Source organism: Rhipicephalus sanguineus, chromosome 11, assembly GCF_013339695.2.
Source record: "Rhipicephalus sanguineus isolate Rsan-2018 chromosome 11, BIME_Rsan_1.4, whole genome shotgun sequence".
In the NCBI taxonomy this organism is placed as follows: Eukaryota; Metazoa; Arthropoda; class Arachnida; order Ixodida; family Ixodidae; genus Rhipicephalus; species Rhipicephalus sanguineus.
In genome coordinates this window covers 94,700,840-94,772,928 of record NC_051186.1, presented here as the reverse complement: position 1 = coordinate 94,772,928, position 72,089 = coordinate 94,700,840, and the positions used below count along the sequence as shown (strand labels likewise).

At 45.5% G+C, this 72,089-nt stretch overlaps 1 pseudogene; it reads left to right on the top strand.

Moving 5' to 3' along the window:
* Positions 1-17,393: 17,393 nt before the first annotated feature.
* LOC119375238 (splicing factor 1-like) lies at positions 17,394-20,733 on the top strand (annotated as a pseudogene).
* Positions 20,734-72,089: the final 51,356 nt, after the last annotated feature.

The window sequence follows — 72,089 nt, the reverse complement described above, 5'->3', positions numbered from 1 at the left end:
CCTTCTCAGACGAGAAAGAACACAATACATCCTACAATGCGCGCCGCTTAAGGATGCACGAGCGAGGACGTTCGTTCAAGCGTGCGATCGGGAGTGCTTCCCGTCTTTAAGGACATCCTTTTGTGGTCGAAGCACTTAGACCAACCGCTGATACTATAGACGAGGCATCAGGACGCTTACGTGACCTCTCCGAGCAGAGAAATGATAAAGCCACCAATGCATAAAAAATGTTTGCACCCTTTATATTTCCGAACATCGGTCTTTGGTCTTAATCATTTTATTTACCATTCTTCTTTAGTACTGAAAAGCCATTTGAGCCGTTTCATGTTAACACAAACTTTTTTTGGTTCTGAAATCCTTTTATGTCACCGAGAGCGAAAGGACGTGTACAATTATCGATGTAATGCAGGGCACATTTTTCTCGCTTGGAATATTACACTGCGTGGGAATAAAATATTTGCAATTATTACGTAGCTTAGGATTGTTTACAACTGTTCGCATGACAGTTTTAGGGACGATGATGGCGTTCGTCGGCCGTGCATTCATTTTAAAACGAGTTGCGAGAACATGACATCGTCATTTGGTCTAGCGTGGGCCGATCCCGTTGGCGCTGCAAAAGTCCCTGAGTTCGAGTCGTCTTTTGCGATTGCCTAAAGGGATGGTTTGAATTTTTGTGCCGTTTTGTCAGGTTGCGTATTTGTCACTTTGAAGACACTTTTGAACATTTGCTGCGGCATTCTAAATATGTGCTTGTCGCCTCGGGCAACCAGTTCGGAATTAGCACGGTGGCGCCTTTTCGTGCAAGACATTTTCTTTGCCAGTTCTTCCCGTGTGATATTTCAAATCTCGATTGACTATATTCTTTTTGAATCCAGCCGTTGCGTCCAACTTATCGGAAGCAGCTGCCTTCGCACTACCTGGTCAAGTTGAGATTTACTGCAGCTTTTCAAAATCTTTTACAACACTAGCGGGCTCTATTATGCTTTAACGTATCTTGACTAAATGCTGTTACCACGTTTTAGAAATGCCAGAACTATTAAGATTTTGAACGTATCAAGCATAGCTCTCTCTTATTTCCCTTCCACGATGACAGGACAAAAAAAACACCACTTTTATCGTTCCTTACCAAACGAATGCGCGCGGCACATTGCAAGCCCTCTACTGTATAAAAAGTCTTCTATTCCCTCCCCACACTCACTGTTCCGCACGCTCAGCGAAAGAAATACACATATCCACACAACGTAAAGTTATTCAGTACTTTGACGCGTATCGCATATATTTGACGTTAAAGATTGCAGCTGAGGTGTTTCACCCAATAACATTCACATCCCCATAATTGGGCTTAATATACCCACGCGCCTTCACAAGTTATTTTCAGACAGTCACTACAGTCTAAGGTATCACAGCGTAAAATTGTGAATATTCTGCACACGCGTGGTTAGCACTTACGACGGGTTCAGGCTGAAAGGTCGCAAGGGACATACTGATTCTCACTCTATTTGCTGGGCTGCGGACTTGATCCACCTATAGAATCGAAGAAACTAGCTATTTAAAGCTATTTAAAACCTCAACAAATGGTGAATGATTAGAGGTAATCTGAATAAAGAAAATCACACTAAATCGTACTATTTGTCGAAACGTTTGTCAAAATAAAAGTAATTGATCCTTATGAATAACAAATGCTAGAATTGCAAAGAAACTACTACGCAGGGAGCGAAGCTATCTTCATAGACCAAGAAGTTCTAATAGACGAGGACATATTTTTTTAGGAGTTAATCCCTTAATGCATAATAATGAAGCGACACTCTGCGCTACTTCAAGAAGTGCTTTGAAGAAGCTTGCTGCTGGTTCGTAAGCGATAACAGTGGATAGTTGGTGATGGTCACAGTCCTACAGGTGTTTCATCTTTCGCGTGTTCTTGCCCTGTATGTGGTGAATACTTCTAAGAGAGTGACGGTGCGCAAATGTGTTCAGAGAAGCTTTCTCTAGAGATTTATGAACTCCGCGATATGAGCAGAAAACATAAAACAAAAGAAGCATTACTTTACATGAGATCGAAAGAAAAAAAGCTCCATCTTTGCTCTAACGAAGCTCGGCTTCTCGTCTGCAATATTCTCTTCTGACGAAACCATAGTATAAACTGACGCTCTATTACATGGCGCAGGGCATTTTTTTTAAAAATAAAGAACAAATATTAAGGTACATTTCGCTTATAACGAGTCTATAAGCTGCATAGAACTAAGCGCGGCGTAATAAAGTGCCGCACAGGAAGCGCCCGCGCGACCTTCAAAACTTCTTGGAAGTAAAAGCGGAAGAAGAGGGAAGCACGGGTATAAGTGTGCAATACACGAAATTCTCGTCGAGGCATATCGTGAAGCTTTCATTACGAGTTCCGTTCCGTACAGAAAAAAAGAAAATGACAAGACGCTTCATTTCTTACTCTGATGTAAAACAAAACGCGACAAAGCGAACTACATTCATAAGCGAAATATTTCCCGGAGAGACGGAACTTTCCGACACTCTCTCTCTCTCTCATTCCGGAAACGTGGCGCAGTACAAAGTGAGAGTCAGGCAGTAGACTGAATTTCTTTTTGTTCTCTAAACCGAAGAAGTCTTACAGAGGTGGTGAAGAATGAAACTTCGCAGTGCGTTTCTGTATAACTGTGCATGACTGGGGGTCGATAATCGAGCTGCTGGCTCACCAAGTGACGTTCTTTTTAATATTGCATTGGTTTTCTAGCTTCGTGCTCGCTGCGCAGATTAGGTATCAGCGCCCAGAGTCAGATGTTACGGAGTGAGTGGTATGGTATGGTATGGAAAAACTTTATTTAGGTCCGTCGGGGCGTGAACTAGCACGTAGCGGGCCGCTCCCACGTCGGGACAGATAGGCCTAACCTGTCCGCCACGTCGTGGGCCCGTTGGACTGCCCATAGCTGCGTCCTGAAATCCGTACTGCGTAGCGCAGCATCCCACTTTGACGATGTAACGTTTTGAACCCGTAACGCAGGGCACCGCCAGAGCATATGATCTAAGCTGGCAAAGTCTGAGCAAAGCGCGCACGTGTTTGACGTCTGAATTTCTGGGTAAATTTGTGCAAGAGTGCGGGACTGGGATATGCCCCGACCTGCAGGAGTCTGAGCGTCAATGCCTGAGGCCTGTTCAGTTTACTGTGCGGTGGCGGATACTTTCGCCTCCTCAGATAAAAGTTCTTGCAAAGTTCATTGTACGTCGTTGGGGGATCTTTGTTGTCAACAACCTCATCGTCATGCCGTTCAGTAGCTACGCGGTCGACGACTCCTCGCGCAGCTCTATGGGCCTTCTCGTTGAGGTTGGACGGAGCGCCCTTGATCTGTCCCATGTGAGCTGGGAACCAGACGATTGTGTGTTGTTGTACCTCCTTATTTCGCAGGATCCGCAAGGCTGATTCTGAGATGGTGCCCCTACCGAATGCTCGAACTGCTGATCTCGAGTCACTGTATATTGTTGTTCTCCCGTCGTCTAGCAGGGCCAAGGCTATTGCGACCTGTTCGGCAACCTCAGCCGTTGTGGTCCGGACCGACGAGGAGTTTGTAATAATGCCATCTTGATCAACAGTGACTGCAACGAATGCTTTTCCGTTTGGGTACCGTGCAGCGTCAACGAAACAGCAACTCCGGGCATGTGCATGGGCACTCTCCAGGAGGGCTTAGCCCTAGCCCGTCGTCTGCCTACATTGTATTCAGGGTGAACATTCCGAGGTATGGGTGCCACGGTAATACGCTCTCTTTGTTCTCGAGGAACGCTGCAGTAGCGGGTATCGATTTCTGTCGGGTGAACTCCAAGCTCTTTCAGGATGTTTCTCCCGGCACTGGTGGTAGAAAGTCTCGTGAACTGCGCCCTCTCTTGTGACTCAGCTATCTCTTCCAGCGTGTTGTGCACGCCGAGGTGAAGCAGCCTCTCCGAGCACGTATACATGGGAAGCCCGAGGGCTCTCTTCACCGCTTTTCTTATCAACGTGTTCAATTTGTCCCGCTCCGACCTCTGCCAGTTGTGCATTGCCGCTACGTAGGTGACGTGACACATCACGAAAGCATGCACCAACCTGATGAGGTTGTCCTCGCATAGTCCTTGCTGCCGGTTAGCAACCCTTCTTATCAACCTCAGGGCGTTTTCTGTTTTCCTTGTAAGCTTCAGTACAGTCTGGTTATTTGAACCGTTTGACTCAATCATCATACCCAGAACGCGGAGGGTGTCCACCCTGGGAATGATACCACCCTCACTTGTCCTTAGAGTGATGTCGATGTCCTCTACAGGCCTCCAACCTTTCGGTTTGGGGCCCCTGCGCTTGGGGCTGTAAAGTAGCAGCTCTGATTTCCGCGGTGAGCATCGGAGTCCAGTAGGTCTGAGGTAGCTTTCTGTGACCTCGATGGCATCTTGAAGCGCAGTTTCCAAATGGCCATCGCTGCCCCCGGTGCACCATATGGTGACGTCGTCTGCATATATAGTATGATTAATGCCGTCGACCTCCGAGAGTTTTTTGGACAGACCAATCATGGAGGTTAAAGAGGGTCGGGGATATGACCGACCCCTGTGGCGTACCTTTAGAACCAAGTTTAACGGAGTCTGAAACGAGGTCTCCCACTTTGAGGGTGGCTTCTCTGCCCGCCAAAAAGGATCTCGTGTAGTCATAGAAGTTCTTGCCCAGACCAAGGCTCGAGATCGTTCCCAAAACATAGGAGTGTAGGATGTTGTCGAAAGCCTTCTCCAAGTCAAGGCCAAGAATGGCTCTCGTGTCCCTCGTGTTGCGATCAATGATCTGATTCTTGATTAGCTTCATGGCATCTTGAGTAGAAAGCCCAGGTCTGAAGCCTATCATGTGGTGGGGATAGACGTCATTGTCTTCCAAGTATCGGGAGAGCCTGTTCAGGATTGCGTGCTCGGCTACCTTGCCCACACACGAAGTGAGCGAGATGGGCCTAAGATTGTCGAGACTGGGTGGCTTTCCAGGCTTGGGAATAAGGATGACGGTGGCCTTCTTCCATAGTGCTGGAACATTTCCGTTGCTCCATGACATGTTGATGAACTCAGTGAGGTGCTCTATTGATTTGTCATCCAGGTTCCTTAGGGCCTTGTTAGTGATCTTGTCTGGACCGGGTGCCGATTTGCCATTTAGGTCGTGTAGGGCTTGCCTGACTTCTTCAACTCCAAACTCTGCGTCCAACTCTGGGTTCTCAACGCCCTCATAATCCTTGAGGGGACGATCATCCATCGGGCTGGAATCCACCTGTAGGTACTTGCTCACAAGCGTCTGTATAACTTCATCGTCCGTGGATTCCTGTCTGGCTGCGTGCAAAATGCGTCCCAGCGTGCTTCGTTGATTCGACTTGGTATTTGTCTCATCTAGCAAGTGCTTGAGGAGGTTCCAGGGCCCGGCACGGCGCATTTGACCATCGATGGAATTACAGACATCGTCCCACTGCTGCCTGGAAAGGACCTTGCAATGCTCCTCTATTGTTTTGTTGACTTCGGCAATCTTCTTGCGAAGCCTTCTGTTGAGACGCTGCCCCTTCCATCTGGACAGGAGGGACCTCTTGGCCTCGATCAGATGTGCTAGTCTGCTATCCATCTTCTCGACCGGGAGGTCCATGCTAACTTCCTTGGTGGCAGCCTTGACATCTCGTGCAATCTGGTCGGTCCAGCGTTCGAGATCGGGCTTCTCCTCGTCTTCCACATAATCCTCCCTAATCTTGCGAAATTTGTCCCAATCGGTGACCATAAACTTGCGCAGTTTTCTCTGCTCTACCTGCAAGGTCGTGGCCAGGATGTAGTGGTCACTACCCAGGTCTATGTTGAGGTTGACCCACTTAGCTGCCGTCGCTCCTCTGACGAAGGTCAAGTCAGGAGTAGTGTCCCTGCTAGCCGACGTACCACATCTAGTGGGGAATGACGGGTCGGTGAGAAGCATCAGGTCCCGGTTGAGCGCCTCTCTCCAGAGATCCTCCCCCTTGTGTGTATCATATGGATAGCCCCAGGTGTGATAGGGAGCATTAAAGTCGCCAGCAATGACCAGCGGGGAGTCTCTGGCGAGCTGTGATGCCCTGGAGACGAGGGTCTTAAAGCGCTGCCTCAAGTCTTTTGGGCTGCTGTAGACATTCAAGATGAAGATGCTCCCCCTACTCACGGGTCCAGGAATGATTTCTATCATTATGTATTCGATTTTACTTGAAGCCACTTGCAGGTCGTGGGTGATATGTGTCAGCCTCTTGCTTATCAAGACACCGACGCCTCTTCCTTCATCGTGCTTTGCAACAGATCGGTAGCCAGGTAGACCTACACTTTCGGTTAGTGTTTCTTGCAGGAGTACCACGTGTGGTTTCTCCTCTTGTGTGCGAATAAATTGCTGCAAGGGGGACCTCTTGTGGAGAAACCCCCTGCAGTTCCATTGCCATATTCTAAAACAATTAGTTTGCTTGGCCATCCTGTGGCTGTTGCTGAATTGGTTCACTGACCATCTCGAAAGCCCTCACGTTCTCACCGGCTGAGGCCATTGCCTGGAGCGGCCGCGGGCCCATTGCCACATTTTCTAGAAACGATTCTATTTTGCAAAAGCGCTGATGGTACCTCTCTTCCATGGTTAGCATGCTGCACTGGAGGTGGGAGACCGTTTCATTCATCTGCTTCACGCTCTCGCTCAGAGAAGAGAGCATCTCGCGAATCTCTGACTTTGCTCTGCTCGCCATTGTCTCCTGCTCTCCACCAATGGCCCTCTTTTTGGCGGGCCTCTCCGCGTCACAGGCGGCCACCACGGGTATCTCCGTCGGTACCGACTCAGCTATTTGCTTGTCTGCCAAGCTAGAGAGCTCTCCCTTGCTTCTCCTAATCTCGGCCATTTCTGCCATGAGTTTTGCTATCGTATTCCTCATCATCTCGTTTTCGCGTTCTAATTGCGCAAGCCTGTCGTTTTCATGCTCTGGCGGCAAACCCTGCGTTACCTGTTTTCCGGTGACGTCTCCACGGACACGATCAGCCCAAGTCGGCTGGAACTTGACGCCTCGGTGACATTGGTAGCTGGAACGCCCCCTGGCCGTGGACGAGGAACTGGAGCGCCCTGTGGACCGGGAGCGCCCTGTCGACCGAGAGCGCCCTGTCGACCGGGAACGCCGTCTGCACCTGGAGCGTCCTCTGTGCCCTTGTGTCGAAAGCTGCTGAGTCTGCTTGCTGTCACCGCTGCCAGATGGTGGGGTCGAGTCTCGGTTTCTGGAGGCTTCTGCCGTCCTTTCCCATCTTCTTCTCCTTACCACGTACGGGATCTGGTACCGGTGTCTGCACACTTTGGCTGCTGTCATGTGCGCACCATCGCACAGCTTGCACTTGGGAATACATTGATGCTGCTCGTCCGGGTTCGGGGCGCTGCATCCCCTACAAATAGTTTCGTTCGGGGTGGGGCACACATCGGCCCGATGTCCCAATCTGCCACATGCATAGCAGTTGTCCACTTGTTTTCGATACAAACAGCACCTCACCAACACTGGTCCGTGGGAAAACTGAAGTTCGATACCTAAGAGAAGTTATGGTGATCGCTGAATATTCACAGAGAGCCGCGAAGAAAAGTAGCAAGTGGTTCGCCGTTATGCGAAAAATATTTTTGAATTCAATGAACAAAGATTCGCAGTCATCACAGTATATTTACTTAAAGTTGGTCTAACCTACGCAGCCATTTGTCTGGCGATGCTGCTGAACCTGCGCAGGCTTCGAATTTGCTCTGGCTTTGAAACAGCTGTACGATCATTTCAGCACCATCACGTTTCCACGAAGGCCCAATACTTCGTTAAGTATGCTACCCGGATATATGGAACGATGAATATGGACGGCCTGTAAGTACAGTTGATAAATATTTTTCTCTTCTTTATGCCAACAGAACCAACAGACAATCAAGCCAACTACTAATAACGCCCCATCTACTTTCCTTGGCTTGAGTTTCTGTTGCTTGCCAATAAATATTGTGTCGAACGAGGAAAAACAAGACTTTTAAATTGACCTTCTTTTATTATTCAATTATTAGAGGGTTATATCGGTGCACTCTTTAACATCATCTCTGGTCTTTTGTCCTTTCATTTCTGTGCACAAAGATTTAGGCACTTTGTGGCGGCTTCCTTAACCAACATTAAGTTCTCTAATTATAAATTTTATCGCACCTATGAACATCGGTCAGACTGAATAGCGATTTCCAATGTTTTTTGAAGCAAGAAAAACACCCAGAGAGCAAGTTATATTGGGCTCGATGGAAAAATAACATTCATGGATGTTTACATTCCCCGGAGCTGAAATATTTGTCGTAAGGGTGAAAAGGAAAACAGATGGTGTTGATGTGCTTTTTTATTTTGTAACTTGGATCGCTTTCACGAGAACCGCTTTCGAGACAACGTTTAGAAAAAAAGACTCTCTTATCAGCGCTACACTTAGTTCTATTGAGAAGGGCTTTAGAATTTGCTCGAACAGAAGAGGGTTCGCCTGCGAAGCCCCATAAACGGAAAGTTTTCTGTTGTGCTTGGCCGTAAAAAGACTGAAATGAGCCAGCTAAGGCGCTCTTTCGCACAGTCAGCATTCGTGCTCCTTCATGTTAATCTTTTTTTACTGTTTTCTCTTTTTGCTCGTTCTGTTTGCGACGCGAGAGATGTTGGACCCCCCTTCATAGATCATTTTTGCATTATTTTTGAAACAACCTGTATATTTAAGAGAACAGTACTACAGGTCACCCTCTTTCACATGAGCCGCCTTTGTTACTGAAGATTACATGCCACACAGAGGCGCTTGTAAAGCGCAGACGTTTTAATGCTAAATAAAATTTATATAGGGGTGGACATATTCCGCATATAAAAACCGGCGGAAGCTGCTTCCGAAGGTACTGCGTCGAGCGGCAATAGAACAACTCCCATTTATTCAGGGAGACAGCATTGTCCAAAATTAACATGCTTTGTCTCGTTCAACGTGACCGTACCAGTAGAGTAGCTGTAATTAGGAAACGCCATTCCAGAGTCCTTAGCTGGCCTCGCTATGGTGTCATTGCGTCGGTGCTCATCCTGTATTTCCAATGACGTCAGATTTGTACGGCCCCAGATCTGTCTCCACACTCATATCAATAGGCTCGAAGCCGAGATATGTCGCCCTGACAACATGTGGCTTTTAGGGACAGTCCCCGCCTTAACGAATTCCGCGCAATGCCGCCAAAACTGCCGGTCCTATTAGCATATCAGAATACAGACAGAACCATAAGAAAGGCTCTGAAGTTGTCGGCGTCTGATCACTCCACGCGTGGCCTCCAGTGATTCAATGTTCCACGAATGGATTCATGACGTATAATGCTCGAGCTCCTCCTCCTTCCTGCTCAAATCACGTTGCAGGATCTCCTTACTGATTGGCCGACTCAAGCCGCTGCCCTCGCTACACTGCACGGAACTGGCAGATTGAGGACGTGACGTATTTCTTTTGGGAACTACTGGAATTCGGTGCCGTTTCATGCTTCCGCATCTCAGGAATTTCATATGTCCTGTCTTTGGTGAAACAAGAAAAGAGGGTTTCGACGTACATGCCATATAGCAGACGAAAGAGCAAAAGACGATATTGTTTCACAATTCTTTGCGTATTTATATGCCCCACATAGGTTCACATAAGGAAATGGTCATAATATAGTTGCACGGCAACAATACTAAAGTTCCTAAGTGACATTGTTAGAATGTCTGAAATGCTTTCATTATATGCAGATGGAGCATCCAGTTCTAGCGACCCATAACTATTCGGAGCAACGTCAGACAGAGGCTGCACATTTGTTGGTCAATCTACCTATAAATTAGGCCGTAAATGTTATGCCTTGCAAAATATCGTGGTGACGATACTGAAAGCCAGGCGTGCAGACACTGACGCAATAAGACATAAAAATACAACGGCAACAACACCCGTAAACTGAACGCTTGGTAGCATGAACGCCCGAGAAAGAAAAAGATGGTTGATCCCTCTGTCATAGGAATCGGTATAACACGAAAGTGAAACATGTCGTCACAGAAGTGGTTGACGCTTTAGTTCATTGGTATATCGGAGCTTGTGTAATGTCTGTAGTTGTTTGTTAGCTGTAGCACCGCCTGATGTGGACGCACTCACGTTTACGCCTAGCGGCACATATCCGCACCAACAACTAACGCCCATGATCATGATTTAACTCTTGCGGTAGCTGAAGTTCTTAACATATACGTCGACACCGCATATGGTGAATCCCGCGCAAATATGCCATCAACAAGCACATAATAGACAATGATACTGGGTTTGCACTCCTCCAAATCGCAGTGAAACTCGAGGACAAACGCTACGCGCGTTGTGTCTTCGCTCTAGCCTGGCCGCTAACTCTCACAGGGCGAGCGGGGAACGCGGTGCGACAGCCAGGCGAGCGTCGGAGAGCTATTTTTTGATATGGATGGACGCCACGAGCGAGGCTTCGGCTGCAGCCACCACCTCGCGGGGTAAACCACCCAGAGGTCGAAATTTAGTTGTGGCGTTGCAGTTGTGCACGAGTCCACAGCGAACGCTGGCGGAGTTGCACGCGCTTTCTCGTTTCGCTCTTTCCTTCACTAGGCTGCGTTCGTCGGCTCGTCTATCCACCTCTCCGAGCGCCCTTCCTCAGCGTCCGAGGTAAAACGCAAGAAGCGCGCGCATCTGCCAGCAGAAAACAGGCTCTTGTTCGCCCAATGACAGCTTCGCTTGCTCGCGACGTCACCTAATCATACAGGTGGCGTCACGACAGCAATTGTCGATAGAGGAAAGGCACGAAGAGAAGCAGGCGAGCGTCTGTTGGTGGTTTAGGGGCCCTTTAAACGAAATTACACTTGTATTGTAAACGCGCCGAACGGAACGGTCGCACCAACGGCGCGTTTTTTTTTGTTGTTTTTTTTTAGCCTGGGGGCACACATGTCATCACCCCGTTATAAAGGGGACGCTCATAGCATCCATCTATCCATCCATGCAAGAGCACTGCGAGAGGAAAGTGTGAAAGATAAGAGGCGCGTTCATGTAGCCTCCGTTATGTGTTTGGCTGTAGCTCAGAGGGCTAAACGCCCGCCAGCCATCGTCGCGGATCGAGAGGACATGGGTTCGAGTCCTGTCAACGGAACATTTTCTTGGGGTGTTTTTCTTTGCCATTTGATGGCGTTCATTTTGCTGACGTATTTCCGTAACGGAAATACGTCATGAAAATCTTGGTGGACCCCGGCATAAAACGCTTTCGTGTTAAAAAAAGATTATACCATGTCCCACTAAAGGGTCATGGTGTAACGTTTTTAGGCAAAGGCTTAAGCCGATCGACGTATGTGGGGATGCGGAGCAGCGCATGGGCTGACTTAAAATTCCGTTCATCACGGGCACCTTGCCCGATGTTAACGCGTCCTTGCAAGTGGAGCACACCATGAATTCACTGTAGTTGCTGTTGCTGTTACTTGTCTCAATTGTCGGAGCACGGCATGCGGGTTCACCGCGCGTCTGCAGAACATCGTTCCCCGATGCCATCACGTGATTGTTGAGAGAGTGTAAAGGGTAGAGGCTATAGCGTCTTACCAGCCCCTTACACAGGCCCGAACGCGCTAGCGCGTGCCAGCGCGTTCTGACTAGGATACAACGCGTTGGCTAGCTGTGTTCATACTTGTGAACATTGTCGATGAGAAAGCAAATATTACGCATATCTGAGGGGCAACGTCAATACGTAAGTATTAGGTGGTGTGTTCCTTTGCTAGAAAAGACATAGATACGTAATTCTAAATGTATAGTATTTTCTTAGGCTGCGCTGAAAATGCGACGCTATGCACAAAATAAGTGCTCTGCCGACATATGGTGCTGCCACCTGGCAATGGTCCTGGGTTCTGCAAAATCTCATGTTTCCCGACGTCACTGCCAGATGGCGTCCATATCTCACGCAGCGCCTCCTCTATTTTATCAATGCCAGCCAGATGAGGCTCATTCAACATAGAGGAGGCACTGTCTGAGGCAAGGCAAACATAAATGGCCGCTTGCTGAAATACAACTCACTCTACAAGACATGCCGAGACCTCTCAGGGCGAACAGCATCACGGGTGGCCGCGGATGAGACCAGGACTCATATAGTACGGCCGGCAGAAGACTATCGTCTTTCGACGACATTTGCAGCGAAACGCGCAGATACGCGGCCAATTTTTTTCGCAGAAAGTATTTCACACGGCCCTTAAAAGTAGGACGCACTTTAACAACTTAATTTGCATCGCCCTTATTGTTCTAGATCTTGGATAAGCGGTCCTGCCTGAAGCAGATTCAAAGGGTGTTGCATCAGATTTCTCAGTCTTGTACACATGTGATGAAAAGGTTGTTGTATCGCTGGCAGTTTCAGTGTCATCATCGAGTCGCGCTGTTTTAATCAATGAGAAAACTGAATGGAAATTTATAAATAGACACAGCAGAGGTGAGGTGCGATGTTATAATGCTTCTTTGACCCGTACGCAATGCGATTATAGAGACAGAATAAGAACACAAAATAAACACATTCGTAGATTATTGTCAACAAATTCATCCTTTTGTGAATTTTACTTACACAAATTGCTGATGCGATTGCTTATGAGAAGATAAAATAAACTCCAACTTCTCAATTTCTGAACTTTTGTGTCAATTACCTCAGTTACCTTAATTCGACGTCAGCAAATAGAAGCTCTGATCTCGCATTTTGAGCGTTATGGCTAAAAAAGTGTTTTGAGTTTTGCTAAGGCCAATGGTTTTATGATTCTGACCGCATTTTATTCAAATTTTGTTGCTAACATTCTATGCATAGGCGGACGTAGCCGCCCTTCATGACAAAAGTAGCTGTGTAAAATTTGTTTACTTGTGTATTTTATATAATAAGTACCTCGAGTACACAGCTGAATAGGCATTAAATAAGGGTTGACATGTGGTTATACATCTTAGATGGTGTGAACAAATAGAGTGTAACTGGCGAGTGGCACGACGTCAGATTTACAGTCATTCCTGTCCTTGGAAGTTTGCGTACACACGAAAACAGTTCACGTATATTGATACGTTTAGAGGGTGATTCTGCATTACATTATTAAATGGTAAGAAAATACAGGACAACAAATAAATATGGAAGGCAAGCTAAAGTTGCAGATCCTGAAGAGAATAGTTTGCGTTATATCCAAGCTTTTATTCCGCAGTACACAGAATAAGATCTTTCGTGTGAAGCAGCCTTCACCGATTCCTTGCAAATGCTTAATTACGTACCTTAGAAACCACTTCGAAGCGTCTAAATTTGGAAGTTCGAAGTTCGATGGCAAAGACCTCCGCTTAAATCTTGATATCTCGAAGGTCGCGCCAACTGTGCGACAGAAGTATAAAGAGAGACACGGTGAAAGAAAAGGTGGTACATACAATTTTGCTAATTGGCTATTTTCTTCTTCAAGGCACACTTAAGAACTTCGAATCAAGCTACTTCGAAAGTTAAGTGTTAAATGGAGAGAATACCTAAAGTAATCAGTCTCGCTGCCAACGCCTCGGGAAAGGAAGCTCCGCGTCTCATGAGCTTTCCTTTCGCTATTCCTAAAAGGAAAACTGCTCTCTTTCAGTGCTTCCAGAAACACGTGGAGTGACAGTGCCCAGCCTGATATACTAAGACCCTTTTTTTTCACTGTCATCTGCGTTAACACTCCCTCAGGTATTAGCAATTAATTTCCAAGCGTGTCTCACAACTGGCACTGTGAAGTACCCGTAAAATAATGGAAACCGTTCTTTGTCTTTCGTTTTTTTTTTTTTCAATCCTGACGGTCATCCTAAACCAACATGAGCTGAACAGAAAGAAATGAAGAAAGCTGAACTTCACAATCAACCTTCGAATTAAAGCAGGGAAGGTAGACGGATCAACCGCTGAAATGAATTTTGGCCGCCTGTCGCGAAGCTCATCGCAATGAGTGATTCAAGGTATGCCAGTATACCAGCTTCATCGTGCGGCGCAAAAGTCAGAGAGCCTGTGTTCACAAACATTTCTGAAGGTAAAATTTCTGAAATGTTCAGCAAAATACGACGCTGGGAATGTTATTATCGAAGCCTATTGGCCGTTGGCAATGAGAACAAAGAAGATTCGCGTATTTGGTTCCATGTATGTATGTGTGTGATGTGAGATCGTCCAGTGGCTGTTTTTAGGCAAAGCCTTAAGCCGGTCGTCCCACAAGACACGTGTTCGAGATTGAGCACTGGGGGTAAAGCAAAGATCATGAAGACCGTATATTTATTGCCAAGAGATCTCTCCTCATGCGATGGCGAGATAATTGACTCCGCTATGAATTCATGCACACCAGGTTACGTGCTGGCAATAAGTTAGTCTAAATGCGAACGCAGTGTGATCATTACAAAACGTTGGTCTTGCGCGCCGCTTAATCTTCACTCGCGCAAAAGTCGAGAACCATCTTCAGCCGACTTTTAGTTAGTTCTTCGAGACACAGAAGCGTTGTGAAACAAGTGTTATAAGACAACCTTTGTTATGCTTGCGATCACAGCTCAAGAGCTGAACTTGCTAGCGCCGTCATGTTTTCAAGTAATGCTACTGCCTCACGGTGACTGCAGGGAACAGGTTGATGGATGGTGAAACTTTATGCAACGGGAAAAAGCTTTATATATGGCATGCTCGTTCATTCGTATGAATGTCTGGCTGCATTTAGCTTGTATTTCGTCAACATTTATGTAATCATTATGAGTGCCTACCTGCACTTGTGGTTGACTCTTGCTAAGAACTTTGTAATCATATTGAATTGTGTCCTTTTGATGTTTTTGTTGTCGTTTTTTGCCAGGTACTAATTTGCCCATCGATAACAAAAAAGTTGAATTTTTTTTATCACGCCGTCCTATTTTGTTATGTTTTCGTTGATTGCTTTTCAATGCTGCGTGAAGTTGTACTGATATTTGTTGCCGACAGTATTTCTAGTCATTTTAAAGGCTACAGTACTCAGTATTTTCTTTATATCTTTACGGCTTTGTCAATTTTTGCACTATTTAAATGCAAATTTCATCAGCACGAGGTGCGTGCCAATAGCTCCAGGACAGAAGTAACGAAGTTTGAGCATGAGCTGAAGATAGTGAGACTTCACGGAGAGCAATTAACTCGGATGTTGGCAATACTCCAGTCGCAAGCGCCACTCTGTATGTTCCGACAGCAAATATAATGCGAAGATCACGGTGATTTGTCGGCTAGATATTTTCTTTTTCATTTGATTCTATCAATTCTTCAACACTTCCTGGCGATCTTCCAAATGAATTAGTTGGCTGTTTCTGTCGACTACGATTACCTTTACCGTTACGGGGCTACTGGGAAAAGCCGGCGATGCGCGGCCACCGTAACTTGTTTCCTATACACTAGTGAAAACAATGTAGATAAATTTCAAGGCAATCATCTGTATCGTATGATTCGGAAAAGATTCGCAGATACATCGAAAAAATATACTGACTGAAGTAAAGAAGTCTTTCCTGTACACTATCAGTTCTTGGCCCGTTTTCACGTCGTTTACATTTTAACATATATCCATTACCTACATCTTCTAGCAGGGATGCATTAAAACACAGTCAATTCTCGCATTCCGCAAGGCGCCACCTGAGTGCTTTCGAAGACTGACAGAAATGAGTACAGCCAAGAGTGGGAGGGCGCGCTCGCCGCCATATTTTCTGACAACATCGACCCAATAAGATCAAAGGTGGATACCGGCGCCGAAGCTCACTGCTTCAACAAGGAGCCCTCATACATGCCGCCGCTGCCTCCAGTTAGGCGTACTTATGGATTCAGGTGCGGAGGGACATTCCACATTCTGCGTTTCCGCATCTCCCGGTCTTGTTCGGGCAAGTCGTCTCACCCACTCAATGCAGACCGAGGAGCAGCAATCTGGAATACCGCTGCTTCCGTATAGGGACCGTACATCAACTTATGGTATAGTGGTTCTTTATGATTTTATTATTTATGTCATAGCCGCAGTAGACGCTTTACTAAGTCACTGAGGAACTCTTCTTGCGCAGAATACACAGCAAATGGGGCATACTTTCGGGTATTGTTAAGAAGCCTTCGGGAACTGTTTGAGTAGTGGGTATGCGAGTTAGGTTAGTCATCTACACGTTACACAAGAAGGTATACTCGTAAGGTTATGCGATAGTTATTCTGTGAGGGAGTGAAAAGAAGATATCATTTACATTAGAGGCGCGTTCGCGTTATAGAATGCACACTCAGGCGCGACCATTGTTCGGCGATACGTGCTCGGTCAAATAAAGGTAATTTATTCTGTATGTGCCATGTGCGCACTTCTTCTGTGTTCACTGAATCTTAGTTAAAGAGTTATACAAGCCGTAATAACAGGATACTACTAAATAGTTGCTTCTTCTGCCTTTCTTCGCTGGACACAAAGTAAGTAAATGAATGAGCGCGAGAACTGTGCATGGGATGCTTTTCTTTTGTTCTGCAAAATATTTAAAGTTCAGCGAAATACAATACATAGTGTCTTGCCATTCTTGCATATAGGATATATTTGGCCAGGCCAGCATTTAACAGCAAAACAAATTACGCCGACGTATGTGGTATAACTACCAGCTTTTGCGCATAGTTTGCGGCTGCTTGCACACATTTTCCGGCAGTTTTATTACAAGAATGAGGGCAAGGAGTAGTGAGCATATGCGTCCTTGACAAAAAATGACTGGCTCTCCCATAACCGAGAGTAGATGTAAGTACGAAATGTCTACCGGCAAAACATATTGGTTGGATATTATACGAGCCACAACATTGTTCATATCACTGTGCGATAGAAATCTTGGGCTTTGCCTTGCATATGGGCGGGTGCCGCCAAGATGCGACACCAGACTGGTGCGCCTCACGCATCGTGGCGCCATCTCACGAAGGAGGCGACAACTAGTGCCGCGAAGCTGCTCCCTTCAAGATGACTTTTGGCAGCGCGTGGACCGCACTTTTTTAAGCTTTTGGGTTGAATGCCCGGATTCCTCCTTTCGTTCTCGCAGCAATTCCCGGATGCTATTATATGAATGCCCTTATGGTCTCGTTTGAAACACGGATGTCTCGTCTGGGTTCCCGGATGTATCGTTCTAAGGACCCTGATAACGGGGTGACATTTTGGTTCAAGGTCACTTGAACGCCGCCGGCAACAGTAGCGAAAAGCATTTCACGCTTCAAAAGAACTCTTGAACGAGTGTCATATTGTGTACAGGCTGGCTCAGAATTAAGCTTTGGCAGCGTCTGGTAAATGTGTGATTCATCTCTGATAATGCCAACACTAGGCGTATTTGAATATAGAAGTTCTTCGTTTCTGTCTAAAATATTGTTACGGGGACAATATATTCACACTATACAAACAATAATTTCAGCGGCTGACAAGATGGCGCCCAGCCTGCGGAGTCCGCCGACGTCGTCTTCTTTCCTGTCCTCTTCGTCGTCCTCTTCGGGCCGTTTCATTATTCCCCGGTGAGTGAAGCTCTGTCCCGGTGCTAATTAGTAGGCAGTCGAGTTATATGCCTTGATACGCGTAACATGCACTACTGTGTCATTACGAGCGTGAACGACTGTGGGGTCACTAGGGGTGATTTCATAGATGACGTCGCTCACTTGGCGTAAGATGCTGTTAGGGCAGGAGTAGCGTGGAAGTAACTTTTCCGAAAGTCCAACGCCGCGCGAGTGGTGCCAAGGCAGAACCAGATTACAGCGCGCCCAGTGGGCGTCATGATGGCGGGCGTCATATATGCGCCTCTGGTGGTCCTGAGAGTCCACTGGTCGTCGTCGAGCAACTTGGTACGCCTCTTTGACATTCGGTAAACAGGATAGGGACTGCGATCCTGACCAAGACGGCAGGAGAGACCGAGATAAGGAACACTCGAGAGACCGTGGTAGAGACCGTGTTTGCGCTCGAAGTCTTGATCGAAGCACGGATCAACGCCGCGACAGGAGTCGCCGGAAGAGCTGAGATAGGAGCAGCGATAAAAGTCGCGACCGAAGAGATTGAGGCCGCGACAGGGACAAGGATCGCGATAGAGACGAGGACCGTGAACGGCACAAGGACCGTGATCGCGACAGAGACAAAGATCGAGACTGAGGCAAAGACCGGGAACCAGCACTCCCAGCAATGAATAAATCACCGCCTGTAGTCTGAATGCTATCATTCAGGGCTAGTCAGGATGCAAATAGCAATAGGAGGATGGGCTTCATGGGTTCCTTAGGTTCTTCAGAGATCAACACTGGAGAAGGTCGTCAAAAGAGGAGAAACCGCTTGTGATGTGACGAGAAAGAACTTGTGTTTAGTCCTGGAATGCCCATTGTGCTCCCTACAAATTTGGATATAAAATAGGAGCGGGACTATCTGTGTCACCATCTCCACAGCCAATATACTACCTATCTGTGTCACTATCTCCACAGCCAATATACTACAGTGCTGTATAAAGGTTCAACACGCGCGAGTATCGAGTGCAAAAAAAAAAAGGAAGATGAGCGGCATGTACACATTCGGGAAATGTTCACCATCAATGCAGAGTACAAGCCACCTTCTGATTACAAGCCACCACTGGTTCGTCTACCTGAGAAAGTAATGATTCCACAGGAAGAGCATCCAGACATAAACGTTGCAGGCTTATTGATTGGCCCACGAGACAGCACGCTGAAGTTCTTTGAAAAGGAGTTTGGTGCCAAGATCATCATTCGAGGCATGGGCTCGGCGGAGGAAGGCAAGGTTGGGCGCAAGGATGCCCAGGCACTGCCTGGAGAAGATGAACCCCTGCATGCCTATGTCACAGCTTCGAGTCAAGAAAGTGTTCGGAAAGACGTAGACAGGATCCAAGAAACAATCCGGCAGAGTATTGAAGCTCCACAAGGTCAAAATCGTCTCCGACAGATGCAGCTCCGAGAGCTGGCGTCACTGAATGGTACCCTGCGTGAGAATGGTCATTTTAATGGACTTGGATGTTCGTGATGAAAAGGGGGCACGAATAACAATGCACACAAGAAAAACTGGACACAGCACGACGCACAGTCCTGTGCGCGTCGTCCTGTGCCAATCTTTTCATGTGCGCCATCTCATTCGCTCTCCTTTTCATCAAAAGCCAACACCAACACGCTCAACTTTTTATTATGTTCGATGCCCCTATTGTGGGGCGCCTGGACGCAAGGCATGGCAGTGTCCTGACCAACCCAACATCACCAACAATGTCATCCGTGCATGTTGTAGTGGCACCAGTCATACTGCACTAGATTGCAGGGAAAGAGGTAAATGTGGTAGTACTGGTTAAGGAGGCCGAGGTGGCATTGGTAGTGGTCGCGATATAGGGCCAGGAGGCTCCCAGTCTTAGACAGATAACGAGTACATGCTCTTGATGGCTGAGCTTGGTGAAGGTCCCCACCACCAAGCAAGAGCTGAGGGGATGATACAAGTAACCATGGTGGTAGTGGTCCCCGCCTTCGAGGCACACAGGGACTACTGCGGGCCATCATATTGCCTACTTTCCCATTAAATGGAGACAGTGCCCCTCTATAGATGGACCGCCCGCCACCACAACAGTCGCAACATGACCAGAAGGAATGACGCCTCCAGGAAGTCCACGACCTTCAACGATGATGGGTGGGTAACCGCCAGGCCGTATGGCCGGTACTGATATGCCCTGGCAGCCATCTTAGGTATGAATTCATCCCATGACTGGAATACCCAGAATTTCCAGAGATGTTACGGGGAGAAAATACTTGCGCCAAACCCACAATAAATTCGTCGGCTGACAAGACGGCGCCCAGCTTGCGGAGTATGTCGACGTCGTATTCTTTCATGTCCTCTTCGTCGTCCTATTCAGCCCGTTACAACATTTCGTTTGGCTGAACACTGATCTCACAACGTCTGACAAGACTTTCCCTGGGTTGTTAAAGTGTTAGGTCCTGAACCAGCAAGGTAACGTGTATATGTGTGGTAAAAGCAAGCAATCAGGTAGGTAAATGCAGTTAACGTCGCAAAAATAATATATCCTTAGGAGAACGGAAATCTGGGCTAGTTTGTAAGAATGCATCATAGAGAAGGTAGCGCAAGAAAATACGTGGACACAAGCCACGAACATAAATATTTTCTTGGGCTACCTGCTCCATGATGTGTTATATCCTGATCACTGCAGACGATAGTCCACATTAGGCAGCTTACCGCTCTTCGATAATAGAGTAGAGCACTCTATATTGTCAAACATTTTTCTAAACATATCATCTATGCAGGTTCTTTAGAGGCTTATTCACAACTGCCACTAGCAGCGGCCCCGCGACTATGTGCGACTGGCGACTAATAAGCGACTCAAGACGACCGACGTTCCCATTTCCTAATGCGCCACGCTAAATATAGATTTCCCGCACTGCTACTTCCTCGCAAATAAGCTGACGTCCATTTCCTGCGCATCTAATTATTTCAGGCGACTGCGACTGCAGTCATGCGACTAAAAAAAATAGGCAGATGGCGACTGAGTTAAAGCAGTCGCTTTTCGAACAAAACGGCCATTTGTGACCAGTCGCTTCTCGACAAACTTAGTCGCGCGACCAGTGCTAGTCTCAGGTTTGAATGAGCCTTTAGGATGGGGCAGCGGTTGCCTTGGGAGGAGCTTAGCTTTTTTTTTCTTGCGTTGTAATCTAGTAGAGTGCCGTTGCACAATGATCTGGGGTGCTATGCAGGATGGTCCGAGCTTCTGGAGAACACGAGTTTGCTCTGAGCTCGCACTGCAGCGGTCATGACAGGAAGACAGCGCGGATCGTACGAAAATAACCTTGAGAAAAAAATAATTCACGCATATCCACGAAGGGAATGATGAGGAGTGGGCGAAGCAGCGGGGATCATTCGGGTAACCATGAATCTCCCGTACATTGCCCACTCGATGATGCAAATGCGTGACAAACACGTGTGTACAGTATATACGATGCTGCTTTATTGATAGACTCCGCCGTAATAACTTGATTCTTCATGGTATTCCTGAATCTCCAGATGATGATAACAGGGCAGTGACCAACGTTGTTTCAAAATTTCTTACGGAAACGCTGAGCATGGATTGCCCACAAATCGAAAGGTGCCATAGGTTAGGTAGACGTCACACAGGTCGCACCCGCCCTATCATTTTCAGACTGCTGGATTTTCGTGAAAAAATTCATATTCTTAAAAACGCTTCTAAGCTAAAGGGCTCCGATCAACGCATATCTGAAGACTATTCTAACAACGTTCGTTTTATCAGAAGAAAGCTATGGGAGGCAACCAGAACCCATTGCAACAGCGGCTCTTCCGTGCGCATTGTTTACGATCACGTGTTCATTGATAACATACGCTACAACTGGGACGTGCAGTCTAACACAATTTTTCAGTCTCGTAATCACGATACTGTAGCGATGGCATCTCCTTCGGCCACTACTCCTACTTCTTGTTGACGCTCCCGTGATTTCCCCGATAATCTTCGTATTTTAAAATATTAATGCAAGAAGTTTAGTGAACAAGTTTCCTGACTTTTTGTCACTAACTTTGTCCTACTCCCCTCATGTCATCGGTGTCACGGAAACGTGGTTTCATAACGAAATTTGTGATGCCGAGATTTCGCTGTCCGGGCTTCAATGTCATAAGAAGTGATCGGATCGATGGTAGAGGCGGTGGCGTTGCTTTATATTTACATTGCTGACTTAAAGTTTTCTGTGCTTCATGCTCCGTCTCAAACCGAATCGGTTTGGTGTAAAGTTTATTTTGAAACATTGACTTTTGTTGTTGGTGTCTTTTACCGTCCACCTAACCTGATTGCGGACTCTTTGGTTCCTTGAGTGCATTCGTCCAAGAAATAGTTCCTCATTCGCCAAATCTAATATGTATGGGCGAATTTTAATGTCCCCGATATAAACTGGACATCGTTATCTCCGCTAGGTCATGCTTCCCAACTGTACAGAGAAACGATGGACTTTTCACTAACTTCCGGCCTAAAGCAAATAGTCAGCGGAAGCCACAAGAGGCACGGCGATTTTAGATCTTGTCTTCTATCAGCCCTAGAGTCTGCGAATGGGTATGCGTGCACTGTTGTGGATGGCATATCGGATCATAAAGCTGTTTTTGCATCTATTTCTTGTCCGGTACCGAAGCCCGATACATTATTCTACTTTCCGCAATATGTAGCCACGCTGATGATATTGGTATTATTGATGCACTTAGCACATCTTCGCCCAGTTTGAAGCAATAGTATTTTTGATGATGTTGATACTTTAACAAATTTTTTTCAGTGACTTGTTTCAAAGTGCATCATGCGTTTTGTACCGTTTAAAAACAACTAAAGACGAATCCAGAGCTGCCTTGATTACACGGGAAATTTTGCACCGTCGCGACGACTTGGGCGTTTGCGGCGTGCTCTAAACGAGCTGGTGATGCTGTTCTTGCCGCACAATTCATTGCTCTAAAGGAGGAACTTCGAAGCCAAAACTACTGCTGCTCGTGAATTTTACTTTCGAGTTACACTTCCCGGTTTGCTTAGAAATAATCCACGTAAGTTTGGAAGTCTGTTCCTGCCAATGGATTCTACCACTGATACATTTGAAATAAATGACACAGTTACGGGTGATACTGCTCTTATTGCAAATGCATTTAATGATTACTTTCAATCTGTTTTTACACTCGATAACTCCGTTGTTCCTCCTTTCATAGGGCATACTCCTAGTTCTATTGACGATATGTTGTTGTTCAAACCGGTGTGCTGAATCTCATTTTAAAACTCGATCCGAAGAAGAAAGGTAGTCCTGATAACATAGACAATGAATTCCTCCTTAGGTACTCCTTATGGACTAGTCGGTATTTAACTATTATCTTTCAGAAATCTCTCTCGACGTCTGTTGTCCCTACAGCATGGAAATCGGCTAAAATTCTTCCGTTATTCAAATCCGGAAAAAAGCAGTCCTTATTGAACTACAGACCCATCTCTATCACATCCCATTCTTGTAAAATACTCGAACACATAATCTTCAACGCAAATCATAACATTTTTAGATTGCAATAATGTTTTATCTGTTGCCCAGCATGGTTTTCGCCGCGGGTTTAGTACCATAACCCAGCTCAGTGAATTCACCCATGATATCCTCCAGGCCCTTGATGCTGGTGATCAAATTGACGCAATATTCATAGACTTTTCCAAAGCTTTCGACACTGTTTCACATTACAAACTGCTAAAAAAGCTCACTGTTATTCTTAAAAACGAAGCATTAGTAAACTGGATTTCTTCTTTCCTATCCAATAGGTCTCAGTACGTACTCTTCAAGTCTTCTCATTCCTCCACTTGTACTGTAACGTCTGGCGTCCCACAAGGTCCAATATTAGGCCCACTCCTATTTCTGATTTTCATTAACGATCTGCCAAGTAATATTCCTGTTAAAATCCGCATGTATGCTGATGACTGCGTTTTGTATCATACGATTAAAACTGCTCATGATCAGATCATCCTTAACGATTCATTTGCATCATTTCAATCATGGTGTGACACTTGGCAAATGCAAATCAACTTTCGAAAAACTGTATCCATGTCATTTACCAAGCGTTCTTCCCCCCCTCCATTTACCTATTCCTTTAATGGTTGCCCTCTCGGAAATGTTTCGCAATACAAATATCTAGGTCTCCTTTTCACTCAGGATTTATCTTGGTCTCATCACATCGAACTCATGTGCAACCGTGCGCTTAGAAAGTTAGGCTACCTGCAACGCACATTACGTTCAGCACCTCTCAGCATAAGACTTCTCACTTATAAAACACTGGTTCGTCCGATATTGGAATATGGCTCTGTTGTGTGGAACCCACACAAGATGTCGGATATCAACAAAATAGAATCTGTTCAGAAGAAAGCAGTACGCTTCATTTATCGTCGCTTTGACAGGTATTTTTCACCTAGTTCCCATCTTCCTATCTTACAGCTTACCAGTCTCTCTTCCCGTCGTCACGTTGAATGTTTGAAGTTTCTTTATACCTTAATTAATTCTCCACGGTTTCCCCTACTCAGCAAATACATCGCACCTGCTAGACCAACAACCACCCGAAATTACCATGAGTTGAACATGACTACTTTTATCCATCGTACGGTGGCTTTTAAATATAGTTTTTTTGTTCATTCTATTGAATTGTGGAATGCGCTGCCCGGTTACGTTCGATCTTTATCACTCGATGACTTCTTATTGTATATTACTAACCATTGATGTTCAGCGCACTTGTTATGCTCTGCTATGTATATATGTATGTATTATGCTCTTCTATGTATGTATGCATTTGCCCACTCCTGCGATAGCCCTGCGGGGCTGCAGTATGTTGAAATAAATAAATAAATAAATAAATAAATGTCATAAGGCGTATATGATGTTGAGGTGCGGACTTCGTTGCCCCTTCATTAGGAACTCCTTGCGATCAGTGACATAAAGAGCCAGATGTTCTTGAGTCGGACTCTTGAAGCGAAGATGAGGTCTATCAAATGCATCTGAGGCCATAACGCGCCCCTAGCGGTCTCAACGCAAACCAGAACACGCGCCGAGAGAGAGTGCTCATACCGCAGCGCCCGTAGCGGTCTCCATTCAAACCAGAGCACGCGCGGAGAACGAGCGCTGCTACTGCTATCGGACTCCGTGTAAACCAGAGCTACGCTAGACGCGGGAGATACAAGGCTCGGCCTTAAGGTGCTTGGCCCCTAAGGCAGCTACAAGTACGCGCATGTCGTCACAAACGCATGTGTGACATTTGCGGCGCTTTTCAAAGAAACAGCGTGTGCGAACGCATCATCACCGCCACTCAGTCAACATTTCGACATTTCAGAAGTGCAGCAAGGCCAGTGTGATTGTCGCACTATCTCTGTGCCAACTGAACGTCACGCCTTCTACAGGCGTGTTCGTAGGTGGTTATTCTAGTTCGCGCAAGTTATTCCGCTGCACCTGGAGCACGGAAATTTCCACTCTCGAAGGCAACATGGGCGCACATGCAGCACTCTCTGGCAGCTTGTATCACCTAAACCGAATAATACGTCGAATATTATGAAGTTCTGTCGCAGCTCATAGCTTAATCGTGCCGCTCGCTGGCGTTGTGGCGTGAGAACTGCGCCTCGGCACGAGCAAATGCGGTGGGAGGACCCGAGCCTTGCCTTCGCGCCTGTCAATGAAACTACTTGACAAGCGAGCTCGGCTTCAAACTCGTTGATTCTGAGAACGTCCCAGTTCAACTCGTGACTGTCGCACTATAGTGCCGGTGTGAATCAAGCGCTTCATGCGGTGGAGGCTCAGGTTTTTTGCGCTAATTGTGGATGCGTTGGCAGTGCGACGACATAGCCCAAGGCAGACACCTGGCACGTCTCAGACGCCACTAAATATTTTGACGTGGTCTTGACGTCGACGAAGGCAGCAGTCAGCACGTCAGAGATGAAACTGTTTATTTGAGCGAACTTGTAGCCGAGAAACTGAAAGTCAAACTGCAGCAATACACTGATAGCGGCGAACAGAGCGTCGACCGTCTATCAACTGACAAGCGGTGAAGCGCGTGGGCATTTATACATGTACCGTCGAATATTCCAGCGTTATCGCTGGTTGCCACGCAAACTCTAGAATAAGCTCGAGTGTTCGCGTCTTGCGCGCAATCTTAAGAAAACGATCTACAATAACCGGGAAGCTTCTCGAACAATGAGACGTGGTTTGCGCTGAGCGTTGCTGACAGTCTTTGTGGGCGATATCCGAATACAGCAAAAGTGATAATAAGAAACGCACGTGGCAATATGTACGACTTTGTAATAATTATCAAGGTCTTAATTAGCCAGAACCTTGATTTGCAGGATCTTAATTAACAAGATCTTAATTGGTGTTTTCGTAATATGTACGGCCTTAAAAATATATAACCTTACATAACCTAAATTACCAAGGTCTTAATATGATGAAGAGGACGAAGACAGCGCGCGCCAGCCGAGCAACGCGCTAGAAGGTAGAGGCCGATCATGATGATTATACTTTTTGTTCCCTCTCCACGGCCTAACGGCACGCTTAAACAGCTCCGCTATTAAAACATCGCTATGTTAACTAGCGGGATGATTGCACAACCGTAGCGTTCAATTGCGGCATAATGCCAATATCAAAACACAACATGTGGCCTCGGTGATTACCTCCGACCTAGTGCCGTTTAATGGCGCTTGGTAGTACCTCATCTCGGAGACCACTGTACCAATTATTCAAAAGAATATTTGGTGCAGGCATTAAACGCTTGAAAATGAGTTTACGCAGCCCGTATCTCTAGAAAATGTCATTAGTAAAAATTTGACACTTTCGTTGGACGCGTGCATTTTTACGTGTTATACTTGTCTCAAGAAGAAACAAAAAAGCGTTGGAAGCAATTGGTAGGTGGTTCGAGCAGCGCTTTTCTTCGCAACTATCACCGCCTGCTTTGCTTGCATTAGGTAATGACGACTTCACAGAAATTTCCGGGGCTGAATTATCAGAGGTTTTAGCTAGCCTTCCATCAGGGTCTCCGGTCGATGACGGAGTCACGTCCGCCATGCTGAAAATGACGAATAAGGAATGACAAGACTATTTATTACACATAATCGATTACTCAGTAAAAATGGCATCAGATTGCAAAATAGCTAAGGTGATACCATTACTTAGTTCAGTGTGAGGGGTATGTATTGGAGAACTTTAAGCCCATTGCGCTAACTTCAAATTTTGTAAAATTAATAGAGAGAGTTTGAAATATTCGTACAATACGTTTCAATAATGAGAGATAAATCTTATATCCGTCCCATGTTAGCTTTAGATCAGGATGCACTATATGGCAGGCGCATATAGATCTCGAAAGTCGTATTCAATTAGCTAGGCGTGAAAAAAAAATATGTGGCGTTAGTCACTCTCGACATCGAAAAAGCATATAACAGTGTTGAGCACATCGTTTTAATGAATCATTTATTGCTTCCAAGGAGCATATCGTCTTCTACGCACGTAGAATCAAGAGATGTACCGCAAGGGGCAGTCCTTTGCCCGGTATTGTTTAATATTCTCGTGAATTCTGTTCCACAAGAGGACGGGCACACATATGTGTATGCTGATGACATTGCATTTTTTTCTTCCGCAGATGGTATTCACAAGTTATTCCAAATATTGCAATCATACTTATAAATTCTAGAAAGTTGGCTTGATGGTATACATTTGTATTTAAATGTCAGCAAATTCTCTGTAACAACATTTCCATTGAAGGACCCTATTTACATGTTGCTTTCTTATCATGTCATGAATATTCCACAAGTAGAGAATGTAAAACATCTGGGTGAGATATACGACCGATATATGTCTTGGAAGGCTCACATTGAATACATCGCAGGAAAGGGTGTTCGAGCGATTGGATTGTTAAGAAAGACCAGCAATAGTCGGTTAGGTATGCGGAGAAAAACGGTTTTTATCAGTATATTGCATGTATGTTCGCCCAGTTCTTGGATTCGGGTGAATATTATACGCTGGTGCTCCTGCTTATAAGCTTCATCCTCTTGTAGTCCTTGAGAGACAAGCCTGGAGATTATGTTACGCCTTCCTAAATTTGTGGCAATCAAGATCTTGTATCTGGAAGCTAGGCTCCCCTCAATTGCTACCCGTTTGAAGTTGTAAGCAGCTCAGTCATTTCTAAGGCTGTATGAATCTCCCGAAGATGTTCAGAAACAGATTTTATTGCCAGTCCTTATTTGTTTTTGGAGTATAGTGGCCGAGATTACATAGAGCTGAAATTCTGGTTATACCGAGCTTTCTTGACATTTTAAGCGTTCAAAGTAGGGACATATGCCTTTAATCAGTAATAGAAACTCTATTAAAATACAGTTTGGCGATATTTTCCCAATAAATGCAAAACTAATACCTTCCTGCTTGTCAAATGCTATATTAAGTGATTACCTAGTACATACCCTATTGCAACACCCAGCGCCACTGGGTACCAGCGTCCAGTGTCATGCCTGATTATGGGCCCAGCGTCGCGCTGGATACTGGGCCGCTGGAGCAGCGTTTTACTGGGAGGCGCTGGGTACTCAAGCGCAAAACGGCTCTACAGCGTTAAAACGGCGGTGCATACGTCCCCTACACAAATATGTTAGTAAACAAAAGTTATAAAGAAAGCATTAGTGCAATAAAAAAAAAGAGAAAAAAGAAGCTCCACCACGAGGATTCGAACTCGCCGCCACTCAATCAAGCGAGTACTCTACCATTGCGCCACACTGAAACATGCCGACATGGCTGTATAAAGGGCTGGTCAACACAGTAAGACAGCGTTTCGTTTCATATATTGCTGTCGCGTATTCAAGGAAGACGCGATCTTCCTTTCCAAATCAAGCTTGCTTCTTTATTAGACACAAACAAAGGGTTGCCGGCAACGAATGAAAGGCCCAAAGTGGGAAGAGCGCTAAGTTTCTTTAAGAATTCCCTTTTTCATTCCGAAAACTATCAAATGGATCGAGGAGCAGGGTACAGTTTGACGGCTGTTACTGCCAATTTTTAATAGCCGTTTCTCGCCCTTGCTAATGATCAACATGTACAGAAGCTTTATGAATACTTGTTCGATAAACACGGGCTTACATGAATCCATACAGAGTGGTTTCCTCGCGTAGGCGACGATATTACTGGGGGCGGGCGTGGCTGTATTCTGATTTGCAGTTCTATCGATACCTACAACTATAAAACCGCTCAGCAAAAACAAATACAATTCGTGGAAAAAAGATGCCGGTGTGTTAGTTTACTAACGCGTATCAGTTGACACATATGTGTTCTCACGTATGAGTCAGAGAAGTACCGGCGAGTGGGGCTGGCTGCTTTCGGTGAGCCTGCGTTCGTTGCTGAAAGCGCGTCGCATCGATCGTCATCGCTCCTTGTGCGGACACCGTACACAATAAAAAATGGTTCATTTAGGTTAACGGATGTCCAGACTATACTTTACAGTAATTCTTACACGTTAGAATTGCGTGTGCTTAAACCAAGAAGCGCCGGTGGCATGTGGACGGACTCGGCCGGTACGCTAGGCCTAACGCTCGCTGGGAGCCGCACTGGGTAGGACCGATCTCGGCGCCGATGAGTTGCGATGGTTGAAGTTTGTGCATTTTGGCCTCGAAACCTTTTTAACTGTTACCTAACGTATAGCTGAAGTAAGTGGAAGTGCAAGAATTGCCCGAGATGCGTATCCGGTGTGGCGATATCTAACGACGGCTGTTTTTCCGGCCTCCTTGGGAGGGATCGCGAAGCCAGAGCTCATTTACTTCTTGCCAACTGCACGGCGATGTAACGATTTGCTCTGTATGTTCAGACGGACGCCTCCAGACTTATAAACATTACAATATGAAGTCATTACCGCAACACATCACGGGTGCAAAACCGATATATATGCGCGGCATGCACAAAATGTGTATTCATTGCTGCTATGTGCTCCGCAAAAATTAACGGCGTTATTGGCACTGCATGAATAATAAAAAAAAAGCGTGCTAGAAAGCAAAATGATCAGTGTTGGCTACTTTTGGTTAATAAATATTTTTCTCCACATTCGACAGGAAAACATTGAAAGTGACTGTGATTTCACATATCACGTATATCATAAAAATAGTGCGCATCTCATCGTCGTTCTCTGCCAAGCTAGAATTTGTGACGCATGTTTGGGACCCGTTAGGATAGCATCTATCGGTACCCTCGAATAAAACATTCGATATTCAACGATACCAAAGCATTCCGCCGCGCATGATACTGAAAGCAGCGCGCGGAACTGGCAGAAACAGTGCAGGCTTCAGTATGTGCCAGCGCACGCCAGTAAAAATTCCAGCGTCTCCAGCGCTTCCCAGTGAGCACCAGCGTCACAGCGGCAAAGCCAGTGCCCCTACCAGTGCGACCCAGCTCTTTCCCAGTGCTTTCACCGGAGTCCCAGTGAATTCGAGCGTATACCAGTGTTCCCAGTGCCAAAAAACGTACTGGTATCACGCTGGGGGTACTGGAACGGAGCTGGTTTTTGCAATAGCGTATGCCAATAAAACCAATCATAGCGACTGAGGCTTCACAGAAAGAAGAAAAATGTGGAATTGGGATTTTCTCTCCTACTCAAGATTGGTCATTTTCTCTTTGCCTTCCAGATTTTATGCCCGCGTTTGTTAGCAGAATTTTTAGTGTTCATTCTTGCTCTCCGTAAATTAACAACGTCAAAAAGTTCTGGAATAATTTTGACTGATTCTCGATTGGTATGTTCCTCCCTCACTGCAAATCAGGAATCACACGTTCTGAGTGCTTTCGAATCATTAGTCCCACCGCATATAAATTTGATCAAGTTGGTTTGGATTCCAGGACATAAAGGGCTGTCTATGAATGAAATGGCAGATGCGCTAGCAAAGACATCTTTGAATGGCCCGGTTATTCAGGTATTACCAATATCCACATTCATTATAGCTGCGAGACTATAAGGAGGAAGTTGTTAGATGAATTTTCTGCACAGTCAATAACGAACCCAATAGAATTTCAGCATTTCAATCATTATTGCAATTGTAAAATATGTTAAACACGAGCATTTGAAGTCGCAATCACTAGACTACGTTGTCAGACGGCATACCTATTTTTTTATTGACACAGAGCTGGTCTGGAATCTTCCCGTAATTGTTCCTTTTGCGGAGTACATGAGACGACGGAAGATTATCTGATTCACTGTAATGAATATTCTACCTTGCGCAAAGTAACTTTAGGTACCGTCTTTCGACTCCTCAGATAAGGTTTAAGTGCACCAAATGTACTTTCTTTCGGGGCTTTGTCCTTTGGAAACAGTGACGGGAAGATTGCCGATATCGTGCAGGGGTTTCTTAAAGGTTCACAGACATTTAGGCTATTAAACTAATCTGTACTTTTGTTTTAGATGCGAAGCATTTTATGGCGGAGTTCAAACCGGTGGTGGTGGTGGTGTGCGGCGTGACCACCCTTACTGCGCATGCACGAACCCTCTCCACACACCTCCTCTCCCCTTCCCTCTTCGCTTCTCCCCTCCATCTCTCTCATTTTCTCCCTCCCCACTTCCCCTGCTCCTCTCCCCTCCCCCTCTCCAGTTCCCCTCTAAAACGCGGGCTCGACATGCCGAAACGCTGCTCCGCATGGCCTCATTGTCCCCTTTAGCGGATATGGCGTGATTTTAGATGCGAAGTATCTTAAGGTCGAGCTCAATCCGGCGGTGGTGGTGGTGGTGGTGTGCGGCGTGACCACCCTTACTGCGCATGCGCATACCCCCTCCACACACCTCCTCTCCACTTTCCCTCTCCCCTTCCCCCACTTTCTCTCTCCACTTTCCCTCTCCACTTTCCCTCTCCCAATTTCCTCTCCCCTTTCCCTCTCCCCTCCCCCTCTCCCTCTCCCCTCCCCCTTTCCACTCTTCCTCTGAAACGCGGGCTAGACATGCCGAAATTCTCTCCTGCGCAACGCCGCGATGAGCTCGAGCGCATGCGCGTCCCCTCCCCTTCTCTCTCCTCTCCTACGCTGCCCCCCTCTCGCCCGCCTGTCGACCGCGTTCCCCGCTCGCCCTGTGAGAATTAACGGCCAGGCTAGATGGAAGATACGACGCGCGTAGCGTCTCTCTTCGCGTTCCACGACGCGAGGTCGGTAGCATGGCCAAGGAACGCCAACGGAACGCGATCGTGCAAGTGCTCCGGCTTCGCATCGCCTCATGGTCCCCTTTAGCGGGAGATGGTGTAACTTTTTCTACTTTTCCGAATTTCTTTATTATTTCTTTTATTCAAGTTCTCCTTTATTGAAGTTCTCCTCCTATGCTTACAATAACGCGATAGCGTTAGAGCTCGTGTCGCAGAAATTCCGGTGTCGGCGTCGTTGGTTGTGAGCGAAAAATCGTCCGTGACCGAAAAATCGAAAGAGAAGAAATAATATACGCAATAAAAATCTTCGATCCCATTGAGGATCGAACCAGGGCCGTTCGCGTGGCAAGCAGGTGTCCTACCACAAAGCCACAATGTTACTTGCCACTGCTTTGGAAAAAACACTGCATAAATGCCAGTAGAAGGAGTCTCCTTCACGCATTTAATGTTGTATGGCAGAAGCGCACAATCGCGCAAGGCGACGCTTAACTGCATCAACTGTTTTAGTGCGTTTTTGGTGCGTGAAATACTTTGAAGTACACAGCCATGTGAACACCAACTTCACATCTTTTGCACTCACATCGGCTCTCGGACTTCTTGCCGTGTGCCTTGCAAACTAAGCACAGCCTTGAGGGATTCTTCTTTAATTTGTTCGGCAGGTGCCAAGAGGAAAATTAGCCGATTGGAATATTTCTTGCCGCATTGGCGAGGCCATCAAACTACGTTCAAGTTAAAGAAACACACACACAAAATTACAAACAGCTCCAAAATGGACAACTATGTCCATCCAGCGGAAAACATATCAAACAAAGCGCAAACATTATAGCCAACTCGGAGGCCATGCGACTACAACAGAGCTTTGCTAATCGATGAGTGCGGCGGGACATTCATCGTCAAGTAGTGGCTCTCATGTCAGGGTTGTCTTGGCGACGCCGACGCTTGGCCTCCACTTCTCGAGCTCAAGTTCTGCGTCATTTTGGCGTCGTTGACGCCTGTGATTGACATCACGATGCCGACGCTTCATTTCAGCTTCCCTGGCTCTCAGCAAGCCAACTTCATAGCGTTGTTGGCGTTTGACCTGCGCTTTCCTGGCCTGACCACGTCGCGCGCGCGTGCGTGTGTGTGTAACAGCACACATTAATAAGTGTGCACTTAGTGATTGAAGTGCTCACTAGGTGCCTGATCTCGCTGTCGCGTTCAACTCTTAAAGGTAAAGCTTAAGGGTCCCCCAATTTTTATATTCTATTATTCTATTATTATTTTTTTAAATGCGAAGCGTTTCTTAGCGAAATTCTGCGACTTTGAGCGTATCTATCTATCTATCTATCTATCTATCTATCTATCTATCTATCTATCTATCTATCTATCTATCTATCTATCTATCTATCTATCTATCTATCTATCTATCTATCTATCTATCTATCTATCTATCTATCTATCTATCTATCTATCTATCTATCTGGCCGCCTACGACTATGTGCTCTCCTGGCTGTTTCGTTAATCGGACGTATACCGAAATTGGTATGGCATAACATGACCGTATTACGGACATAAATGACAGCCCAGAACATGAAAATCATGACACGCATGTCATAAACAGCATGATTTACCTTCCACGGCCTTGGGGTTCTTGCGGCTGATCCATTAATTTCATGTATACCAAGATTGGTATGGCGGACAAGAGTTCATGGCGAACATAATGACAAGTCCTAACGTGCAAATCATGAAACGCATGTCATGTGCAGCATGATTTACATGACATGGTCTCAGGGCTCTAGCGGATGTTTAAATGAATGGATATATACGAAAACTAAGTATGACGAGACATTTCTGTATGAGGAACCTAACTGACACGTGGTAACATGAAAATGAAGACATGCATGTCATATACGACATGATTTACATGCCACGCTCATGGAACACTCGCGGCCGTTTCGCTAGATTTATATGCACGAAAATTGGTATTGCGCGATGTGACTGTGTGAAGAACATGGAAAACAGGTGGTAAGAAGAAAACCATGACATCCATGACATTCATGTCATGATTTACATGCCACGCTCATGGTGCATTCACGGCCGTTTCGCTAGCTTGATATACACCAAAATTGGTATTGCGCGACGTGACTGTACGACGAACGCAAATGAGAGGTGGTAACATGAAAATCATGACGTGCATGCCATGTATGTCATGATTTACATGCAGCGCTCATGGTGCATTCACGGCCGTTTCGCTAGCTTGATATACACCAAAATTGGTATTGCGCGACGCGACTGTATGACGAACGCAAATGAGAGGTGGTAACATAAAAATCATGACATGCATGTCATGTACGACATGATTTACATGCCACGCTTATGGAGCACTCCCGGCCGTTTCGCTACATTGATATACACCAAAATTGGTATTGCGCGATGCGACTGTATGACGAACATAAATCACAGGTCCTAACATGCGTATCATGTTATATGCATGTCATGTACGGTATGATTTACATGACACTGTCGTGGTGCACTTCCGGCCGTCTTGTTAACTGGATATATACAAAAAGTGTATGGTATGACACGAGTGCGTGAACATTAATGGCAAGTTATGCATTGTATATACCAGAATATACGTTTCATAAGCATGGTATATACCAGATTTTGCATGCATGCGTGCATGGCAAGCATGCGATATATGGTGAACTAGATGCCATGGCATGAATGATTTCATTTGGCTCAAAGACAAACAAGGCGATGTGGAAGCTCTCTGCTGGCTGCTTCGCATTACATCGATTCCCACAGTGCGTAGTATCTGCCGTATTTTTTTTCATTTTGGCTTCTTTCATCTTGAAGAGAAACAAATTATGCTTTACTTTAAGAATCATATTGTAAAAGCTATGCGGTTCTTGGTCAATCCCTCAGCGTGCGTGTGTGCCAGAGTTTGTAGGATCTACTCTACTTTACATACTTCGTTTTCTTTTGACACTCGCACCTGCTGTACATGGTAGTGGGGCTTGGCCACTTAATGTGATATGTACTCGTTCGCGCGCTTACGCCACCGACGGCGACGGCGATGCCGCTCAACACAGGAACGGGCGCCTAAGAGCTGCGCTCAAATGTCGTAGAATTCAACTAGCCAGCCGCGCGAGGATGATGGAGGCACGGTGTGTACTTATTTAGGTCATTCTCTGTCCACTGTTCACGCTGTTGGCTAGCAGCTACCGCAAAACAAAATATTCTATTCTACTCTGCTTACTTTACCATATAAACTGGAAAATCTATCATGCTCAGATTGTATGCCATAACCTTTTATACTCAGTTTCAGTTTCGGCACGCAAATAACCACTAGAATCCCTGTGGATATGCCCCAGCTTTGGTTCGGTCCCCATCTTTTCAACAATCAGCCTTCTTTGTTCTTTACCTCACCTCGCCATAGTCGTTTGCTCATAAGCGTATTTCGATTTGCACTTCAGAAATATTATGATTAAAAGAACGTCTACAGTACTTCGAACAAAAGACTCCATAATCTAAAACCACGTCTAGGAAGAGCCCTCAATTAGCTGAAAGGATTAACTACGTCAGCTCGAGCAGTTCCCATCGCCAATCGCGATGCCACATTGCCAGTTCCACCCTCCTGCGATCCTGCGTCGCTGTCCCTTCCTGTGCTCGTCTGCAGGGCAACGTAAGCGCATTTACTTCATTCCCTCGTTTACTTGCTTCCCAGGCGCAGTCCGGTCCCTTATAAGCAGATCGTTTCCGGTTCCGCCGCGACCGCCGTGAACAAGCTCCTTGGCCTGCCCGCCATAGATCAAGGGATGTGCGGTTGGGTGGAGAATGTTGCCCTGTGCACCGTGGGTGCCTTCCATTAGCGCTCGGATCATCAAACCCGTATAGTGCGGTGCTGGCATCGTTCGCGAAGCAACAAAAAAGATACAAGTAAGTGGGCTGATGGAACGCCAATGAAGGGCTCGCGAAGGCAACAGAGTAACGTGGCGGCCCTGCTACCGCTCTCGCAGCCAAATTCGATTAGCCTGGAGTCAATCAGGTGAAGCGTCGCGGCGGGCGTTGTTTAGGATTAGGATGAACACGGCCGCGCGACGATGTTGACGGGAAGGTCCATGTTCTGCAGAAGTTAGCAGGAAGGTTTCATTACGCGCGCGCAGATTCTCGGGGTTGTAAAGAACAAAATTCATGCCCTGCACTGGGTAGTTAAGTAGCAGGTTCTTCGACCCTAGTTATCACTCCCCATTCAATCGCCACCAGGCGAGAACACACAGCCGCGGTATATTTGCGAAGTCGGGTCAAGTTGACCCCCAGAACTACCGAGCAGCTACGAGACAGCGGGAACAGCGCAGTTCGGTTAATGGCATACTCGCGCTTCGGATACGAGAAATGAACCTGTTTACGAAAACTGTTGATCTGATAAAGGAGCCTGCTGAAAACCAAAGACACGGGGAGGCGCTTAAGCGAGCGCTCGACAAGCGCCATAACAACACCGCCGATATTAATTTAGGTGATCTAGTTTTGACACGGAACGGGTATGGCAGTAATAGTACATAACTTGTGGGACCATTTAAGGTGCCAATTTAACATTCAAATTGTGACAGCGACGGAAAATATTGTTCTACCTCTTCGTCTGCCCGCAGATCCCTGTAGAAGCAGATTTTCGTTGAATTTGGCTCACTAAGCTAATGCCACTAAGGGGCCTAATTAAACACGATCAAGTCTAATTTACACAGAAATATACAATCGGGGCTACACGCTCCAGTAATCCGTGTCGACTTGGTGAATAATAGCGCGCGAGGTGTCGCTATGCTAGTCACGCGCACTCACCAGTTCGCTTTCTGCGCAGAAAAAAATAAATGCCATATTGTACACATGCTGTCGGATCCCCGTGTGGAGAAGCTTTAGTCGGCGTATGCAAGCAATGATGTGTTTGTGGACCTTTTGAAGTACAGAGCACTGATACGACCAAGCTGGACACACAGCCAAAAACGCTTCGCTCAGCAAAAACGTGTCGAATCCATGCATGACGAATGGATAGCGGAGGGTGATGACGGCATCAAAAACATCACAGTACCATCATCCTTTCAGTAAGATGGCCTAAGTGATGACAAAAAACAGTAGCGACGGTCTGCCGATGACAGCGTGATGTCGATGGCACGATGACAGCGCTACGACCTTGCACGAATGATGATGTTAGAGCGCCAAAGGTGTGACGATGGCTGCCAAACGACGATCACAGAACGAAGATGAGATGACAATATTGGAATGAGGAATGTTGACCCCCTCGACATCGTTGCTTTACTGTATGAGCGAAACATTTTGCCCAGCTTCACTGACTTACCGTCGCGAAGGCTGATGAAATAGCGAAGCGTTGTCCGTCGCAGTACTAGGTCGGTCGCAGTACTAGGCTTTACAAAATTTCAAATATATTTCAACGCATTTCAAAGCCAGTAGATCGGTCTGCACACGCTAAAGTGGATGAGCGGTTTCTCGATCGACCTCTTTATACCGGCGTCCTGCGTCGCCTCGCCTCGATCAGAACTACGTGGACGTTGCCGTTCACGAGCCAATTCCCGTCGACGTTTCCGACGGTGAGCTTCTTGCGGATAGCCACGACTTTAGCCATCGGCGAACATTCCTCTTATAGATAGCTTGTTCATTTTTAGTGGACCCTAGGCCTGTGGTGGGGCTTTCCCAAATTCAGTGGCACATTCTCGATAGGCTAGTTAAAGGCAGCTTAGTCAATGTTAGTGGACAGTAGCAGATTAGTGGGGTTTGCCCGATTTCTGTGGCATATACCCACAAGGCTAGCTATAGCTTCATTTTTAGTGGACCAGAAGTAGGCAGTGGGGCTTGCAGAATTTCTGTGGAACATATTCGCTAGGAGCTGCGAGCCGCGTTACACTGAGTGTCCCGGAAAAGCCTCGACCATGATCAGCTTCGCTGCTAAAAAGCTCGATAACGAATGTGTGACAACAGCGCCTTAATGATGACAGCGCTGCCAGAGCGCAAAGACCGAGGGGAGATCATTTCGATGAATGCGGCTACATGATCACAAAGACTTGACAACGACATGCTGATGACGTCAAATTGGCAGTGAAATGACTGTTTATTTCTTGCAATTTTCTTTTTTACATGCCCCAGAAACAATATATATGTCGATGGTATCTTACTGACAAATCCCGGCAGCAGTCACGCAAGATTAAGGAGACGCCATCATGTTTGGCCTCCCTATAACAATGACCACCCGAAATCCTAATAAAGAGTATGTAAACGAGCGCTTTGTGATTCTGAATCCTCAAAATTTGGCCTGCTCTTACTCCTCGAGACGAACTCGTGGCATTCATGCTAAGCTTTATGACCCAACGTCCGCTTGGCAGCTGTCACAATGTCATCTTCGAAAACGATATATTTGCCATCACCGTGCCGTAGCAGCCAATTATATGAGGAATCAGCAATTAATTCCTAATTTGGTCGATCAAGCTTGAGTTGCGTCAGTGAAGGTCGAGGAAGCCGTGACAGAGCTCTTCACTCGTGCCGGCCTTGTATCACAGGCAATGCTACGCCGCTGACATTTTTTCAGCGTCCTGATTGGAAAATCAATTGACTTGTTGGCTCGTGTCTTTCTTCCTGGTGCGAGATATCTCTGACTGCCTTCTCAAAGTTTTTTTTTCTATTTTTTTCTAACATGCGCAGCCTGATTATCAAGAAGATGATGCAAGGTCATGCATGGTGTAGAGCTTATCGAACCTGAGCGTTAGGAAGAACTGTGCAGAATTCATGCGGCAACGGGAAACAGTGCAACCGACTTCTTTTTAACCTGTCCTGATGTATACTTACAAATGGGCCGCTCACAGAGAGCAATACATAAAACTTTAATTACACGTTGCGCTGCAATTACATTCATCCCTTTCTTTTTTGCGTATTTATAAAAAAAATAACAATCAAGAGTGCTCAATCGAGACACACCAAATGGATTGTCTGAACAGGTTGTTTCGCAGCAGTTTTGATGGCGAAGCTGTAGGTAACTCGAAGCATGAGATTTTGTCGGTAAATACCCGAAGTGCATGATTTGAAAGGAAACCGGTGTTCACCTATTCAAACCGCCCCCTCCACTCGTCTTTCAGGCGGCAACCTTTTATGCCTCATCAACCGGGAAAACTATGACCGCCGGCGTCAACAATACCAGCAGTTCCAGAAATGTGAGCCACCGCACATCAATTAAAGCGTGCTAATGTCAACCAGCATTGTTTTGAATGTAAATCGGCGTAATTAGGAATGAAATGAAAGTAAACGAGAGTAATTAGTAGTAATTAAGAATGAATGGAAAGTACATGACATTAGCAGGAGTTAGGAGTAAATTATTTAAGTGAGAGCAATTAGAAATAATTAGTGGAGAGTTGAAAGAAATGGAAAATGATTAGGTGTAAGTGCACGTAAACTACGAGTGAATAAAAGAAATCATTTAATACACAAAACGAATGACTAAGCGAGAAAAATCTAAGCAAAAATATGTGATCACTAAGCAAAAAAATGATGGATGACTAAGCCTTTGCGGCTTCCGCCCCAGGTCGTCTGAGCATTCAAATAGGGGCCCTGTGAAGTTTGCTGTTCCTCCTCTACTGTACATCACCGGCGCTGCATTTGTCGCCCCAATCTCTTCATATTCAATAACCCCATTTCCTCCTGCTTTTTCGTTCATTGTGCATTAGTGTGCTCTTGTCCTCCCCCACTTTGGAGTTTACGGGAGAGTAAGGAGGGCGTGCATCAACACGCCGCTTATGAAGGCAGTGGCCACCCTAAACAACACAAGCCCACATTTGGAAATATTGGTTCCGGAGATATTTCCTCTACAAAGATTTCTCATCACTTGAAGCCTCCATCAACCCTCCATCAAACCTTCTCTCGCAGTGTTAGGATCTTCCAGAAGTCCTTGAGAGATGCTCGAAATGCACCGCTTTTTTCCAGTTTGTTAAGCAGGACAGGAATACGTTGCGTTTTTTTAGATACCCAATGTGTGACTAGGCGGGGATTTGAGATGTTTCAGATAAGATATATACAGAAAACTAGCGGTTGTTTGTGCAGATTCCCTATGCGCACGCGCAGGTTTCATGGGGGGACGCTGTTATGCAGTTTCTTTGTTACATAGCAACAATCTCACTTGATAGTCAGAACGTCCCTCGTATTCTTCTCGATTTGTCTGCATGTAATTATGCGATAATTATGTGCAGGGAAGTGATGTCATCCTACTCATCTCGACATGATGCTCTTCGGACAGGGTGGACTGTTTCTTGTTGTAAGTGTTGCACGTTTGAGCTATATAGAGACTAATCTGGACCAGTGTTCATAAAAAAAAAATTACAGTGGCTTAACTCAGCTATGCCAGGATATGCGTAGCGTTAGCAAAGGTTCAGCTGATTATTCTTCGCTTTCCAGATTGTCTAGAATTATTAGCCTTCTGTTTATTCTTCGTACGCTGAACCGCTAATTTCCAGGTAACTATTCGGGATCCGATGAGATAAGCTTCTCGGCTCTTCTGCGCCGTTGAGCAGCATTTGCGCACTCCTTCTCCATGGCGTTACTCACCTGCAAACGCCACTCAGAGGCGCTATCAAGCGGCTCCAGCGCACTGTCAGACGGCAACTGCACAGCGAAGGCGAATAGCTGAGTGCGCGCCGGCGCCAGTGTATCTGACATGGCTACGACGCCGATCCTCCCGAACGCGCAGACCAGCAGCGGCGAGTCGCGCGCGGCGGTGGCAGAGAGCGCGTGAGATGCCGGCTCCGGTGAGCCAGCTGTGTGACATCACTAATCCTCGCGCATGATCAGCATGACTCATGAGGATCGACGCGAAATCGGCTCCGGCTAGGCCAGTGTAGCTAACGCTACAAAATTCAGCAGTTCCCACGCCTTATCGGAATCGGATTTATGTGAAGTAGTCGGCAAGTTTTGTCTATGAACCATCTTTTCTTTCGCTTTGAGCCAACCTTTACGAGGTGGAGCCAGGTGTTTTCGTAAGTGTAGTAATTGTGTTCACATCGTGGGCTTACGAGGAACGTAGACTACACTGGCGTTTAAAGGGCGATTTATGGTCTGACGTAACGTCAGCACTCACGTTACAGTACAGACGCCAGTATTATCGGAATGAACTGTACTTTACGGTGCGATGATGTGAATATCATGCGTAGCTTTCTTTAGCGTATTCCTCCGGGGTCATGAACCGCTTGAATATAGCTTGCTGAGTCATAGGAATATAATTGTAATGTTTGTTACACTGCTATAAAACACTGGAACCACCATCGACGTTAACCTGACGTAACGCCTGTATTGTAGGGGTACATGTGCGGTGCTTATATGTTTTGTTATAAAATTAGCGAGCCAGCAACACAACAATTGACGCTGCACCAATCACGCATGATAGGGTGTTTTTCCAAAGCAGTTTCTGTACCTGGCGTGGCCACATGGTAGAATACCTGACTGCCACGCAGAACGCTTGGGTTCGATTTCTGCTGGTATCATAATTTTTATTCTTTGCATTCGTCTGGTGAACACTGGTGATATCGGTTTTTCTTAACGCTCTCGCATTTAAATTACTAATGCTTGTTCTCGTCCTTACCGGGTAGACAGAAACCGTCAATAATCTGTGGTACATACCCGTGTACCGCGGCCCGCGGCATGCGGGTATGCGCCACACGTCTCGAAGAAAGCGTTTGACGACGTGCGCGACAGGATTTTCACGTTATTCATATCATGACCACACTGTCATATTCGTCAGACGCTCTGATCCCCTCATGCCAATTTCGGTCTACGCCAAGTTAAGGAGGCGATCACGAGAGCTCCGAGACGTAGATAGATAGATAGATAGATAGATAGATAGATAGATAGATAGATAGATAGATAGATAGATAGATAGATAGATAGATAGAAAAAAACGCTCAAAGTGCATTTGTTTCACTAAGAAATGCTTCGCACTTAAAACATTCGAGACGTTATTACGTACGGATGGAGAGTTATCGTGACGTTCAACGAACGATTTTCATTTGGACCTAGGGGTAAAGAGCACTTGCAGCACAGATGCTTCGTGAATTCATGCTGAAGTACTTTTACAGTAGGCTGCGCAATATGTATATTTACCATCGTGCTATTTTATTGAGGTGTCTGACCATTGGGAGGGTTCTAGTAAGCATTACTAGAAGCGTAAAGGGTACGGGGGGGGGGTATTTACGGAGGTATACCACTGAACATCATATACATCCACTCAAAAACCCCAGTACATTGCACACTAGTTAACACAACACCAGATTATTTGGCATTTACTCGCCCATGCAGTAAAAGCGAAGAACGACGGGACAACATTAAGTTGAGATAGTACATGTACATAGACTCACACGCTGCTTTAAGCTTCATGTGCACAGAGAAACAACCACATAGGAACAGCTCCGTGAACGAAAAGCAAAATTGCCATCTGGCAGATAATTTTGAACTTTTTGATGAAATGAAACGCTGCATTATGCTGTCAATGCTTAGTGGCAATGAGCTCTACTCTATAATGAATAAAGGCGATGGAAATTTCTGATAACAATTCGTGAGTCTAACTGCCGGGCAGGCTTTGAGCAATGACTGAGGGATGATGAATTAAAAGGTGATGGTGGTACATAGAGATAATAAACTATAATGAAATTCCCGGAGATGAAAATGGTAGAATACGGGCAAGAAAGAGTTACTATAGAGTAAGAAGTGAAATTTTCGTAAATACACTGGAATGATGCTGTTTTTCAGCTTGAGCAACCTTTTCATCATCGCCTTTGACTATAAATTGCCTTACCACGTCCGGTTTTATTATCGGATCATGGACTTCAATGCCACCTCTTTGGTTGCGTATGGACTTCATGCTACACTGTGCTAACAAATTGAACTGGTTTTTGGTAACGACTAATCTGTCCATTCCCTTGCTTCTGTTCTTGTATTTGACAGTGCACTAGGGAGGACTAGTGATAAAGAAAAAAGTGTAAAAACCCTCAGAATTACTCTTAGGGTTGCGCTCGCCCAAATAATATCCTCCCACTAGCCCTGTGTCAGCCACGAAATCGATTGAAGGAAGACACTCAAAATAATTACGTATACGCAGTCAAATTAAAAAGGTGATGAACCCCAAAGAAAAAAAAGAAAAATGTTTAGAAAAAGTTGTCTAAAAGAACTGACCTATAGCAATGAATAATTTTCCGTGGGAGCGTTTGCAAGAAGGGCTTGCGAAATTCTCACGAAGAGCGCTTCCAGAGTGAGAGTGCCAACCACCACTGTCGCTCCTAGAGCGAATGGCGCATATATGCGACTAGTTTCCGCGAAATGGGACTGGCAGTACATTCCGGCAAGCCGCATCGGCACAGGCTTGCGCTGACGTGGCTTTATTTGCGGTACACTTGACTTATATCAGCCCATTTCCTCTGAATAAATATCACGCTCCGTTTGGGCAATGCAGGTATGCGAGAGTAAACATCGAATCAAAGACATATGGCACCGAACGTAGTCGAGGCATCTTTCTTTACCTTCTTTTTCGTCTCTTAGCACCATCGTCAGACCAGAAAGTCGAATGAATTTCCGGTCTTGGTAACTGCAGTTGACGTGCACTGGCACGTCACCTACGAAGACGACATTAGCGATCACAGTTCATCAAACACCCTCAAGCAGCCTGAGAGTTCGTTTCTTATCTGTTTGTCTCTGTGTATGTTCACTTGTGCGATTCGATTGTTTCATGTTCTCGTCTGCTTTGGGAAGTTTTGGAATCGTTTTAATTTTCTTTTGGTGCCTCTCTTGTGCTATTTTCGCAGTGTTACCCAAGATGTACGCTAAAACGAAGCTCAAGGTCACGTAAGGAAAGAAATGAAAGAGAACTTTAGGAACTTTTCCCGACGCATTGCTTGTTACTAATGTTAGTCGCAGAAAACTGCAAGAGAACGATTGCAAATTGTTTGAGCACCCTTAGAAACGCTTGTGATGCATGCATAAGGAAGCCAGGACGCGCAGAAAAAAATATTACATGCTCGCTTTTTAGGCTTGAGTATTTGACTCTGTTTCACAAGATTTGTAATTTATATAAACATATCTGTTTTGTGAGCTTTATGGGAATCAAACCACCACCACTGCACCAGCACTTGTCTTGCACAAGCTAGAGTTTTACTGAATTGTGTGAAGGCACGTCTACCTTAACAGGCAGTAATAGTAGTAGTATCTTTATTTTATTCCTTGTAATACAAGGCGCTATGCCTAATATTAGCGTCAATAGGAGATGCGAGTGTCGCACCTAACCACTTCCAACCAGCCCTGCACCAGAACTCTGCAACTATTGATGATAGTTACGATGTGTTGTGAACCCTCAACTGTGCCCTCAACGTGCTCATCACAGGGAAGCAAACAAATCGATCGGTGAGTATTATTAGCGAGTGGACAGCCTCTTTCGAACAGTGTGGTTTGCATTCTGGAGATGTATTCTTTTTATTTAATTACAGCAGAGACAATCAGGTCAACACCTATTATTTACAAGCGCATACTGATGCCATCAATGAGACTGTAATTGTTTTTTTGCATATTGGCTGGTGTAGAATAAACATTTAAAGCATCCTCCGATACCTATAAATCATATCCGTTAAAGTGACTTACATATCGAAAAAAATATTGTGTTAAGTTACAGTAAAAAAATTGCTGGATTGTATTACCTAATTTCCGGAATCATCAGAAAATATCGGAGTACTATTTAAGCATGATAAGGCTCTTCTTGTACACGCCCTGTGATGCGCCATAATGATGACAGTTTGTTTTAAGCTGGTAATCTTTTATTTTCCCTCCTGCTGGGGACAACGGCACTCTCATATACCTAAATATACATTCGCAGAGAAACAGATCTGAACAACCGAGGTCGTTGTCCCAACTAAACAATGAGTGTTATTGAAATGCCGTCACATCTTCTTCTACAACAATTAAGGTCGAGTCTTTTAAAACTGAACGAGATATTGACCCCGGTGTTGTAGGCGTTACCGAAAAAAAGTAACTAAATAGGTTGCTCGTTACGCTAACAAAAAAGGAACGCGTTACCACCCTACGTAACCTCTTAAAAAAGGTAACGCGTTACCGTTACAGTTACCCTAAAACAGTAACGCGCGTTACTTCTGCCGTTACTCTATGGTCAGAAATTTTGTTCACCGCATTTCCACTGTAGGAACACCAAATAACAGTTTTGCAAAGCTGATATTTATTATTCACACAAAAATTACATTAAAAACGACAATTTTTGAGCGAAGTACTGATTTAACGAAAATAGGTTGCACAATTGGGTCGTACCATGACAACAGTAGCGTAGCCAGAAATTTTTTTCGTCTGGGGCGGGAGGCTTTAAGCTATACTTCATGTTGTATGGTTGTGCGCCTGTTAGTATGTCTGCCTGTACATATACTCATAGAAAATTCAAAGATTTCGGGGGGAGGGGCGAGAAGGTTGAACCCCCCTCCTCCCGACCCCCAGAAATGCCAGTGCTTAGCAATAGTGGAGCGACCTAAAGTCGCCTGTACAGTTACATGTGATGGCTGCTAACTCTGTGGCACATGGTAAATCAATTTTCTAAGTGTTACGATAAATACAAAATTAGATTTTATCATCAGCGCTCTCTTAAAGAAAACACCACAATACCACAACAAATTTACAGTAATTCTGACGGTGCGCTTGTACTAACAAGACAGATGATCAAATAGTCATAAAGAAATGCTTAAACGGCTTAGTTTCGGAGCAAAAAAATTTGTGAACATATGCATGTTTCTTCTTTAAAAATATGTATACTTGCCTAAAAAATTGCGAGCGTTTATGTGAAGGTGTTCAAGGTCAGCCTCGTTAGATGAAAAATTAGGTAACTATAAAAACGTGTACCGGCAGTTGCCGATAGAAAGAAGCAAATTTCATTTTGAAAGCAAACTTCATACCAATTGCTAGATTATTGCAAGAAGAATTTTCTAATAACTATAGCTTCTTGTAGAAATAAAGCAACAGCTGCATTTCAAAGCTGTCATCCGACAGATTGCCTCTCTTCGTAATGAATACGTCCGCCCCTACACCATATAGGTACTCGAAGGACGCATTGGATGGTACTCATAAATAGCACTAAAAAACGTAGGACGAGACGAAGAAGGCTACAGCACAAGCGCATGTTCCATAGCCTTCTTCGTCTCGTCCTACGTTTTTTCGCGCTATTTATATTCATCGTGAATTACCAACTCGCCCAACAGTCTATTCTTAACACCTGGCGGGCCGGCATGCGTATGCCGCTGCGACAATAGAACGTCGGGCCGAGCTCTGCAATGAGACGAGCGAATTCTGTGTAAAAGCCATGGATAACTGGAAAAAAAAGTAAGGAGTAACGTGAGACCTCAGGTTACCGAAAAATATTAACGTAAGCACGTTACCCGTCACAGTTTCTAAATAGGAACGAGTACGTTACTAAGTTACCGAAAAAAGTAACGCCTTACCGATAACGCCGTTACTTGTAACGCATTACCACCAACACTGATTGACCCTCACCGCCCTCTTCCTCCCCAGGATTTAGAGCCTTTCAACTCAGCTAAGACATGATTACATTGGTCGCATGCGCCTGCACACACAGAACAACATGCATCGCGTACCCAAAATAAACTGGAGGCTCTGCGCGAAGGGTTTTCCGATATTTTCTAGCTCATAAAAGTCACGGCATTTTGTAGAGACTGCTCTATTGCTTGAAAATGCGCGGAAAAGACGGTCCACTCGAGAAAGGCGATAAACACAGGACGCCACAGGTAGACACTGACCGCGATGTATGCGTTCACGCATTTACCCATTTGCTTGCGCGATTGAAACGTGGGGAACCAGCATGTTTGAGAAAAATATCAGTCAAAACTGCTTCGAGCACATGCACGTGCGCCAGCTACACAGTATGATGGCATGTTGTAGCCCGAGATACTCTCAAAAAGAACCTCGTAAGATATTCGGACAAATGAAATGTCTACAACTTATGCAGGAACTCTCTTTTCAACCTGAAAATTGGAAATCCTTCATAGACTATTACCTGCCGACAAGTGGCATAGATGGCATGCAACAAAATACATGTGAATGATTAGTCTGCCTGTAAGTGCAGAAACAAACTTCTGCTTTGTCAAATATACTGCACCAAATGACCCGGCAGAACACGTTGCTATTGTTAAACAATGCCGTGGCTCATAGGAAGAATCATGCTGTTACTGGCTAATTATGAATGCAAAATAAGAAATCCTTCTAAGACAACACTGGACGGGTACTGCTTGCTTTAGTATGCGCCGAAACTACATGTCCTGAAAGATAATTAACGCGACTCGAACAGTTCATTTACAGTACTATTCAAAGCTCATTGGTCACTGGGTGAAATATGAAACGTCGGTTGGAAGGAACGCCAACGATGTGGGTTTATTAGGTGCGCGGAAACAACATCAACTCTCAGTTCTATGTTTTATGAGCTTATAAAGACTAACTTTACAGACCACATATTCGAAATAAATAAATGCATTTGCGTACTGTCATGCAATATCTCAAAGGAAGCAGCATGTATATCTTTTATGAGAATCATCGGCTTGAATGAATAATCTTTATTTGGGCATAACATAGGGCTTGCCTGCGAGGTAAGAGAAGAGGACTTACACCTGCTGACTATACCTCCTGACTTAAATGAAAGAAGCATTTTTGAGGATAGCAGTTGGAAATTCGTAGGCGTTATGAAAGAAAATTGTGGACTATCTTATACGTGCATCGAAGTCATGTAAAAAGCACGTCTCTGCATCGCAATTTCTCCAGCAGCGATTGGAAATCTATTCGTTTTTGTTTTGTAAAGAAGGCTCAAAGTTTGGATGACATTGGAGTTAAAGCTCCAGCCTGCATTGACACAAGTTAGAAATATTAAGTCAACAAAATCTATATTACTTACAACAAATATAGACGCACAGATTCGCCAACACATCTTTTAACTCAGTCCGGTTTACAAACCCTGTCCTCAAGAGCGAAACACGCTCGCTTAAAATTCCTTTTTCAGCTAGTAAAAAATAACTACAAGATAGATTTATCCAAATACCTTTCGTTTTCACAGACTTGGCAAACACGCAATAAACATGTGCACACATTGACAGAATACGCATGTAGATACGACACGTTTAAGTATTCATTCTTCCCGCTCGCGATAGCGGAATGGAACCAAGTTGATGCCACTATCACCAACTCCGAATCATTATCAGAATTTGACAGATAGAAAAAACTGTGCGCGCATAACAGTAGCTATTCATCCAGGCGCACCGGTCCAGATCAACTGTTCGTTAGTTAAAGCAATACATCTTTTCAGAAACGTTCCTTTCACGATAGTGTAGCTATTTTTTAGATGCGAAGTATCTTATGGCGGAGTTAATCCGGTGGTGGTGGTGGTGGTGGTGGTGTGCGGCGTGACCACCCTTACTGCGCATGCGCATACCCTCTCCACTCACTCTCACCCCTTCCCTCTCCACATCCCCGCTCCCATCCCCTTTCCCCTCTCCACTTTCCCTCTCCCTCCCCTCTCCCCTTCCCACCTCCCCTCCCCCTTTCCACTCTACCTCTGAAACGCGGCCTGGACATGCCGAAATTCTCAGCAGCGCCGCGATTAGCACCAGCGCATGCGCGCCCCCCCCCTCTCTCCTCCCCTACGCTGCCCCCCTCTCGCACGCCTGCCGACTGTGAGAATTAACGGCCAGGCTGGAGGGAAGACAAGACGCACGTAGCGTTCCTCTTCGCGCTCCACGACGCGAGGTTGGTAGCATGCCCGAAGAACGCCAACGGAACGCGATCGTGCAAGTGCCCCGGCTTCGCATCGCCTCATGGACCCCTTTAGCGGGAAATGGTGTAATTTTTTGAAAGATGCTTTCATTGCTTGTTATTCCTGTCACATCTGTTTTATTTACTTTTCCCTCACGATATCCAATGCTAACATGATTGCCTTACTTGAATGATATGTTTTCTTTCTATCGCCGTTCGGCAAGGTCTTAGCTTTGTATAATGGCTATAACTTGCTTTCTATCTTGTGGTTATTGTATACATTGTGTATTATTGACATATTTAGTGAGCACCTTCTGTACTGCTCAATTGTTTCATGATCTTCATGTCCTGCTAATGCTTGCAATTTTTTACGTCTACATTTCTTTTTTGTTCGTATTTTATGTGAAAAATTATTGTATTGCCCAACTGCCGCGCTCTCTAAGGAGAGTAGCAGTATCGTAAATAAATAAATAAATAAAATGTGAATTATTGTTATTTTTTTTTCTCCCAGGCCTCGAATTCCGAAAATCTTGCGGCCAAAATGAGAGTACGTGCTGTACGACTTTTCAGATCATTAAAGGAACAGTTACTGAACAGTCATTTTCGTACAAAGTCTTCCGACTGAATAAAGCGTTTGATAAAACTCTGAGCACCACTAGCGTTGCGTTTACCTAGTACGGAAATTTTGTGATATATTTTATATGTTAACTTCAAAGTTCTGCATTTTTTCTTTGACTCAACTATCAGCTGTGTCAAAAATAAATAAATAAATAAATAAATAAGCCAACATCATCAAGCTTTTGGGCATATTGGTATGTGTGCTGTTTTTTCCCAGTGTCACCTGCTTCACATTTCACAGTATGCGCATCAGAACATACTAACGCTATAAATCTTTTCCGCACCTGCGTGGCACCTGCGAGAAGCCTCAGTGTGTTCTGTAAGAATATGTCACAATGTTGGTTTATATTGTTCGTGAGAAGGAACAGCGAAAATAAAGAATATTTTCTACACTACAAAAAATTATGATCGTACAAGCTGTCATTGCAAGGCTTAACCTCCTTGGAAAGATGGACAATGCCACTAGGCGAAATGTCAGTCCTCAGTCGTCAGAATATAATCGCTACATGCGAAAAAGTACAAATTGTCAGCAGTCAGAAATACTGAAAAAAAGAAGGTCAGGCCCCAGATGAAAATTCTTACATATGCTAAATCGCTACCTATGTAATTTTCTCGTTTTAATTTTCTTTTTGTTTAAAATGGAAAGCGTGCTTGCAACCTTGTTGTATGTTTGTCGCAATTATGCCCATATACATGAATGTTGTGCTCAGCGAACAAGAGAGATCTCATTCGCAAGTGTACCCCAAAAAATTTGTGAGCATTTCTTTTGATCGAAAACTTTTAATTTAGTAGGAAAGCTTTCTGTATGAGAATGTCTACATATTAGTTTATTATTTGTTTAAAAGAGCATACTCATCGAATCTAACAACTTAAAGTAGTGGTGTAGCCAGTACAACACACATGGAATAATATATTTTTTCACTTCGGTTCATTACATTGAAACAGTGTCAACTGTTAACCTACAGCGTAGAAGAGACAACTGGGGTCATATATGCGTGGTGAAGCCATTCACCTACATTCTGTGCTATGCACTGCAAGAAAGCGCGAATCCTTTAGCATTTCGTGAATACCAGGCATGACCACTTTCCGCTAAGCCACAAAAGCATGCAAGTTAACTTTGTCTATAGAAGATAAACTGACCCCATTTGAAGGGCCTCTTCGCTGTGCAACGGCGACATTATTTTTAACATTAGGACCTGTCTGCATGTTTTATTTTTCGCGTTACAACTCGCTTTTCTCGTTTCAGGCTTCGGCGATAAGGAATCGATTGCGAGAACATCAAGTAAGCACTGGGTCGTTTTGGTAGTCGGCATCTTACTCTATGAAGTTTTCAAAGTCACAATGTTTTATTGTTGTAGTAGCTTCTTGGATGTGACGTATTCGATTAAGAGGGTAGCAATTAATTGTAAGCACAACAGTCGAAGACATCCATGTGAAATTAGTGCAGTTACGGATGATTTAGGGAGACGTGAGGGACACGAAACACAACAAATTTGTGTGAAAAGGCAACGTCCCAAGAAGAAATTGTAACACACAAATTAAGCAGGAAGTAAGTTAGCTTATGCGATTAGCATACAGTATGCTGTCTCGTAACTCCAGTGTTGCATTGCATAAAGCCTTATAAAAGCTGACGTTATTCTTTGTTATCTATTTTTATCCACATGAATATTTACACCACAGCTAGAAAAATGCACTGTTAGCGTGGCAGTCGTTTTTGCTATCGAGTTATGCTGTTTTTTTCTCGTAGCGTTCGGAGGGGTCCTACTATTCTGTTTCGGCAAGAGTTATGTTTAGAGGCCGGATTTTTAGGCACTAAAAAGTTCATTTAGGCGCGAAAAAACAGGCAGGCAAAACAATGTTTTAGGCTTACAAAATCGTAAACGGAGGTAGGCTCAATAAACCCCTGTTCAGCGCCATAAACTGAATAATTTCAAACGAATGGCGGCCCCACGTGCGGACGGGAGCAGCTCGGCTCTCAGCGAATATCGAGCCAAAAATGTCAACTGGATGGTGTGACGACGGAGGCGTTGACACGCATTTGGGAAGATAAATTACCGGCTTTGAGGTACAAGTTTGTCCGTGCTGCAAAAATCTCGTGTGCATTTCACGAGATTGATACACGGCTGCGTTCGTTCATTGAACAGGCCTTCACGCTATTTGATCAAGTCCACTGTCGAATCAACACACTCCTGACGTGTCTTTCCGAGCATGAAGCCCTGAGAAGTGCATGTTATAGCAGGCAGGAGACGCAGCCATTGTATCAACTAAAGAACCAGAAGGGAGGGATTCCTCTATCTGGCCGGTCGAATTGCTGTAGAGCCAATTTCTCCCCTGGCAGTGAACTACTGGAGTAGACAGGCGGAAGTCATCCTTCCCCTCCCCTGACAACTATTAGTTTTTGTGTGAGGTGTAAGTACACCCTTTCTGGGGCACACAATACTCTGCACAAGAACATGATTTATAAAGTATGGTTGCTCGCCCCCTCTCTCTGCAAAAGATTTCTGTACTACAGCTACTGCAGTGAACACCTTAAAAAAGTACATTACATAACAAAACAAAAGCTGCATGCACTCACATTTTGACTTTCTTTACTTCGTTGCTCTTCACTCTTCTTTCCGCTGACGGCTCTTCGCGGTCTCGCATTCGCATACCGGTCGGGCCATGTCAGCGCGGCGGCGAATGCTGGCCGGTCGTGTCCCGCTTCACTCCTGCTACCGTATTGTTGTATGTGAACTAGATACTAGGTTGAACCCCAGAGTGCACAATTCAGTCAATCTTACGCGGTAACATGGATAACGGTCTCAAACAGCTCCGGGCAGCGACTTGTAGCGCTAACCACTGCGCCACGAAACGCAGATTCATAACTAACGGCGATTTTATAGGCATTTGTAAGCATTTAGGCACGAACGCCAAAAATAGGCATTTATAGGCACTATGAAAACACTATAAAAGCCCTTCTTAATCTCTAATTCATGCTCATATAGCAAAATGGCGCGATAGGAGCGCAAGGAACAAAATAGGCATTTGCCTAAAATCCGGTCTCTAGTTATGTTACTGTGTTGAGGCGGAGTACAATAACCCTTTCTGGGGGCATTACTATACTCTGCCTCAAGAAGATGTGATTTTCTCTGTAAAAGAGAGAGAGTGCTCGGCACTCTCTTATATTTTAGAGTGTACTACAGCTACTGTTCATCCATAAATTTGGATAACCTATGTGCTTGTGAACTCAGATTTGACTGCGTAATCTTTACTAGTCGTTGCCACATCTCTGAAGCTTTTTTTACAAGCAACAAAAAGGAGGAATGCTTCTAGCACATTCATATTGTTTCGTATCAATCAAATAATGCTGGAAATGAAAGATTTGCGATTGGAAAAAAAAGGTTGTTTGAACCCGGAGGGATCATGCTCCAGCGAACCCAGGCACAGTCCATGTTAGGCACAGCCTCATTGGACACACACACATACGAGCACCACAGTTCCTTGCAGTAAGTTTTGTAGGAAGCGTTAGGGCTAGAACGTCTCTAAGATTTGACGCAATTACAAGAAGCGATCGCTATTTCACAGGCAGGGCGTGATATTGATACTGCTCCAATGAGACTTGAAGAATAACAAAAAAATGCCCATCGGCCATAAACACACACGCCTGCACCTTATAAAACCCGGTAGGCTTCAAATAAATCGACAGCTTTTGCTGGGCAATGGCTAATACAGACCGTCTGCGGGAAAGTTTAATCACTTTTTACTGCGCAAATAAAAAAAGAACTGGAGTGGCGTAGTAAAGTCGAGCTTGCTGAGACTTCTCTATACGACCAAATCTTCCTCCATCCTCTTCTTTTCAATGAGTGCTCTCTGATGGGATCAGCAGAAGGGCAGTGAATAGTAAATGCGTTCGGCCTTATCACCCGTAGACTCGATTCGACGAATTTGATGCGTCTACAGCCTCATACGGAACCCTGCTCTTGCGAATTGTGCACTTTTGTTTCCGGGCAGAAACATAGAAGAAAAATGCCAAATGGCTTCAGGGTCTTCGATAAGTTGTGTGATAAATTCGAACGTATGACGTTGCGCAGTCTGCTTGGATTTCACGCGTCGTGTGCTGCTGACGTGAGCAGACTATAAAGAGTTAGCGAATCGCCAGTTTGCTGTGTATAACTAAACAGTTGTTGACTCTGCGACTCTGTCACACACAGAAACCTGTTTCATTTTATCCCTCAATATGCAGTTTTTCAGCATCGTGCGTTTTCGCCACTGTGGAAATTCAAATTCGATTTGAATGGTGAATCACGGATTCACTTCGGCGAGTTCTTTTAAGACAGTAATACGAAACGGGGATGGCGTCAGATCGCTAAACGCGGCCTAACATTCATCATACGTTTTATTGTTTATAGACTCGAAAATACGGTTTACAAAAGGTCAGGCCGCAATTCGAAGGAAGTCACCAATCTCGACGACACTTCGCTCACCTGCTTAAATCCTAAGTAACGGCGAAAAGCGGTAACACTCACTTCTTAATTTACCCTTTTGACAAAAGCGATAACACACAATAGTCACTAAATACTTGATAAGTCAGAAAGAAATTGAAGTAGATTCGCAATAATGGTGCCAAGGTTGATGCAAAAGCGCAGATGGGTGGCCTGCTTTCTTTCGTTTCCTTTCGTTCTTCCTTTCTTCCTTTCTTTTGCCTTTTTACTGCTTCTTGCACCTCTTCTTTTTGTATTTAGCTGTTTTCGTTCTATTTCTTTCTATCTCTCTCCATCTATTTATTTCTCTTTATTTTCTTTATTATCTCTTTCTGCTTCTTTCTCTCTCTTTCTATCTCGCTCTATGTGTTTTATATCTCTTTTTCGTGTATGCTTCTTTCTATCTGTTTTTTTTTTCTTTCCGTCTTGCCCATTGTTTTTCTATATCTTTTTCGTCTCTGTTTCACTTTATCTCTTTCTCTTGCTTTCTATGTCTTTCTATGTTTTTTCTATCTTTGTGTGTCTTTCATCGCTTTATTTCTCTCCATTTTTCTCTTAGTCTTTCTGTATATTGCATTCTTTCTGTCTTTGTTTCTCTCTTTGTCTATGTTTTTCTGTCTTTTTACCTTTTTCTGTCTTTAATCCCTTTATTTCCCTCTTTTTCACTCTTTTTTCCTCTTTTTTGCATCGCTTTCTTTCTCTTTATTTTCGATATCTTTCTCTCTATATCTTTCTTTGTCTGTCTTTTTCTCACGTGTCCGTTTTCCTTTGACACTCCCACGTGTAAATACGCGGGGCTTGCCCAATTCCGGTGTCGCATACCCACCTGAGCAGTTTTGCACGACGGAGCGCAAGTTACCGATAGCTTAAACAGCTTCACTCTAAAGAGAATGAAGAGAGCACGTGCCGGTTCATGATGATGATAGTTTTTTTAAAGATGGATCACAAGTTACCGACAAGTTAAAGAACTTGGCTGTTAAATATTACACCATCTCCCGCTAAAGGGGACCATGAGGCGATGCGAAGCCGGAGCACTTGCACGTTCGCGTTCCGTTGGCGTTCGCTGGCCATGCTACCGACCTCGCGTCGTCGAACGCTCAGAGGAACACTACGCGCGTCGTGTATTCCCTCTAGCCTGGCCGTTGATTCTCACAGGGCGTGCGGGGAACGCGGTCGACAGGCGCGCGAGAGAGAGGCAGCGTAGGAGAGGAGAAAGAGGGGGAGGAGACGCGCATGCGCTGGCCCTCATCATGGCGCTGCGCAGGAGAGAATTTCGGCATGTCGAGCCCGCATTTCAGAGGAGCTAGCCGAGGCAAGCGCTAGACTGAACGTGCGCAGCGCTCTACCACTTGAAGGAGAGGAGACTAGATGAGGAGAGTAGCGTGTGCGCCGTGAAAGCAGAAGCGAAAACGCAGGAGAAGCGCAAGTTGGTGCTGGTAGAGAAGTGGAGAGAGTAACGCGCAGCTGTTCGAGAGAGGGAAGGAGGAGAGTTGCGGATGCGTTGTATGAGTGCGTACAACTACGCCGCGTGCGGATTACCACGCCGCGTGACATACCCCCGAGCAAGAGATACTTCGCATCTAAAAGCCAAGAGCAAAAGCTCGTGGTGAAGGAAGGTTCCAGCAATCTCAGACATCATATATTTTGAAGGCGTCTCATCGGACCTATAGGTAGTTTGCTTCTTTTTTTTCGGTTGGTAAATACGCTAGATTACATGTACTTTAAAGCAGCTACGAACTAAGCTTAGTAACTGTTAGAAATCTGTCGTACGGCAAAGCTATCTAAATCTGTATGTTTCGGAATGCATGACGTGACAGTGATGTGCTGGGCGTAACAGAAACCTTTTACTAATCAATCTCCGTTATGTTTATGAAAACTGAGGTCCGAGAAAAAGGCTCTGTCTTAGTATACTATTATTTATTGCTTGGCTCTGTACGCTTAAAAAACGCCTTCAATCCGGTAAGCGAGCAACATAGCACACACGCGCGCGCGCTCATACGAGTATATCAAATGCGCATATGAGAGAACGCCCGTTGACGACAGGCTCTCATCTTTGTGTTAATAATGTTTATACTGTTTGTAGTGTTTGTGTTAGCAACAACCGCAAGGTATTGCTTCCAAGGAGGCATAAGCGAGAATCAATAGGACTGGCACCGTATTTGTGGTTTATGATCCGCCAGCCGCAAATGGCAAAACAGCATCATCACCTTGAGACGGCGTCTGCTCGCTGTAGTTTGCAACGGTAAAGACGCGAAGAAGGATTCAAGCTGCAGTGCCTGAATAGATTCGTAATATTATTTTGATTTTTCAGTTTGTTCGGATTGATGAGGCCTTCTTAAGGGATGTTTGCATTGCTCACTCATGGTTTCCATATGATAAGCACGCAAAAATCACATCCCTAGGGAGAGACGTATGGCTCACAGCATTTCTCCAGTTGAGGTTAAATTTCTATAACGTCAGTAGAGGCCAAGCAGAATTTGCCGTATCAACAACATATACTCCTGGAAGAGCAGTGTAAATACTTTAGCTTAGCACTTGAGGCAGGTTAGCCAGGAAAGTAAGGCAACAAGTTTATTTTTTTTAAGAGCACGAGCTTTACTTCCTATTACAAAAAAAAAAACAGGTTTTGTTTTCAGAGGGAGCGCAGCAATGGTGTTTTGAAGCTTTTATCCCGCACTACCGCCACCATTTCCCATGTTGTAGGTTGTTTACTCGCTAAATCCGCATACTTCGGCTTGAACCGAAGTGCATATGGGAAGAACGCGGCGTATAGGCACACGCTAGAAAGCTAGGAAGTTCTACGTGGATTCCCCGTAAATTTCCGTCACTTCATACGCCTCACTTTGTTATCGCTGAGCACCAGCTTTTTCACGGTTCGTTGCACGAAGCTCTTTGCGATCAAGAGGTTTTACATCGAAACATTTATTCCGCGTCCCGCGCAAGGCGTGGGCGGCGCTTTGACATCAGACACAGATTCAGCACGACCTTTACAGCCTACATCTTTTAAGCGTCTACTGCGATATATACACACATATATATATGCGCCTTTGTTGTTTATGCTTTCGACACGCAGGCGAAAGCCCTTAAGCTTGCAGCGTTGAGATTACAATCTTGGTCTTGCGTTCACTCACGTTCACCCGAATTTTCAGTTTGGTATGCGTGGACGAGACTTGTATTCGATGTTCTCGGGGTGAGGAAGGGAAAGGGGAGGCCATGTTGGCAACCTTCACATGAAGCAATCAAAAGACAAAATATGCCATGCACACTGCCCTTGTGTTTCTCTTTGCATTTACTGTGTTTCTTTAGGATTTGTTTTAAGGGCGAAGCTCCTCTTAGTCTAACCTTGTCACGCGTCCGGCGTAAGGCGTAACCGGCAGTATACTACGACCCATCACCGATCCTTTGCAAACTGCCCACTACTTCGTCTTTGCAAACATCCCACTACGACCCATCGATCCATCACTTCACCGACCATAAAGCCGTTATAATGAAGGGGGAACGGAAGCCACGTCTAGCTACCACTTACGATAAATAATAATTCTTGTATAAATATATGCAGTGTTTGTCACGTCTTTGATGATGTACTGGGCTATCGCGTTGATTACTGCTGGGCGAAACCACTGCAGATTTCACGGTGTAACCATGATTGCTTCAGGAGCTTCGCCCAAGCTCTTCATCATTCACTCATGGAAATGCTGTGAATTTTTTTTCGCCGGCGTTCTTTCGGTTCCTAGATCGGTGTCCGCACTCGTGAAACATGACTTCGCATGTTTTTTCACGAAAGGAAATTGGGGCAGCTACGCACTGTTGGCGCGAAGGCTAAATAAACTGCGGAGCTGGTGGTTTTTCCATCATCCTTTTCGTACTCCTCATCTTCTCTTCCCTTCCCCCCCTACTATACTATACTATGCAAGACTATGCTATTCCTTACCTTCCCTCATTTCCTATCTCTCCTCCTCGCTCTCAAATCACTCGTCCTCACCGTCACTTCCCTTTCCCACCCCCTTGCTATACTATACTATGCATAGAGTTTCCTAAAATTAACTAGAGGGAACTCTGGCGCTGCGATCGTTCCGCCACCATGGGAATGATGGGTTGTACACGGATTTGCGTAGTCTTTGTACTTGCGGGCTTCGAACGCACTTGTGGCTTTGTTTATTGCTGTGTTTTGGTTTTCTTTCAGATAAAAGAATGGATCGCTGTGAACTTCGTGACCAGATTTGAATTGGTGAGCCTAAAAAAGTTAAGTGGTGATAGTGGAACTGTTGAACGTTTGCTGAACTTCATATTGCGACAAAGCGGATGCAGGCGACGCCCAGCCAAACTGAGCCGAAAGTACGAAGTTTAGACAAATCCGTGTACTACCCATCGTTCCCATGCGGGCTGAAGCGCCATGCGTTGCAGCTCCCATAGACACTAGCGCCAGAGTTCCCTCTAGTAAGTATTGTATGAAACTCTATGATACTATGCATGGCTATGCCATGCTACGAGCTGCTTGGCCCATACCCGCTTTCAGTGGCGCATCACCGCCCGAGCCAACGCTACGCGGAGTCTTGCCAAGCTTAAAGAGCTCCACTACTAAAACGTCATTAACAAGAAGTTTAAAATATTCGCAATTCTTACCCTTATAACGGATAACGCAAGCTTCACTTGCCAAACGAGATAAATACCTCCTATACAGTGAAATTTCTGTCAAACCATCGGTGATTATCCGCACCTCGTTATTTACGATATTACATACAGTAAGACATTTCGCCTTTGTAATTTACAAAATTCGTCCGTATCGAGTTCTAAAAGCGCGATATGAGTGTGAGGCACACGTGAGTTAATACACTCGGTCTTACTCCAACTAACTGGGTTTACTTAAAATGTTGAACGCGCACCCATAAATCCCAGGGTGTTTTCATGCCATCGAATGCTACGCCGGGTTTCACGCTTGTTTGCGAGTGAAATAGACCCCTCTAACCTATATTTAGTGAACGTTAAAATCAGCTGAGTTGTAAAAGGCAGGTGAGTGGTGGCCTGACCGGAAAATGCAGTTATTCTAGACAACCTAGTTGTTCAGGTGAAGCGCGGAGAGTGTATTACAATGTCTAAAAGCAAGCTTTTATATGAAGATAAATACAACTAATAACCGTAGTGCAGTCAAGGTAAATAAATACACGCGCTGTAACGAAACGTTCATTGAAGCACATGGATCCGTTCAGAAATAGCGGTTGATAAGCGCTTTATGTTGCTTATTGAAATCTATGTGAGGAGGAAATACTGCCGGCGGATGAAAATAGGCTGGGCAAGTAACATTCCTCCCGGCTAAGAAAACTGTTATGTCGTGGTTGCCGTGAATCGCGCTAAATTCGATTTTCCATTCTGTTTATTTTGTTGTTTTGTACGTTCTCAATTGAGGTGTTATTTTTCACCACTCCACTTTTCTACTCGAATCTACGACACGCTAGAAATGTCAAACTGCACTCGTCGTTTGCTGCATGCTGCGCCGGCTTTTTCAAGTTCACTTAGGAAATGTGGGCATCTACAGTCGCGCTCAATATGACTTGCAACACAGGAGCATGTGGCCTCACGAGTTTAAAGATTTCGCATTCCTTCCACTAACCATTATTTCTACAACTAAACGGTGTTCTCTCAATGGGGGATGTTCCCAAATAAGAAAATTATGTTAATTACAGAAATGAAGCAAGGTGAAGCCGTGTGCAATCATTAAACACGTGAGGCCACGCGCTCGCGTGTTGCAAGTCATATTGAGCGCGACTGTACCTGCTGTTCTGGCGAGTCAACGAAGTTAGGGCGCTCTGCCGTTTCCACTAGCTCTCACTCTGACAATTAGTATCACTGTCCCTTCAAGTTAAGCATAACTTCGATCGTCATTGCTATTTCGCTTGGTTTCGGCTAACTCATCCGACCACGTTCCACATGTGATCCATTGTTCAATCGTTTCTCTAAGATTTTACGGCAACACGAGTTGCCTCGTTAACTGCCCAAATATTGCCCTATTAGTAGTAGCTGCCCAAATGTTGACAAATTATTAAAATATCATTCCTACATAATCATTAATCATACTAATCAGCGAAAAAAAGAATGTGATGCGTTGCCCTTGTCAGAGAAAAGTAATAAAGCCTTTGTATATTTTGAAGGTGTTGCGGCGTGTTACTCTCCTCAGCATTAGCTGTTACGACAAATAAACCGACATTGAATGAATATTAGTGCTGTATACCCTCCTTTTTAGAAGCTACACCACCAAATACGTTTTTTTAAATATATGCGGTATTGTTTGAGAACAAATGAATCTATATTCAAGTTTTTTTTTCTTTCAGCTTCAGCTCAAGATAACACAACGTCATCGACAGTTTACTCTGCGAAACCACGTGATAATAATATTGTGGATTTCCGTAGCTTGATAGGAAGGTTTGAGATTTATTATTGGCGCCTAACGTTTTTTTTGTTTGTTTTTTCGTAACTGGGAAGGGTAGTAAGGCTACTACGACAAGAGCTCGGATCTAATAAACCAATCTGACGGCGAGCTTATCACGCGGGCATTATAACGGGAAGGGTGAAATAATTCTTGCATACTGCGCAATGAACATATCAACGCTTTGAGATAATGACATTACTAAAGCGGTAAGGCGTCATTCCCAGCTACGAACACAGTCTTTTTTAGAGCGCAGCTCTTAGGCGACCGTTCCTGTGTTGAGCGGCATCGCCGTCGCTCTCGCAATCGGGGGCGTAACCGATATGCATGAAAAATAAAAATTGAGAATACCCAGGATCGAATGCAATTTGAACCCGGGTCCTCTGCGCAGCTGTCGAGTATACTACCACAGAGCCACGCTGGTGCTTGAAACTCATTTGCAAAAAGACCCTGTACAGGCGTGAAGGCGGGCAAGGAATCGTGTTAACATATGTAGTATAGGGTGACAGAAGAGTAATATAACAACCAGTCATCACATAATGCTAATTGCGCAACGAGTGTGTGGTTTATTGCTTCCCACCAACTGCAAAGTGCTCAGCCATATTCTTCATCATCATCACCCACATGTAGCATCAACAAAGCGCCCACAATACCTTACAGATGTGTAGCGGGTACCTTGCTTATCCAAAGAAAGACGAATAATGGCGTAGTAGATGCTGTCCTACTTCCCAAAAATTATGATTTATGCCGTAGTGGATACCTTGCACATGTACTTGTAGTGGTTGCCCCATGAGCGTTTAGAACAGGCTCTGTAAAGGCCGCTCTTCCAGCTTTCGATGAGACTGTGCTGCGCCTTCCACGCAGGCCTGGCGTTTTAGAGCCCAGCTCTTAGGCACCCGATCGTGCGTTGAGCGGCGTCGCCGTTGCCGTCGGCGCAACCGATAGAGCAAACGAGGATGAAAAAGAACAAACGCGTAGCACTCGAGCGCTGGCAGTTCCTGTGGCAGTGTGATGTAACGAACGTTACATTGGTACGACTGCGGAAAGCCAAAACTTGAAACACAGTTGGCGTTGCGCCGACACGAAGCTGCACTCAGAATTCGCATTAGGCAGTATCAACGCCTCCTAAATATTTTCAAAGCCTGCGCCCTCTCAGGTGACGTCAGCGACTGCCGTCCTACGAGCCGGTTCCTCAAACCGGCCCTTCCGTCCCGTCTTCTCCCGAGTCCCCGACGGCACTTTTCCTCTCTTGCTGCTTGTGGCCAGTTCGTCAAACCAGTCGCTCCTGTCCTGTTTTTCTAGTGCTACTTCTGCGGCATGCAGGTCTCGACATGCCAAATAAGTGTTGTGTGCCTATGTGTACGAGCAATTACAAGACAGGAAACAAGGTGCAAGTGTTTTCGTTCCCAAAAGATGAAACGATCTTCAAGAAATGGATCAGTGCGATTCCTCGAGGGGATTTTGTGCCTACTGCCAACAACAAGGTACGAAGTAAATTCTCACTACTGTTACCACAAATCGGCGGTTTATGAGGGAGCCATGACAAGCGTTATGTTATTTGATTGTATCGCAAGGGTAATCCCGTGCTCCGCACGTTTGCTACTGTAATGCAGGTATGCGCCTTACACTTCCACGCGTCGTGCATCGAGCGTACATCATCGTACACAGATCCCCGGACAGGAAATGTGCTTGAAGCTCCCCTAAAGGTGCCCCGTCTGCGCCTTGGATCAGTGCCATCTATATTTCCTGGCTGCCCTTCGTATCTGTCGAAGCAAGATGCCCTCCCAACAAGGGAATCTCCAGATGCCAAGAAAGCGCGCCTCGAGGCAGACAGTCTTGCTCGTGCTATTGAAGAGTCCGCAGCCTTGCATCGCGAAAAACAAAAGCAGCGCAAATTTGTGTCCCTTCCTGAAATGATGGAGCGCCTAAAAGGGAAATGCATTCCAGATGAATGGACCGTTATTTATCGCCCAAACTGTGCCATGTTCCTGAACATTGTAAATGAGTGCATGCCTGTTCTTCAGTCCTCTGTCACTGTGTTCGAAGATCTAAGTATTACTGCGTGTGTACACGGTAACTTTGTGAAACGCATAGGTGACTGTGTTGTGCCAGATAATATCAGTGATATTAACGATTTATTTGACATACTGATTAAGTTGCAGCAGATTTCTGGCGACAAAGCTTCAGCTGATGGAGCTGCTGATTTGATAGCAAATCTCTTAGAAAAGATTGAGCAAAATGTCCCCGAGAATAGAAAGGACACTGTCAAATTTTTGAGGGAGCAAGTGTTGTTGGTTGAGAAAGAGAGATTACAATACGCTTCGCAAACAATGGTACTTGCCTGCATATTGCACACTATATCTCCCCATGCTTATAAGGTTTTGAGGAGCTCAGGTTCTTTGATTCTGCCACATCCGAGTACTATCAGAAATGTGTGCTCGTCCTTCAAGCTATCACCTGAGAATTAATCGGGTGATCACAATTTTCTAAAATGCATTGGCCAGATATATAAGAAACTGAAGTCGCATGAGACTGCCGTCACTTTAATGGTAGACGAAATTCACATTCAACCATTCATGGACTACAAAGGAGGGAAGATTGCGGGGGCAGCAGTGAACACAGTTGAGGCTGCAACGACTGCACATGTGTTCATGGTTCAAAGTATGTTAAGCTGTTTTCGCGAGGTTGTTCACATTCTTCCCGTGCGAACGTTAAATGCTGAGTCGCTTCATGCTGTATTGAAAAAAGTCATTCTTGAGCTGGAAAATATCGGCTTTAGAGTTTTAGCTGTAGTAACAGATAACTCCATCAACAGGAAGGCTTTAAGCATGTTTTCTAACCCGCCAAAAGTAAGAATTACTTACCCACATCCAGCTGACGCAACGCGGCCTTTGTTTTACATCGTAGATGCTGTGCACCTGTTAAAATGTGTTAGAAACAATTGGCTTAACCAAAGAAACCATGGAACCCACTTTTATTTTTCCATGTTTGACCTCACCAACAATTCTGTCCACCCTGACATCATACAATGGGCGTCATTTAAAGAGCTGAGGGAACTTCACAAACTTGAAGCTTCTGAGCTGTTGAAGTACAGCTACCAGCTATCTTCGAAGGCTCTAAACCCAAATAATTTAGAAAGGCAAAATGTGAAGCTTGCCTTACAAGTTTTTAACACCTTTGTGGCTGAAGCTTTGGACGCACATTGTGGTTTGCCCGCATTTTCCCGAGGGAAAGAAACTGCCAACTTCATCAGAATAATTCTTCGTTGGTGGAAGGCTGTCAATGTAAAAACACCACACAAGGGCCATCACCACCGCGACGTATACGAAGAACCAATTACTTCAGTGAGTGATGACCCCAAGCTGACATTTCTGGACGCCTTCGTGACCTGGCTTGACGTATGGGAGTTTTACAAACACGACAATGGCACGCTCACTAAAGAAACTCTTAACGCTTTGAGGCATTCAGCATATGCTCTACTTGAATTTTCAAAGTATTGCATCGTTGAGCTCGGCTACAAGTATGTGCTGCTAGGAAAAGTGCAAACGGACGGTCTGGAGAACAGATTTGGGCAATACCGACAAATGGCTGGCGGTAACTATCACATCAGTATCAGGCAGCTTTATGAGTGTGAAGGCAGAATTCGCCTCCAAAACACTCTTCCTGTGATAAGCCCCGGGGACCTCAACGACGATGAGGAGCTTTGTTTGCCGGCTACTGCACATTCATTCAACATTGCTGTGTGTCCAGAAGACCTGGACAGTTTGAGTGCACGCGTGCCTGTTTTTGGTTATGTCGGTGGCTTCTGTGCTCATTCTGTTCTGAAAACACTGAAGTGTGATTTCTACCGAGACCAACTTGTGGAGTGCCAAACACCAGAAATCGAGGATGCAGATGTGCACTCTTTAGCAGCTAGTCTGAATAGAGGTGGTCTAAAATTCCCCAGACCGTGTATCATTACTGTCGTGATGCACGCTGAAATAGTTCTGAAAAAGCTGCTTCAGCCAGAGAATGTCACAATGTTTTTTCAGCAAGAAAGCCAGAGGAATGTCTTCAGGCAACTGATAATTGAGTCACTGCCTGAATTCGAAGACCTGGTGACATGCGTAAATGGGCACGATCCAAGTTTGCTGATCAGCATGATAGCAAAGTGTGCAGCAAACATCATGTTGAGTAATTACTGCAAGCAACGAAATGATGTGGCTGCTACTGCAAAAGCCGACGCCAAAGCGCGAAAGCTAAAAACATTAACTTCGAAGTGCACGTTAAGTTTTTGTATATTATAGTGCTTTTTTGTGTGGGCTTGTACTGTTTTAAATGTATGTACATAATAAACTCATGCCACCAAGTATATGGGGCAATTTGTATCGTAATCAAAGCGCACTTCGTGACTGAGCAGCACTTGCGTGCAGCAAATCAAGCGGCTTCAGGTGAGCTAATAGAGATAACTATTCTTGGCGAGATTGCTGTGAACTGCGCGCGAGCTGTAGATACAGCAAACAGACTGGTTGAGCAGGAAACGCGTTCGAAGCAGCGCGGCGGCGTCCGACCGGTCGGACGGCCGCTGATGACGTAGCTGACGTCATGACGCGCGACACGCAGGCTTGTCAAGTTCTAGGAGGCGTTGGCAGTATTGTAATCGTCGGTGAATTTTTTTAAGTATCATGATCAGCTTTCGCTTCGACATGTGGCTGTTGCTTGACGCGAATGTTTCTTGTTATTTCTAGGCGTGTTACAGCTTTGTTGTGTTAGTTAAACTTTATGCCAAACCAGGTAGCATTTCCATGCGAGAACGCAGCTCTTGAAACTAAAACGCCACGTGTATGTGAAGTAGTGTAGCGATTCTTGCTGCTGCTCCGTAACAAGAGCGAGAACGGAATCTATGAACGCACCTCGCGTTAGATTATTGCCCCTAACTCGAGCTCGACGTAAGTCGACGCTGCTGATGTAATTATACGTACTATGTCATGCATAGCGCGGCAAAAAATTGGAGCTCACTCGCTCTCAGACTCATCAAAATTTCCCTCAACTGGACTCACTCGGACTCACATTGATTGAACTTTTTTTCTCAACTGGAATCAAACTCACCAGCACCTTACTGAGCCGGGCTTACTCAGACTCACGGCTTCACCTCAGTCTGAGTAAGCCTGACTGAGTGTAATCATGAGTCAGTTCGGGTAAAATTAACTTTTTCGATCATGGTGTCAATGTTGGTTAACGCCAATATCTCATATCATCAGGTGGTCTGCGACACGCCTTTTCATCTTGTACCGTCAATTGCGCGTTATCAATGCTTTCATTCCAGTAAGGACATTTTTATGAAGTACGCGACTCACACCAAGATAGCTTCATCAAGAATTTCCCATGAAATGTTCGCAGGGGCAGGTCATGGCACCTCTTCCCCTAACTGGTTGGCCAGAAACGGTGGAGCTCACTTAGACTCACTCAAGAAAAATATTTTGCTCTCGGGCCTCACATGGACTCAGACTCACTAAAATATTGCTCACATGGACTCACTCAGACTCACAGCCCGGTCTGAGTCTGAGTGAGTTGACTCAAGAGCGAGTTTGCCGACCTAGGATGTCGTGTGGCTGACAGGCAACGGATTACAACAAAAGGCACCAAGGATTTACGCGCAACAGCTACTTGAAAGATGCGCAAAGCTACTAAAATGTAAAAAAAAAGGATGCGGCCAACTCCACCTTGCGAAAACCGTCGAAACGGCGAAGCTGTTGCCCTCCTTCGTCAGGCTCACCCTCACCCAACTTTGGCGCCCCCTACTGATTCAACCTCTCCGTTGAGCCCTGACACTCCGCCTCATGGCGCACCTCTAATTTCTTCACCCTTTCCACCAAGCCTCACTCTCACACATCTTAGCGCGGCGCAGCCCCTCCCATTCTTACCAAATCCCCTCTCGCCACACCTCGAGGTCACGTGACCAGCGCTACGCCATCATCGGACGCGCAAACCTCCTCTAAAAACAGCGTCGCTCTTAAAATGACGGGGGATGCTGGGAATGTTCTGGGAATGTGAAGCGGAATGCCTACTTTGAACTTCTGTGATTTTGCTGTTGAAATGTCTCCAGAACTTTCTGCTGTTCTGCAGTTGCGGCAGCTCTCAACCAATTCTGCATTCCCACAAGGCCTGCGTTTCATCAGGTTCGCATGTTACTCTCGTCGGGCCGCCGCCCCTGCCGCATTCATAGCCGCTTCCTCCTGACGGCGGTTACTACGAGCGGCATTTTCAGCTGCTCTAGGCTCTGCAGCTGTGACGTGCTTTCTTGGTCTTCCCCGCCTGCAATTAGGACCTGGTCATAGGATAGTTGCGCTTTTTCTTTATTTCGTCATTCACGCAAACGCCGCAAAGACGAAGTGGACGCACGGCTCGCGTGCTCACGTGATATGTTATGTATCTCACACGACGTTAAAGCTTAGAGATCTAAGGATTTCGTCTTAAAAACACAGCGAAGTATCCGTGTTTGGAAAAACAATTGATGATTTAGAGTACTATATGTGCTGCACCAAGGGAGAGCAGTGAGCCGTCCCAAAATTAGGAATGAGCTAGATACTCAATCTCTCCTAAGTTTGTTGGTTATTCGATACCGGTTTCTCTGAAGCGTTCACTTTTTAGGCACTTAAGTTAATAAGCAAGCATTCATGTTTCACGGAAGATGCAGGTATAACAATAAATTACTAAATGACCAGACATTATGTGGCCTAAGCAAACGGTGGCGGCGCGGGGAGAGATCGAAAAAAAAAAAGTCTCAGTTTCGCCGCACGGGCGAAGGAATGAATGCGATAGCAAGAAAAGCGGCTCGTGATGGAAGCGCTGCTACGCTGCAAAAACATCTACCCCCCAGTAGCAACTACCGTGCTAGCAGACAGCGGAAGCGCAAGGTTCTCCCTGCGCAAATATTAGAAGAAGCGAACGAGCTGGCCGACGACCTTTAAATGCGCCCGAACGCTTATAAGCGCCTGCCGCTTATAAGCGCTTATAAGCGCCTGTCGTCTCTGAGTCCTGCCAGCGGTAAAGGGTGTGTATATAACGCTCGCCGTTAGCTACCTGAAGGATCTGCGCTTTGTGGCGTAGTGGTTAGCGCCACGCGCTGCGGAGAGAGAGGTCACTGGTTCGATTCCGCGCTTCGGAAGCATATTTCTTGGGGACATATTATATATATATATATATAAAAGTACATATACGGTGCATTACGGCGGCGGCAAAAACCAGCCGAGACTGTCCATATAATTGCTATCGCAATACTAAATGTCTTTATTCCGAGAATAAAGTGAAGAGGAGCCCTTAGTCAAGAATGCCTTGCGCACGAGCGGCAATATGGCCCTTCGCGCACAGCCTTAGGTGATTGATCCTCGAGTCTGAGGGAGCGGAAATGGACGATCACCGTTCGCCGTATTCTCAGTGTTGTAGAGCGTCATTGATTTCGCAAAACAACGAAGGTTCCTGACACCCTGTTCCTCCGGTACACCGTTACAGTGCAATAATTAGGAAAACGTTGAAACATCCAAACAAACGAAAACCCGAGAGCGAACGCTGAGTACAAAACACTATTGGAACACAAGTCTCGTGAAAACAACTCCTAAATAAAAATACAAATGTAATATACAACCGTGACTAGCATACAAACCTAGATGTTAATGAAGTTTTGCGCACTGTACACACATCCAACACGTGCGAAGCTGGCGAGTAGAACCCATCCCTCCGTGTATCAAAAGAAGATGAGATTGAGGGACGAGGCGAACAGCGCCAACTACAGCACCAGACACATGTATAGGGTACATGCATACTATCAGCGAGTTTATCTTTGTTTGAAGTAGTAGACGCTCTTATGTCACTCACATCGCGTAGACTGCGGAGTTGAATCCAAAACAAATGTTATGTTATACAGTTTGAGCCTCGCAATGACTACTCAGTCAGATTGTGATGGCTTGAAGTAGCGGCACGGTTTTTGATGCATAGCTATAGTTCAATGCAATTGATTGAAATCTCGGTCCAAAGTGTGCTCCATGTGTTTACTCACGTTTCACAGGTGCGCTAACAGATTCGAAGATAATCTGGATAAAGGCACGGAGATCGAACGGAAGTGAGTATAGCGCTAGCGATAAGCACCTGTGCATTAATTATTTGACCCATTATGCCAAATGTGGTAAATGTGTTAATTCATTCCTGTTTAACTGATCAGTTTATCGCGAATGAATTAACACATTTTGTTTAATGTTTCTGAATGATAACTGTGTACCATGCGATTTAGGTGACAGTTGTTTTTGTAAGGTTAGCACGTGTTTAACTTCTAGCACAGATTAAGCATCGACGTGACGTGCTGTTCTCTAAGTCAAGATTCATTAGAGGACTGCATTTCCGGTGGTGTGTTGCCGAGCACTTACGTGCGTGGACGGAGCTAATCTTGAGTGGCAGCTGCTCGCTTCTTTAACTTGAATCTTTTGCTTCCTGCATTTGACCGAAATAGTTTAGCCGCGTGGAAGACAGCATTCCTGAAGGAGAACGATCGGCATCAGTTAACCGTAGTGGCACGCTGATAGTCGACCTCTCTACCATTTCTAGTTTATTCAGTAGAAATGGCATTAGAGCACTCCTTATTTATAGAGTACTTATATAAATTGCAACAACCATATGTTTGATAGAAAACGTTTATATCCTTGAATATTTTGGCAGGTGTGCTTCCGAAGATCAGAGGCATCCGACGTAAGCAACTTTTTTTTATAGCTGGATGCGAACAAAGCGGGACGGTTGTCTACATGCCACGTGTTGTGCGTGCACGTCCCACGTCACTGCCTCTGCCGATGGCGCAATGGCTTTTTGTTGAGCAAAATATTATTCACGAGCTGGGCGCCACGCAGCACATATATGCCACATATAGTTGTTTATCTTGGGACCATTGCGACTTTAAAGATATGAAGTGTTCAAATGAAGGGGACTCACCTTCGATACCAGAGACTTCCCAACAAAGCGGTCCCTTTAAATGGGGTGACTCTGGAATAAAAACAAGCATAGCTGAGGTTCCAAGTTCATGTCTCTGAAACTACCAAAGACATGAATCGGTGTGAATTCCATGTGCGTTCTTTATATTGCATGCCTCAGTAGTATAATATGCACGTGGCTCAGTGGTATGATATGCACGTTTGTAATATGCATAAATATTGTTGGAGTTTAACGTCACAAAAAACACCCCTAGTAGCACTAAATGTCGACACAACGTTGCCGACGTATTGAAAGTTGCTTCAACGTTGGGGCCACTTTGCGTGCCACTAGGGACCTGGGGTTCTTTAACGTGCACCTAAATTTAAGTACACGGGCCTCGAGCATGGTATAATACGCAGTGCCTAAATACACATATTCAGAAACATATGCACTGGGTTTCGGAATAACCTTTGTTTAGGTGAGTTCCTGTCATTCTTGGTTAGCCGTTTTATGGTATTCTGGTTCTGACATTTCTCAGTTTACTTGAGCAATAATATACTGCAAGCAAAAAGAGTTACGAGTTCAGGGATGCATTTCTACAAACGACGCCTTCAAGAGAAAGGATTTCGTCGTTCGTAGAAGATAACACAAATTTAGAACAGAATGCTACGCCGCTTTATTTTTAAGCAATTCGCCTCGCGACATGTACATTATAGTCATGGTTATTTCTTAAGAGGTTACGCAACAATTGATATGAAATATGGTCACGTGCCTTCGTAAGTGCATTGAAGAAGTTGGACGCTCTCTCGTGAAACGAGGTGAACGGGTGTCAGGAAGTGTGTTTCGAGTACCGCGAATTGATAGGAAAAAAAATCACAGCATATCCACGTGGTGAATGATGATGAGTGGGGCGAAGCGAACTCGCGCTGCAGCACGGCGATGGCATTGGCGCGAGCGTGGTCCTTCTTGATGGAAGATATTGTGACTAGATTGTTTGAGAACCACAATCTGTTCCACACACCGCAACTATGGCCGAAACTGTTATCAAGTCCCGCTGGAAGCGCGCGTCGGCGTCTTCGGGGAGAGCCCGCCTGATGCGTTTTGCAGCCACTTCACGTGCTCGCACAGCCTCGGGCTCTGCCTGCCGGTACGCGCGCTTTCTCGCCGCTTCACGGTCCTTCACATTTTGAAGATCCGATTCGCGCCGCAGCCGTGCAGCTTGTCGAGCAGCTTCGGCCTCGCGGGCTCGAACGCCGGGGTCTTCTCGCCGCAGCCCTGCAGCTTGTCGAGCAGCTTCGGCCTCGCGGGCTCGATCGGCGAGGTCTTCTCGACGCAGCCGTGCAGCTTGTCGAGCAGTTTCGGCTTCGCGGGCTCGAACGGCGGAATCTTCTTCGCGGCGTCGACGTGCAGCTTTGGCCTCGCGGGCTCTCACCTCAGGATTCTGTCTGCGAGCGCGCGCTGCCGCCGCCTTCCGTGCCCTCCGTTCCGCAGCCTTGTCTTCCATCTGGCGACTTAGCTAAAGAGAAAGCGTGCCAAGAGGGAGCCTCATGACGCGTTACATCTGAAATGTTGTCTTAGGGTGTCGTTGAAAATACGAGGCGTAGTAAAGAAGAAAGAACGCCACACAGGCGAACACGCAACAGTGTGTCACTCGTCAACGTCGTCTTCTTCTTCTACTGCATACCAGAACGCGCGCAGTAAAGACGAAAGAATGCCACACAGGCGAACACGCACGAGAGTCCCACTCGTCAACGTCGTCTTCTTCTTCTACAGCATACCAGAACGCGCACTTCCCACGAGCTAGAGGTGGCTACTACAACGCTACAAACAAACGGAGGATGGACAGACCCACGGCATAAGGAGCTTCGCCCCTAAAAAGAAAACATGGTTGATCGCTAAGTCATAAAAACCGGTATTACACGGAAGTAAAACGTAAAAGTAAAACAAACCTTTGTGGTAACGGCCGGACTAGAGGAAAACGCAACGCGCATCGTGTCTTCTTTTAGCCGAGCCGGCATTTTAAAGACGATAGTCTTTCTTGGGGAACTTAAACGCAGAAATTTTGGTCCGTCTTTCTGTTTGTCGGCACGTCACTCGATTCAGCCACCCGGCCAAAGTTGAACCACTTGCCCAAGGGCCAGCCATCTTGAACGGCTGACTAAGTTCATACTTGTGTGCATTGTTGATCAAAAGCAGACATTACACATATCTGAGGCGCAACATCACTAGGTAAGTATTAGGTGGTGTGTTCCTTTAATAGAAAATACATAGATACGTAAATCTAGAGACCCTAGTTTCATAAGCTGCGCTGAAAATGTGACTGCGCTGAAACTCGCCTTCCTCCGTGCCCTCTGCATGAGCTCATTGTTGTGTTTCGGTTTCGGTTCAGTATTGCACTGTACGAATGCCATGGGGCGCCGCTCTGGAATTCGTTTTACCCAGGCGACGTGTAAATAATAGAGTGTGTGGAGAGTACTCGTTGAGTGCGGACGTTTCTTCTGCTTCGGCGCTTCGCGCCAAACCGCGTGTTCGGGCTGGCTAGCGTCCCCGCCGGTCGCGTTGGTCACCGCCGGTCTTCGCCTACTGCTGCGCCGGGACTAACAGCCCGCAACACAGCACACATGTTTCCCGACGTATTGCCAGATGGCGTCCATATCTCGCGCAGCGCCTCTTCTATCGTCTTTAGACGACAATTGCAGCAAAGCACGCAGATACGCGGCCAATTTTTTCTCGGGACGAGCGTAAGCGGGGAACGCGGTGTGGAAGCCAGATGAGGCAGGCGCGTGTCCCAGGGCTATTTTTAATATGAATCAACGCTATGAGCGAGGCCAAGGCTTGGGCTAAAGTCGCCGCTTCACGATGTGTGAAGGCGTTGGCAAAATAACACTTCTATTCAAAACGCGCCGAATGGGACGGACGCATCGCAGCGATGCGTGACAGTGTTAAACGCCGAGGCCACGGTCACGATGCATTACTTCACTTTACCGCTCCCAGACGCCTACATTACCCAACACCCTCTAGATTTGCAACACCTTCTAGTCTATAGAAGATGTTGCACTACCCCGCCGACCAAGAGCACTGCGAGAGGAATGTTTAGGATATAAAAGACGCGTTTGTAACGCCTCCACAGTGTGTGACCATGGCCGAGTGGATAGCGTGCCCGGCATTTGTTGTCGCGGACTGAGACGTCGTGCGTTCGACTCCCGTTGACGGAACCTTTTCTCTTC